This window comes from Staurois parvus, unplaced genomic scaffold (genome assembly GCF_062004578.1).
Source record: "Staurois parvus isolate SC_StPar_1 unplaced genomic scaffold, SC_StPar_1.0 ptg000018l, whole genome shotgun sequence".
Lineage (NCBI taxonomy): Eukaryota > Metazoa > Chordata > Amphibia > Anura > Ranidae > Staurois > Staurois parvus.
Window position 1 is genome coordinate 14411690 of NW_028317814.1, and position 72089 is coordinate 14483778.

The 72089-nt window shown below is 41.9% G+C and overlaps 1 protein-coding gene across 1 annotated transcript; it reads left to right on the forward strand.

Annotated features, from left to right (window-relative positions):
• The first annotated feature begins 19876 nt into the window (after window positions 1-19876).
• Window positions 19877-38111, forward strand: LOC149473113 (small ribosomal subunit protein mS34-like). Its single transcript, XM_089684005.1, has 3 exons — window positions 19877-20068; window positions 33088-33130; window positions 37819-38111. Exons 1-3 carry the CDS (start codon window positions 19877-19879, stop codon window positions 38109-38111), a joined length of 528 nt encoding a protein of 175 aa, XP_089540131.1.
• The last annotated feature ends 33978 nt before the right edge of the window (window positions 38112-72089 follow it).

Below are 72089 nucleotides of genomic sequence, written 5' to 3' on the forward strand. Positions count from 1 at the left end.
CAAACGGGCAACCAAATCATAAGCAAGGTGGGCTATTTAATGTAGAATTGAAGAGTCAAATTTGGTCTCCAGCAGCAATTTTATGGAACCAAGAAATATACAGTAAAGACATCGAAAATGATTTAATAGCTGGCTCCTGAACGCTAAGATTTACATATTGGAATCCTATTCACATTCTGCATCTTTTTTCTTTTAATTTCATATTTTACAGGCACTATGATGTCACATTCAGAAGCTACAATGACTGAGCAGCCTGACAGTTTTTGCACTGAAGGCAATGGAAAAAAATATCTAAAAGTAGGGAGTCAAAGGTTGGGAATAGAGATGAGCGAATCAATCCAGGCGAACTGGAATTCGATACGAATTTCAGGAAAAATTCGATTCGCGGCGAATCCGAATATTTGCCTACTTCGGGTGCGCGAATCGGATTTTTCCCGATCAGCCGGCAAAAGTGTCCCTGCAGAGAGCTCCGCTATTTCTGACATTTCTCTGACAGTTCCTTCACATGTACAGCGGTTGAAACATTGTATCTATTAGTTTCCATTTAGGATACAGATGTTTTTATTCGGAAACAGATGTTTCAACCGCTGTACATGTGAAGGAGCTGTCAGAGAACTGTCAGAAATAGAGGAACTCTGCAGATACACTTTTTGCCGGTTTGGAATTCTTATTTTCATCCTACTTCTTCTTCTTCTTCTTCATCCTCATCCTCATCCTCAGAAGAAGAAGAAGAGGATGAGGATGAGGATGAAGAAGAAGAAGAAGAAGTAGGATGAAAATAAGAATAATTCCAAGCCGGCAAAAAGTGTATCTGCAGAGCTCCTCTAAGTGTATCTGCAGAATAGAGGAGCTCTGCAGATACACTTTTTGCCGGCTTGGAATTATTCTTATTTTCATCCTACTTCTTTCTCTTCTTCTTCTTCCTCTTCATCCTCATCCTCTTCTTCTTCTTCTGAGGATGAGGATGAAGAAGAAGAAGAAGTAGGATGAAAATAAGAATAATTCCAAGCCGGCAAAAAGTGTATCTGCAGAGCTCCTCTATTCTGCAGATACACTTAGAGGAGCTCTGCAGATACACTTTTTGCCGGCTTGGAATTATTCTTATTTTCATCCTACTTCTTCTTCTTCTTCTTCTTCATCCTCATCCTCCTCAGAAGAAGAAGAGGATGAGGATGAGGATGAAGAAGAAGAAGAAGAAGTAGGATGAAAATAAGAATAATTCCAAGCCGGCAAAAAGTGTATCTGCAGAGCTCCTCTATTCTGCAGATACACTTAGAGGAGCTCTGCAGATACACTTTTTGCCGGCTTGGAATTAATCTTATTTTCATCCTACTTCTTCTTCTTCTTCATCCTCATCCTCATCCTCAGAAGAAGAAGAAGAGGATGAGGATGAAGAAGAAGAAGAAGTAGGATGAAAATAAGAATAATTCCAAGCCGGCAAAAAGTGTATCTGCAGAGCTCCTCTAAGTGTATCTGCAGAATGTCATTTATGGAAACAAATAGATACAATGTTTCAACCGCTGTATGGAGTGAATGTCTCAGAACTGTCAGAAATAGGCTATTTCTGACAGTTCTGTGACATTCCCTCCATACAGCGGTTGAAACCGCTGTATGGAGTGAATGTCACAGAACTGTTAGAAATAGACAGAAACTGTCACAGAACTGTCCTTCTTCTCATCCTTCTCCTTCTTCTCATCCTTCTTCTCATCCTTCTTCTCATCCTTCTCCTTCTTCTCATCCTTCTCCTTCTTCTCATCCTTCTCCTTCTTCTCATCCTTCTTCTCATCCTTCTCCTTCTTCTCATCCTTCTCCTTCTTCTCATCCTTCTTCTCATCCTTCTTCTCATCCTTCTCCTTTTTCTCATCCTTCTCCTTCTTCTCATCCTTCTCCTTCTCCTTCTTCTCATCCTTCTCCTTCTTCTCATCCTTCTCCTTCTTCTCATCCTTCTCCTTCTCCTCATCCTTCTCCTTCTCCTTCTTCTCATCCTTCTCCTTCTCCATCTTCTCATCCTTCTCCTTCTCCTTCTTCTCATCCTTCTCCTTCTTCTCATCCTTCTCCTTCTCCATCTTCTCATCCTTCTCCTTCTCCTTCTTCTCATCCTTCTCCTTCTCCTTCTTCTCATCCTTCTCCTTCTCCTTCTTCTCATCCTTCTCCTTCTCCTTCCTCATCTCCAAGGGCATTTAAATTAAAGGTACAGTGTTCTGCACTAATTTAAAGGCTCTCTGAAGCCTAGAAACCCTTTTTATAAGTTAACTTCGTAGCGAATAAATTCGCATCGAATCGAATTTCTTCCTGAAATTCGCCGAATCAGCCGAATCGAATTTTTGAATAATTCGCTCATCTCTAGTTGGGAACATGGTACAGTGAATACGGAGCAGCAGTAAAGGTTATTTTAACAACTTGGTACATTTGATAACAGCTTACCCTGGCAGGTTCTCCCAGCTTTACAATGTGGCATGTGATTCAGAACATTCTTCATGGTAAGACAATGGGGAAGACTGCATACATGCATGACACCACTGCCTTTCTGCTGTCGTTGACACTTGTGTGCACACTCGTGTGCATGTAGCAATAACACCAACTGCTGCTGGATAAGCTTGCGACGTTCTAGGCCAGTAAAGGTTCTGGTTCCCATTGAGGAAAGTGTACCTGTGCTGGTTTCAGTGGTAGGAGTTGTGGCTACCGGGTGAACCCAAGCCTGTAAAGGGGACTGGAGAATGGAAAGAAGACATCCAAACACTGTAAAGTACATACGCTAAAAATAAAGCATACTTTATTCAATCAATAAAGTGTATAAGCAATAAAGACATGGGGCAGACATAGAGAGAGCTGACAAAAACTTACCCACTTCAATCAAAAATTAATAAGTGCAGTCAGAAAAAACAAAAAACCTACAACAAAGTGTTAGCTTTATGCTCCAAGCATTGCCTTGAATCTGTCGGGGAAGGCTCTTGGTTTAACTTAAATACAAAACAGTCTTCAATCATATCAAAGCAAACCAAGCCCTAGCAACCTGAAGGTTGCAGACTGATAGTGCTAAGCCACTATCTTCCAATTGACAGTGGCATTGTCAGTCTGCTGTGCAAGTTGCCTTAGTTGTCCATTTGGCTGCCTCTCTGACAAATCTGATAGGCAGCCCTATGGCCAACTGAACGAATTCACTCATCAGACTGGAAATGGTAACTGGAAACACAAGGGAAATGTGAAAAATATTCTGAGAATTACATGGGACGAAAGTGATCAAAAGGTAAAGATTAGGTGGCCAAAGGAATATTGTACAAGTAGGAATGATGACAAGGTGAGTTATATGGGGTCATTGAAGGTTTATGAGGAGTTACCTGGAAATAGTGAGTGAGGTGTGGTCAGGCAACAAAGGGTTCATGAAATGGTGTTGGTCAATGTGATTTAGGTGTGGACAGCCAGCACAGGTTTCATGGAGAAGTTCTGTATCAGAAATAGAGGAGTGATGTGTAGTAAGGTAGTAAAGGGTTCATGGAAAGGTGTAGGACAGAGGTAAGCAAGGTGTGGTTGGGCAACAAAGGATTCCTGGAATAGAAACGGAGAGGTGAGTGACGTGGGGACACGAATCAGAGGGTTCACAAAGAGGTGTCGGGAAGAGGAGAGTAAGTTGTAGGCAGGCAGCGGAATGTTCACAGAGAACAGACAGGTAGAGATGAGTGAGGTGAGTGATGTGTGGACACAAAAATAAGAGTTCATGAAAAGGTGTCAGGTTGAGGTAAGCAAGGTGTGGGCAGGTAGGAAGAGGGCTCCTGAGAAATGTGAACGAGAAGTGGGCAAGCAATAGATTGAGATTATAGAAGGAGAGTGGATGGCAGAAATGGAAACATGAGCAGAATGCTCTTAAAGTAAAAAATATAGGACATATAGGAAATTAATAAGGTGTAGTCAGGCAGCAGGGGTTCATGGAGAGGTGTTAGGGAGAAGTGGGTCAGTTGTGGTCAGGCAGCAGAGGGTTTATGGAGAAATGCAAGTGAGATGTGGACAAGGCATAAAATAGCTAGTATTGGGAGGTGTGGACAAGCAGCAAAGGGTTCATAGAAAGGAAACAAAGAGATGTGAGTGAGGTGTAGATGGCAAGCAGAGGGTTCATGAAGAGGTGTCAGGCAGAGGTAAGTAAGGTGTGGGCAGGCAGAGGGTTCATGGAGAGGAAACAGGGAGAGGTGAATGAAGTGTGGGCAGGAAGAAAGCGGGTGGGAGAGGTGAGAGGTGGGAACAAGTTGGAGAGGGTTCATAGGGAGATGTTGAGAAGAGGTGAGCGAGGTGGGGACAGGTAGCAGAGCACTGATTGAGATTACAGAAGGAGAGTGGAGGGCAAAAATGGAAACACAGGCAGAATACCCTTATGACAAATATATACAGAACAGAATTGGTAGCAGGGGTTCATGGAGAGGTGTTGGGCATTGGTAGATTACGTGTGGTCAGGGAGCAGAGGGTGTATGGAGAAGGGTTGTGTAGAGATGAACAAGTTGTGGACAGGAAACAGAGAATTCATGGATAGATGCAGGTGAGTTGGGAACAAGGTGTGGTATGCCAGAAATACAATCTAAGAAACAACAAGAAGCTATTTAAATTGGCCAGTGAGCTCCTAAATCACCAGCCTGGCATGTCCTCTTCATACATTGTGGGGGACATTTAACAATTTTATTGCACAGCAAGGTAGTGCTAAATAGGGATGAACTCTGGTGTGTTTGGATCCTAGTCTAAACTCTACTACTTACTCCGCATTATATTCACATCATCCTCTGCCTCGGAGCCTCTATACTGGAACACAAGACTAAGATTCCAATACTAGAATCTACTTATCTGAGACCAGGGTTCAGAATGAGAGCCCTGCTTAAAGTGGTTGTGGGGTTGCTAAAGCTGGAGAAACACTCCCTGAGCACAAAAGACAATAAAGACTTCCATGTGATCTCATACCAACAGACTTAAGGATACAAACACGGGAACAGAAAATGAAATAGAATACATACATGATACCCCGGTTTTCTCCTGTTCTCTCTGCATTGATCTGAAGTATTCCACTATATTACGTAGCTTCCTGTTCTTCTTCAGACAAGGCCTCTTTGGGTACTTTCCTCTGCATTCAGGACAGGTATAAGATCTACCCCCTTCCTGGGTGTCTAGTGCCTTCACTATGCAGTCATGGCAGAAGTAGTGAGCACATCTCAATGATACGGGATCCGTGTAAATTTCCAGACAGATACCACAAGTCAGTTCTTCTCTCATAGCAGCAGACGCCATACTAAACAGAGCAAAATAAAAGTGAAAGAAATCTCAGGAATAGGTGACTTCTCAAGGACTCCAGATGGTGTCAATACTGAGCCACTGGCCTGAAATAAGCAGAGAGGTAGAAAAAATGACAGCACCTGATCCGCATTCTTGTCTTGGGTTGGTGATTCTTTACTTCTGACCTTCAGCCAGCAGTAAACTTGTACAAATACGGGTAGATAAGCGTTGCCTTATTGGATATTCAAACGCATAAGTGCAACACAACGTGTAAACAAATATCACTATAAAAAGTCCATCATATCAAAAGTACATCAATATCAGTGCCAGTGTGCTGTTCTCCATACAATTAGTGGCAAATTCACATGCTGTGCTCCCCACCAATGATCCCACTCACTCACCGACTTCAGCGGACTCTTAGACTTGGACTCTAAAGCACTTAGTGGGAAATTCTGGCTCTGCTGGGGCTTGTAGTGCTCCTTGATTCAGACAATATCTTAGAATGTAAGCTCCAAGGAGCAGGGCCCCCCTAACCCTCTTGTATTGAACTGTATTGTTGCTGTATTGTCTCCCGTTATATTGTAAAGCGCTGAGCAAACTGTTGGCTATATAATAATAATAATATAATCTCCACATATTTATTTATTTCAGGTACTTATACAGCACCATCAATTTACACAGCACTTTACATACATATTGTACATTCACATCAGTCGCTAACCCTCAAGGGGCGTACAATCTAAGGTCCCTAACTCACATTCATACATACACACACTAGGGCCAATTTAGACAGGAACCAATTAACCTACCAGCATGAGTGGCGGACCAATGGACTGTAGAGCCTGTGCAAGAGTTTGGAGTGGAGAACTAAGAGAGGAGAAGGAATAAGGAGTTTGCCAGGAGGGATATACCACTGAGGTGGAAACAGCTCTGCGGCCCTGTGAGGGTCAAGGAGGGGAGGTGAGCAGGCATTGCTGCCATTTGGAGGATTCATTTTACACCTAGAAGTGGAGAACACGAGTGGTTTTAAAAGCACAGAGTCACATGCATGGACATTTTATCACCTATGATGTATATATAATGTGTGTAAATTAGGCACGATATTTTAGTGGTTAATTGATATATTATATGAGTTTTTATTCACTTGTATATTCACTCTTAATTTGATTTGTGGAGTCCTTTTGATTATATGCCCTGCAAAATAGTATCTTTCACAGTGTGTGTTAATTCACCAATTTAATAAGTTTGGTTGCACCATTTTTCTTCCTCCACTAGAGGGAGATATTAGCGTATATTATATAGAGTTGTCACATATTATTATATTTATTATCATTTTTGAAGGCACTTTTTATTTTATATTAATTTTTATGTAATGTAAGCGCTTCACTATTTTTCTTTATTTATTGTTGCTGTATTGTCTCCCGTTATATTGTAAAGCGCTGAGCAAACTGTTGGCGCTATATAAATCCTGTATAATAATAATAATATAATCTCCACATATTTATTTATTCCAGGTATTTATATAGTGCCATCAATTTACACAGCGCTTTACATATATATTGTACATTCACATCAGTCGCTAACCCTCAAGGGGCGTACAATCTAAGGTCCCTAACTCACATTCATACATACACATACTAGGGACAATTTAGTCAGGAGCCAATTAACCTACCAGCATGTCTTTGGAGTGTGGGAGGAAACCGGAGTACCCGGAGGAAACCCAAGCAGGCACAGGGAGAACATGCAAACTCCAGGCAGGTGGTGCTGTGGTTTGGATTTGAACCAACGACCCTGTACTGCCAGGTGGAAGTGCTAACATTTTAGCCACTGTGCTGCCCAACATATACCAGGATGTCCCGGTTTGCACAATCACAGGTAATGGATGCTCATGTATGGAAAATAAAGGATGGGGGCCATGTAGTGTAATTTATGAAAAGCGACATGTTTACTTACTTTCCCTCACCCCACCCACCTTGCTTAAAGTGGAACTCCACTTTCTCAACATTGATTATTTTAATTTTTTTGCTGCCAGCAAATGAGGTCATACATCCCAGGAGTCTTCGGGAGGGGAGGAGGGGTTTTCTCAGCTAAGCACACCTTCCTGCCTGTATTCCTGAGCTAAGGGCAGATAAATTCCAGGAAGTGAATGTTACATGAATCATCTGCCCTTACTCAAGATGGCAGCAGCCAGAAACGCTAGGGAGTTGTTTTTCAAAGTGATTTATAAAAGGACAATAAACCATGGAGACATGGCTTGATGGGGGAGTTTGCTTTGCATATTAAAAATGAATTAAATAGCGATCTTGGTTTGTGGTGCTCAAATGCAGTGTAGTTCCACTTTAACTTAAAGGAATATTTTACTGAAATGAAACAGAATATAGACAGATAGCTAACACTTTGTCTGAGCCTACCTTGAAGAAGAATTTCATTAAAGTGCTTCTAAACGCAAAACCTTTTTTACCATTAAAGTTAAAAAAGTACTGCAATACCTGTCCTAGCCCCCCTGCCCCTAAACATCTAGCTGGCTCATCTCACCAATCCCGTGCTGTCTTGGCTGCAGCACTGCCCCTCCACTTCCTGGGTTCAAAGGCTCCTACTGCTGTCATCAAACTTCTGAGGAGGGAGCACAGATGTGGCTTACCAGTGCTGTGTGTGTCTATGGATGCATACAGCCTTGCTCGGAACCGCTGCTGCACGGGTGCCCCCTTAGCACACGGCTTACTGAAGGGGCACCCAGAGGAAAGGGGAGCAGACAGCACTGGCAGGGGACCCCAAAAGAGGAGTTAAGGAGCCGCTCTGTGCAATATCACAGAATATCCTTCTACAGAGCAGGGAAGTATAACATCTTTTTTTATTTTAAAGCAAAAAAAGTATCCTTTAGTATTGGTTTAAAATAGTTACAAACTACACAGCAATGAGCAACTTTTGAGAAAATAAACACTTTATGCATAATTACTGTATGTAAAACATAACATAGCATATCAGGTCTATGTGACGCTCTAAACCAGTGGTTCTCAACCTGTGGGTCGCGCCCCCTTTGGGGGTCAAACGACCCTTTCACAGGGGTCCCCTAAGACCATCAGAAAACACATATTTCCGATGTGTAAAGAGCAGCTACTGTGTAGAAAGCAGCTGCTGTGTTGAAAGCAGCAGTATTGGAGGTAAAACGACACTCATGAATTATAATTACTGGATAAATAATTTTATGGTTGGGGGTCAACACAACATGAGGAACTGTATTAAAGGGTCATGGCATTAGGAAGGTTGAGAACCACTGCTCTAAACCGTATATAGAGCATAGCGGTCAGGACTATGCAATGTACATAGCAGTGCTGGAGAATGTACTTACATTTCTGGTCAATGGCAGAACAAATACCCCAGCATCAGTGGAAGGAAGAAGCCTCAGCAGCAGTGGTCAGTAGGGGAAAATGCCTTAGCTTCAGTGGTTAGAAACAAATACTTGTGGTTAGTGGGAGGCTGAATATCTGGCATCATTGTCTGGTGGAAGAAGAATGCCCTGACTTTGGTGGTCAGTAGGAAGAAGATTGCCCTGGCGAACATGAGCAAATTAGTTTTTTTTTCAAAGTGTAAAATCTTCAGATCCCCCTTTACATTGGTGGTCAGTATGAGGGCTTTCTACCCCGACCACCAATGTAATCTGAGCATTACACTGACCACCAATATAATGGAACATTTACATTAACCACCAATGTAATGGAGCAATTACGCTGACCACAGAAAAAAAATGGAGAGTTCTACATTGACTTAAAATTTAAAGACGATCCTACACTACCCCGACCTCCTTTCATCCACTGATCACCTCTGCACCCCCTCCACCTGCTGGTCAATTCTTCCCCCACCTCCATCCTCTGGTTACCTCTCCACCTCTTTCCTTAATCCACTGGTCACCTCTTTACCCACCTCCCATCATCTACTGGTCACCTCTGCACCCCCTCCATCCACTGGTCATCTCTGCACCCTCTCCATCCGCTGGTCACTGCTGTACCTCCTTCCTTCTCTGCTTACCTTTGCACCCCTTTTCCATCCATTGGTCACCTCTACCCCCACCTCCATTCACCAGCAATCTCTGCATCCCTTACCTTCATACGTTGGTCATCTCTGCAACCCCCCCTCTTCTATCCACTGGTCACCTCTGCATCCTTCCTCTATTGGTCATTTCTGTACCACCCTCCATCCACTGGTCACCACTGCACCCCCCATATCACCTCCATTGCTCACCTCTGCAGCCACTCCCTTCCTCTGTTCACCTCTACACCCCTCCCTCCATACACACTATATTGCCAAAAGTATTGAGACACCCCTCCAAATCATTGGATTTAGCTGTTCCAATAATTTCCATGGCCATAGGTGTATAAAATCAAGCACCTAGGCATGCAGACTGCTTCTACAAACATTTGTGAAAGAATGGGTCGCTCTCAGGAACTCAGTGAATTCAAGTGTGGTACCGTGATAGGTTGCCACCCGTGCAATAAGTCCATCCGTGACATTTCCTTGCTACTAAATATTCCACGGTCAACTGTTAGTGGTATTGTAACAAAGTGGTAACAACAGCAATTAAGCCATGTAAAATCACAGAGCGGGGTCAGTGCATGCTGAAGCGCACAGTGCGCAAAGTCACCAACTGTCTGCAGAGTCAATAGCTAAAGGCTGCCTTCATATTAGTTCAACAACAGTGTGTAGAGAGCTTCATGGAATGGGTTTCCATGGCTGAGCAGCTGCATCCAAGCTTTACATCACTAAGCGCAATGCAAAGCATCGGATACAGTGGTGTAAAGCATGCCGCCACTGAACTCTAGAGAAGTGAAGATGTGTTCTCTGGAGTGACCAATCACGCTTCTCTGTCTGGCAATCCGATGGGTTTGGCGGTTGCCATGAGACTGGGATTTGGCAAACTGCATTGTGCCAAGTGTAAAGTTTGGTGGAGGGGGGATTATGGTGTGAGGTTGTTTTTCACGGGTTTGGCTTGGCCCCTTAATTCCAGTGAAGGGAACTCTTAAGGCGTCAGCATACCAAGACATTTTGGACAATTTCCTGCTCCCAACTTTGTGGGAACAGTTTGTGGATGACCCCTTCCTGTTCCAACATGACTGCGCACCAGTGCACAAAGCAAGGTCCATAAAGACATGGATGAGTGAGTTTGGGGTGGAAGGTATTGACTGGCCTGCACAGAGTCCTGACCTTAACCCGGTAGAACACCTTTGGGATGAATTAGAGCGGAGACTGTGAGCCAGGCCTTCTCGTTCGACATCAGTGCCTGATCTCACAAATGTGCTTCTGGAAGAATGGTCAAACATTCCCATAGACACCCTCCTAAATCTCGTGGACAGCAGAAGAGTTGAAGCTGTAAAGGTCGGGGCCAACTAAATATTGAACCCTATGGACTAAGACTGGGATGCCATTAAAGTTCATGTGCGTGTAAAGGCAGGCCGAACAATACTTTTGACAATATAGTGTATATGGGAGTGGCCTCATAATTATTTTGAGGGGTATTTTATGTGGTGGAGGGGAGGGAGGAGAGTGGACACACGTCCACTCTCCTCCCCTTCTTGCTGTGACCCAGAAAACTATGTGTATGACATCTTTTCCAGGTCACTTGTCACTTTCGTTGGCTAGCAGAGTCGGGAAGGAATGTATTGCAGTGCGATTTGCATTGCAGTACACTCAGTGAAGTACAGAGGAGACATCTTTTAGACTGAGAACCTGTCACCTAAAAATCATCAGCAGGTAAGTAACTTCAGTGCAGAAGAGACAAAGCATGTCTTTTCTGCATTAAACTTCCTGCCTGTTTGCCCATTTTTATTATTTTAGCTAAAGTACCACTTTATTGACTGTAGGCATGTGGCCCTTTCATATATGATGTGTGGCCCTCAGACCTTAGTGGTCTATAGTGGAAACATCGATTGGGGCAATAGAATTGATGTTTACTAGTTTCATGTAACGTGTTCCCTGTTTTCTATTGTCTTCAAAAGCACACCCCCAGCCCAAAATGTGGCACGTCTACACTCTCTAGCCCTCATTTTCATCTATTAAAGTCTGAAGTCTCCGACAGTCCACTCAAGCATTATATATATTGAACAGTATGTGCGGTCCTTTGGTGATGTCAGGGGCCACATTTGATGCCCCCTTTATCTCATACGTTGACAACCACTGATCTAAAGTGACTATAGATCTTTCCATAGGGTGCGAATGAGCCAGTCATTAAAACACACAGGCACATTTTCCTTACTGCAATGATTGGAAACATATTTTTATTATAAATACTTTACTGCCAAATAACAGTACAAAAGCACCAGTGATTATGTACTAGGAATTTAAGTCCAATACCAGTTCTGGATTGGTTGAGGTCATGAACAGCCAGATGCGTCGTGACAAATCAGGACCAATGCGCCTCTCTCTTGTCTGGTCTTGGTCATTAGACTGTGTGACATCTTAATCTGGATACTCCATATCGTCTGTGGCACCTCCAGCACGTGGTACCCTCAGGTTACTGAGGAGAGATAGTCTCTCCTTATCAGTATTACATGCCACATATGCCTGGATAGAGAGAAAAGATACAGAATTTACTTTCTTTGAATAACATCAGCTTTATACACCGACTACTAGAATTAATACGGAACAGATGAAATGCGTACATGTGAGCTTATTTACCTGCTAAAGGATTTGTGTTTCTGTCCATCCGGTCTTACCATTTACACAGCTCTGCCTCACAGCACATCCCTGCCTGGAAGGGGAGGGGACTTGATTTGTCTCTGCTGTGGATTCATTTTTACTTACAGATCTATTTTCCACCCCACCCTGTGTCAGGGCAATGAAAGGAGAAGCAGCACACTGCGCTCATCCCTTCATCACTGCTCTTTTATCAGCATGCTCCTTTTGCACTGCAGCAACACCTGGCTGATTGTGCTTCCTCCTTTCTGAGCTCTGCTGTACAGGGGAATGCAGGCTGATACCAAGCCAAACATGGTGCTTACACTGCTGACACTGAAAAAAATACATTAATATGATGTAATAATGATTACAGAACAGCATCAATGTATGTTTCTATTAAACTAGTAAGGTAAAGTCTAAGAAATACTTGAAGCACTTACCTTTTAATACCTTCCAGACTAGTATGGTAAAGTCTAAGAAATACTTGAAGCACTTTCCTTTTAATACCTTCCAGACTAGTATGGTAAAGTCTAAGAAATACTTGAAGCACTTTCCTTTTAATACCTTCCAGACTAGTATGGTAAAGTCTAAGAAATACTTGAAGCACTTTCCTTTTAATATTTTCCAGATCCACCAGAGATCCCCATATTCTGGGGTGCTCGAATATGCAAATATTGCCTTAAAAGAGTAATGGTGAGGGTTGACACCCCCTCCCCCTCTCCTGGCTCCTGTGCCTCCCTATTGGCCACTGAGCTTACCTGTCAGTGGGGAATAGTAGATGAGAGGGGCTTTGGGAAAGATTGTAAAATTTCAAAACCACCTTATACAAGCAATTAAAAAACAAGGTCTATTTTTATATATACTGTACATCAGCTTGATGTAACTAAGTAAATGTCTTACTTCCAGTCAATTTCAGATATGTGCTTTTCTACGGCATGCCTTAGAACAGTGGTCTCCAAACTGTGGCCCGGGGACCAGATGCGGCCCTTTACTTGCTTTTATCTGGCCCTTGGGGAACTATTTCATCCAATGATACCAACAATGGGGCATAATTACCCTCACTGACACCAATGATGGGGCACTATTCCTGCCAATGACACCAAGGATGGGACACAATTTCTCCCAATGACACTAACAATAGGGCCATATGACATTAATGATGGGGTACAATTCATCTCAATGACACCAACGATGAGGCACAATTCCTCCCAATGACACCAAAGATGGGACAGAATTTATCTCACTGATACCAATGATGAGGCAAATTTCCTCCCAATGACACCAAAGATGGCGTCAATGACTTTTCCCCACTAACATCAGGGACTTTTTTTACTCCTAATCCAGCCCCCAGAAAGTCTAAAGGACATTACCCCTTGGCACCGGCGCCTCCTGGCCCTTTAAGGGTTTCAGAAGTCGGGAGGCGGGGCAGGGTTTAGCGTCATGTGACCGCCGTGACACACTGTCACATGATCGGGAAAGGTCGCGATCGAAAGAGGAGATTGGGACCTTTCCATGAGTACTGGACATGTGTGCTGGGAGTGCGCAGGCGTGTGCTCTCAGCACATATGTTTTTTTAATAGAACGCAAATGTGCGGCCGCTCAGCGTCTAGGCCCAGACACCGGGAGGCCGCACATTTGCATGCGTCAAGAGGTTAAACTGGCCCTTTGTTTGGAAAGTTTGGAGACCCTGCCTTAGAAGATGGTCCATTGTTTTGATAGGAGTGACCAATGATCCCTATGGCTATACACTCCTCTGTCTAATATCTGCAGATGCTCAAGCTTTCCCTTTAGTGTGAAAAATAGTGGGGGAGATTTGCTAAAACTGGTGCACACAGAATCTGGTGCAGTTGTGCATGGTAGCCAATCAGCTTCTAGGTTTTATTGTCAAAGGATAACTGAACAAGCTGAAGATTGAAGCTGATTGGTTACTATGCACAGCTGCACCAGCTTTAGTAAATCTCCCCCATTGCATGTGGATCCTGGGCAGAAAACACATTACACAAAGACACTGACCTGCATAAGGAGTTGTGGAGAAGGATAGGCCTCTGTTATAGTTGCAGCCATTGCTGGACTGACTCTATTAAACTGCTGATTCTGTCTCTTCCAGGCCAATGGTAAGCCAGTGAGCGATCCTTTGGGTCCCCACCCTCGCCAGGTGCCTGCTGAGGTGCAGAAGGAGTAGCTCTGAGCCTCCCAGTGCAACCTGCAGACAGAGAGAGAACGTTGTTTACCACGGTCCACCTTGCTGCGCCATCACTTATAGGTCATCTGACCTCAATGTTTGCTGCAAAGAAAAGAAAAATTTGGGGCACGCATGCGTGTGCCCACTGCTGACCCCCACTGAGACTGGACACTGTGCAATTTTGTCAGCAGGTTTCATCCAATGATTTATGGCTGACACCTGCTGATTGGCTGTATCCATTCACAGCACACAGCCCTGTGTTTACAAACACACAGGACTCTGTACACAGAACAGCGATCTGTCTGTTTCTTCTCCCTGAAAAGCAGGGAAAAAAAACAGCCAGATCTCTTGGGCCCCTTTCACATAGACGTTCTGATCGGGTCCATCTGCCCGTTTTTCAGGTGGACCCATTGAAACCTCTATTCTCCTCTATGGAGCGGCGGGTGTAAATGGACATGTGTCTGTTTACACCCAACGACATCCAATCCGATTTGATCCGTCAAAAAGAGATGGATGGGGATCCATTCCCCTTCTGTCCACCGGATCGGATGGGATGGCAGTTGGATGGAAACACACAGGCGGTTGTTTTCCATTCGACCGCTCATAGAAGACAGTTGATCCGCTGACTGGTCCACCCCGTCTGAAAGGGGCCTTAGTAAAAGCAGCACATATTACACATACAACACTTGTTAGGCACACAGTTAACCCCTTGACTGCCCCTTGATGTGAACCCTTTCCAAGCCAGTGTAATTAGTACAGGGACAGTGTAAAGTATTATATCTGATCACTGTATTAGTGATGTCAGTGTCATTTAATTTACCTCCCAGTGACGGTCTGTTAGCACTAGATTGCCCACCACACTATCACAGTCCAACTGTAAGTCACTGATCACCAGCACAGCGTTAAAGCTGCGTAAATTCCAGTATATATACACCATAGTTTTTAGATGCTATAACTTTCAAACAAACCAATTATTATACACTTAGTGGGATTTTTCCTTTACCAAAGACATGTAGCAGCATTTTGGCCTAAATTTATGAAGAAATTAGATTTTTTACATTTCTTTATTTTTTATAACAGAAAGTAGAAAATATTGTGTTTTATTTCCCCAAACTTTTTTGGGGTTTTTTTTTGTTTATATAATAAAAAATAACACCAAAAGAAGACTCAAATTTCACTTGGGTACAGTGTTGTATGACTGAGCAATTGCCAGTTAAAGTAGCACAGTGGTGAATATAAAAAAAATGCCCTGGTCATGAAGGGGGTAAAACCTTCGAGAGGTCAAATGATTAAACAGAGGCTAAGAAAATAGCTTCCTTGGCTGTAAAGGGCAAGAGGGTTTAGCTCTGCTCTAAGTGTATGTTATTTCAAGATGTTGCAGTTTGGTTATTGGCGTACACCTAAAACGGAAATAATTTAGTAGGCATTCAGTGGATTCAAAATAGACAATTCATTTTAAATGTAAATTCTTTTTCCTTTATACCACCTGAAAATGCTGATTTGCTGAAAAACAGAAATCTAAATAATCCATTAAAGCAGGGCAATGATTATAAGGCTGCTCATGTCACTTGTATAACCTTTCACTCACAAGGAATTTACATTGTCCAGTCACTTTTTTGTGAACTCACCGGAACGGGCGCTGAGCTATACTCTTGGTCACAGCACACACATGTTGCCCCAGTTCTCTCCATGTATCCAAGAATAAGACTTCGGTCTCATGGTACAGCTGTAGAAAGATAAGTGCCTACCTCCACAGAGGAGGATAACAGTTATCAAAGAAGGTGACATCACAGAGAAAACTTTATTAGAATATACATAATGCTTTCACATTAAAATTTAGATTTGACAGCATGCCTAACCGTGATAATAAACTAGAGAAAAATCAGAGTTAAAGGGCAACTCCATCTTTTTGCACCATGTTACGCCCATATTTAGGTGCTGCCCCAATCTAAAAGGATCTTGTAAAGAGATGCAAAGGTCGCTCCTTTTCTTACAAAATAATTTTACATTCATGACTACAAAAAGTAAAAAAAAAAACAAAAGAAAAAAAAAACACCTAAGCCGGGGCCACTGATGCAGAGAAGGTCTGAGATTCTTATTACAGCTCTGAAACTGATCAGAAAGAGGGCTGATCTTGCCACTTGGCAGTCAGTTTGCAAAAAGTTTTGACAATAACTCAGTTTCTACTGTAAATTACACAGGAAGGTTAAATAAAGTGACAAATCTTTAGTAAATTCTCCCCAGAAGCTAGTTTGAAAAATATATTATGGCTTCAACATAAAAGCCTCATTGCTCACTGGGTGTTTAGCCCCCCGTGCCTGAAATCCTGGCATTTTGGTGCAAATGAAAAGTTCACCATCCAGCCCCACTGCTGACAGTCTGAAAAAATCTATGAGAGGCTGAAAGCTGCTGCAGATGGATGGGACTGGATGGTGCGCAGAGTGGTACTAACATTTAGGGCAGTATGTTCCCAGGAACGAATACCCAGAATACATGCAGTGTGCACTCCCAGCATTCATCCTTGGCCACATACTGCCCAGGGGCGGACTGACCATTTGGAAACTCGGGCACTGCCCGAGGGCCCGGGGTCAGTAGGGGGCCCCATGAGATGCCCCCGGTACCTTTTTCATAGGCTTTTTTGAGTTTGGACAAGGACACAGGGGCCCCATAATCCCCTATTGCCCGGGGGCCCCATGAGTTGTCAGTCCACCCCTGATACTGCCACAAACATTAGGAACACTCAGTGCAACATCCAGGCCTGTCCAGCCGCAGCAGCTTTCAGCCTCTCATAGAGTTTTACAAGTTGCCGACAGTGAGGCTGGATGGTGCAACCTTTGCCTTCCGCCCGCATCAAGATGCTGGGATCTCATGCTTCGTTGCTAAATGTCTAGTGTGCATGGGACCTGAGGTGTCTGGAACATGTAAACTTAAAGTGGAACTAAATGTAAAATAGAAACATTTGTGAACAGGCAGTCTTTTTATTGCAGAAAAAAAATGCAATGTTACACTTTCCTGCCTATTTGCAGTCCTCTGTAGAATGTACACTGAACTGCACAAACTGGCAAACTCCCAGCGTGCCCGGATGACTGCACTCCTGCACATGTATGGGAGTGATGTCATCCCACATCAGCCAATCAAAACAAACAAAAACCAGGGTCCAAAAGAACCCAGGGAGAAGAGAACAGCGCCGAGCAGGGACTTTATGGGTGTCAGATTGTTGGAACTAGAACTAAGGTAAGTACGTGTGCCTTTAGTTCCACTTTAAGACAAAAATGTATTGCATAAGCTCACTGGGCCACATAGTCCCCCCCCCCCCCCTTTAGGACACAATGCAGCAAAGTAAAAGAACTATGTAGCAAAACAAAATTCATTTTAGGCTCTTGCTTAAAACAAAAAATTGTATTCAAAATTTAGTTTCCAAAACTAATCCTAGAAGATGATACTAAAGAAGATGATGTATGGAGAAGTCTTTAACCGAGGACTGGTATTTAAATGTAGATTAGCTACCAACCTCATCTATATGTCGCCTGGTCACTTGGCTTTCTGGCTGTTCATCATAGCAAAGGCTTGGCTCTAGAGAGTGTCTCTCCATCTTACGTGACAGTCTTTGACATCTGGTGGTCAAAAAAACATTTACTATTAAAGCTCAGTCAGTTCACTTATACCATCTCAGTGTTTTCCGTCTTCAAGCATAAAAAGAGAACCCCAAATAAATAAATAAAAAAGTGAGTGCTTTCAACGTCAGCAGCTATGCACTAAAGGTAACCAAATAAAACTTCAGTCAAAACAGTAAGTAAAGTGCAGCGCTATAAATAATTAAATAAATGATAATAATGTCCGTATAAAATGAATATTCTTATGGTGACAATCCGTGTGTAGAGTGCCCACTATGGCGGTACTTCAGTGCTTGTGTTTTTAAAAGTGGGGTAAGAATACGCACTCACCAGATGTGTAAAGAAATTACGCATTTAAATCAATCATCAGAGGTCCCCTTTAAGGAAGCGGATTAAGCCATGTATAGAGATATCCTCCCTCTGTATGGGTGGTATGTCAGGCACTTCTGGGTGGTATATGGATCCAGTAAACCAGAGGTCCCCTTTAAGGGATGAGTGGGTGTAGCAACCTGTGTAGCAGGAACTCCCTCCTCTGTGTAATAAGGTAGATCTTGATTCAGGGGTGAGCTCTAGGAAATCAATCACTCCACTTCATTAAAGGGGACCTCCGATCATTGATCTATATGCGTAATTTCTTTACGCATCTGGTGAGTGCGTATTCTTACCCCACTTTTAAAAGCACAAGCACTGAAGTACCGCCATAGTGGGTACTCTACACACGGATTGTCACCATAAGAATATTCATTTATACGGACATTATTATAATTTATTTACTTATTTATAGTGCTGCACTTTACTTACTATAAAAAGAGAACCCACCTCTTTGTTACGTTAGCTTTTGGAACCAGAAGTCTGGTGTTGTTAGTGCACGGTTTTTAGCAAAAAACTGAGGACTTGGGGTAAATAATGCAGGTGCCTGTGAACTACACCCACTATGCACTGATTACACTTGCAATGCTCTGCAGGACTGAATGCATATATTTAAAAGAGAAGCATTGCCAATCGTCTCCTATGGATCATAGGTGTGCAGCTTGTTCTGCACTCCTGTGATCCATTTTCTGACCTCACAGAGCCAGTCCAGGCTCCGAAAGATCCTAACCACATGGTTGGAATCCACCCAGAATCCTGGACCGGCAACTGACTCAGCTTCTCAGCAATCCACTGATATCCTGAGCCAGCCACTCCCACCCCCGCCTATCACTCCAGTGAGTGCTGGAGGGGCAGAGCAGAGAGCCAGTCACTGACAATCACTGCTCCCTTCTCAGAGTGGAGGGGAGAACTGAGCGATCAGCAGTGTCTGATCACTTAATTCTCAGTGGATAGCCGGTGGGGGACAGATGCAGCATCAGATTGATGCTGCATCAACCTAGGTGAGTAGAAGATTTTCTCTTTGTATAGCCCATACTTCTCTTTTAATAAATGCACATTTTTGATTTTATTAATGTGTGTGCAACCTCACCTTCAACACTTAACCTTTAAGCAGAAATCGGGGCAAAATGTTTTTTGAACCATTCAGTGGTGCTGTGCCCATACTGCACGGGCCATCTGCTCGTTTTTGTCTAGGGGTCATAAGAGTGAAAATATACTTACCGAATCAGATGATCCTCAGAGCGCAACACTGGTCCTTGCCGCTTCCCCCCCCCCCCGCATACTAGCGGTCTTGTCAATGGACTGTTCCTGACGTCATCATGCCAACAGACCGTCTCAGAGCCTGAGGATGGCAGGAACAGTCCACCGCTGGACTTGGGGGAGCGTGGTTTTCCGGAGGATCGGAGGACGGGATATATATAGCTTTTCCACTAAACCCCTGGACAAAACGAGCAGTTTTCCCATGCAGCGCACAGCCCCACTGCATGGGAAAGTAAAATTTTACATGGAGTTCTGCTTTAAATTTCAATCTGTAAACCAGACTTGCATCTTAAAATCAGACTGACTATTGAACACTGTAGCTTTGAACAGAAAGTTTTTTGGACAAAAAAATGTAAATAAAAATGTTTAACTTGAATCAGACTAATGGTATTATTTCAAAAGTGAAAGGTCCTCTTTAATGAAAGTTGCAGTCTGTAATCCAACTTACCTTCTATAATCATGTAGCCCCAAAACAGCCAAGGTGATCTTCTTTCCAGAACACTTCCTATCTATTCCAAACACAGAGGTCGGAGTCATGGCGTTTTCAGGAGCCAGGAATGGAGAGGGATCAGCTACTTTAGATCTTACAAGGCTGTTATTAACTTTTTCACTGCTGGGCCGATGTCCATTTTTTCACCTCACATACCCAGACCACTTTGGCAATGTTTTCACTGGTTATGATCGGCAGCTGCTGATTGTGGCCCTGCATGAATTAGGAGAGTCTCAGGTACCACTCTGCCATAAGTTCATGATCAGCGTAGTGGCTATTAGCTTATAGACTAAGGCAGTGGTCTCCAAACTGTGTCCCGGGGGCCAGATGCAGGCCTTTGCTTGTTTTTTCCAGCCCTTAGGGCACTATTTCTTCCACTGATACCAACCATACCTCCCCCCATCACTGATCCCAATGAAGGGACACAACTCCCTTTAATGACATCAACAATTGACACCAATGATGGAGCACAATTCCTCCCACTGACACCAAAAATGGGGCATTGTGTTTTCCCACTCATGTTAGGACCTTTCTACTCCCAAGGGCCACAATCTGGCTCCCCAAAAGTCTGAAGCACAGTAATGGCTCTTTGTTTAGGAAGTTTGGAGACCCTTGGCTTAAGGGAATGCAACTGCAAAAAGGATTACTGACATGGCCTACTGCAAGCAGTTCTGCCCTTACGTCAGTGCCAGTGAAAGGATTAAACACAACCTCCACCCCGATCATGCCATGCTTTTAATACCAATGAAAGCGGATCTATCATTACAAATTAGAAAGCACATGAATCAATATGGGAACATTTTACCATGACATTCTTTTGAGTAAAAAAAGTACCTTTTTGTTGTTATTAAAAAAAATGGCTGCTCAGGTGATCTAAAGCCTGAGTGGAAGAAAATGTGGGTTCAGTTCGCATCACTCCCTTGTTTTCCCCTTTGTTCTATCTGTATACTTCATATCTTTTCTATATCCATCTACAGTACATGCCTTTTCTTACGTATTCCTTTGTAATTAAACTACTTCCACGTATAATCTCCCAAAATGAAAACAACTGAAATATACATAGACATTTAGCAACATTTTACTACTTCAAGTCTCTCTAAGGTAAGATTCACACTACTGTTGGTTGTGAACAAAATTGTGCGCTTTCCTGACGCAAAACATCCTGTACAACAAACACTTTACTCCTGCGCTAGGAAAGGACTCAGTAGACCTAATAAGAATGTTCTGGAATTTTCTGGAATATGCACTGCTTGCTGCCCTCAACAGACCGGGGTGGTCCGAATACACTGGATACAAATGGAGAAACAGAAAAAGGGCGCACCGACCTAGTGCATTATCGTTTAAAATAATGTATTAAAGAAACAAAAATAGGTATCATACTCACAATGGACATAATAACACAGGCATGTCAAACTGAACAAGGTGTATGATCCAAACAACATCTGAGTCCATACGATGGAACCCTGGATGACCAACTGGCTAACGCGTTTCGAGGACACAACCTCTTCTTCAGAGCCAACACTACAGGAGTCTGTACTTCTCTTTATATAAGTTACTAAATGGTAACAAAAGGGCTGTCCTTTGGCAGACACATGGCAGTGCCAATATTTCTGAATTAATTAATTATTATTATTAGTAGTAGTAGTATTTATCAACTCCTAATGGCACTCCCATGCGTCTGTTTTCACACATACTGAAATGCAGGGTACGTTTTGATGCGGCATAATTTTTAACAGGGGTCAGGGGCTTCTTTACCATGATTCCTACATGTAGGGAAGCCCACTGAAATTAATAAACTGATCCACACATAACTCACAGGAACTTGATAAAAACGCAGTTAAACGCACAGATGTAAACTGAGCCTTAAGGCGGAGCTCCTCCCAAAAGGTGAAGTTCCGCTTTAAGGACTGCTCCCCCGCTCCCCATTAAGGACTGGCACCTTTGGGTGCCCAAATTTGACAGGTACCTGCTCCCATTTCCGGTCTGATTGCCTAGGCGATTGGAAACAGAAGTTGTCCTCCCTCCCTCTCTGTAGTCTTTTGGGACACGTGACAGGTCCCAGAAGACTACAGGACCATTCAGGAAGTGCAGCACTACTCGCGCATGTGCAGTGGGTACCCGGCTGTGAAGCCGCAAGCTATCACAGCTGGGTGCCCACACTGAAGATGCCGGCCTCCTGGAATACATGACGGCCTGCTGGCCTCCTGGAATCCAGGACGGCCGGTGAAACGGGCTGCGGGAGACACACCACAGGACCGAGGGACAGGTAAATGGCTGTTTTTTAAAAGTCAGCAGTTTTTGTAGCTAATGAGTTATTTTTTGACAAGTGAGTAGAACTCCACTTTAAAGTGTTACTAAACCCTGGACCCTGCATTAACTATATCTGGCCTCCCACAGTACATAGAACATGGAAATATAATTATTTTAGTAAATATAAACTGCTAAGTACCTTTTATTTTATCAGCGGGTAGAGCAGTCTTGAGACTTCTATCAATGTCCAGCAGAGTACTGGATAAAGATGGTAGGAGGAGTTTTCATTCTCCCGACTGACTTATGAGGCTGTATGACCCCTAAACCTCTGTCTGGACAGTGCTTATTGACCCTGTGCTGGATATATGCACTCTCCCAAGAAAATAAAAAAAGGTCTCTAGCAATACACACCAAACTGTGCATGTGCAGCTTGTCTCCAAGGCTCTGTTCTATCAGCAGATGGATTGGGGACAGCAGTAGAAGGGGAGGATCAGAGAAGTCTGGATCAAACATAATTTTTACACAGTGCAGAGGATTAACCCTTTAGGTTCCACAGTGAGTATAACAAGCATGATTTACTGCATATACAGACTGATTTTACTGTTGTGGGTTTAGTAACACTTTAAGCACAAAAAAATAAAAAATCTAGGACACATACTGTAAACCTTTTTTTACATCTATTATAATTGACCTCAGCAAATGCAATTATTGTACATATGGCACATGGATATTGAGCTATATGCCCCATGGGTCCCTATATTATTATTAGTATATTATTATACAGGATTTATATAGCGCCAACAGTTTGCTCAGCGTTTTACAATATAACGGGAGACAATACAGCAACAATACAAGAGGGATAGGAGGGCCTTGCTCCTTGGAGCTTACAATCTAAGAGGGAGGGGCTAGTGGTTCAAAAGTTAGTAACTGTGGGGGATGGACTGGTAGGAGGAGTAGAAGATTCCATTATTAGCTGAGGGCAGGATAGGCTTTCCTGAAGAGATAGGTTTTCAGAGATCACCTAAAAGTGAGCAGAGTAGGCGATATTCTGATAAATTGGGGTAGAGAGTTCCAGAGCATGGGGGAAGCTCTGGAGAAGTCCTGGAGATGAGCATGGGAGGAGGAGACAAGGGAGCTAGAGAGTAGAAGGTCGTGCAAGGAGCGGAGAGTACGGTTTGGATGATATTTGGAGACAAGATTGGTGATGTAATTTGGGGCAGAGTTATAAATGGCTTTATATGTTATTGTTAATGTTTTGAATTTTATCCGTTGGGCAATGGGAAGCCAGTGGAGGGATTGGCAGAGAGGGGTGGCAGATACAGAATATATATAAATCTGCATGTTCTTCACCTTTCCAAATTTTACCTGAATGTAATAGAAGACACTCTTGAGAAATTCTCTAGGCTCCACCAGAATCAGCATTTGCTCTTCTTTCCCTTTACATAGATCCAGACCATCCTGGAATATAAAAACAGCGATTGGAAAATCCATAAATATTTTTGTGTTAGCTGAATGAAAAGAGTTCGGAACTTAATTTCTGTGTTTCTCGTGTGTAGAGCAGTCCATGGAAATGAACAGGCTGCCATTCATGCCACACATGGAAATGCACCTGCATTTGGTTGCATCTGCAGGTGTGAACCAAATCTAAGAGGAAGAGAGGACACCCCAAGATAGCAGCTCTCAATAGCTGGCATTATATCACCATTCTGAGTAAATATTTGTAGTAGGTCTTATGTGCACTCCTTATCCCCCCCCCCCCCACACACACACACACACATACTTCTTTTTGCCTCATAACATATTATTATTACAGTGCTAGTGTTACTGTTTGTGTTCTTGTTGTATAATTTTGCTGTTGTTTTGGTAAAAATTCTCTTCTTTGGTCCCGGTAGAGTAACAATTTTCTTACTTAATCCCCCAATACCAGGGTGGATTTGATTTTAATCAAACTGATTTAAATTACGATTTAAATCACTAGTCAGTAAGGCTTGATTTAAATCAGAGTTTTCTACATAAAGACTAATTCTTGCTGGTATAACTTTAATATGCAAGTAGATGAAGATTTTTAGAATAACAACTTTTCATATTAGTTTTTTTATCCCCAGTTTAATAGGTTAATCATTCATATTTGGACAACTTTTCTGTTGTACTTAGGAAGGAGAAAAATAATCATTACCTTAATAATAACAATTTAAATAGATTTATTCAACTGAAACAATAACATTCCAGCATATGTTATTTGCTTAAACAAACATCCATGTTTATTTACTAATTTGGCTAAACAAAATATATATATTTTAAGAAACTTAGACTGTCAGCCCCTTCCTCCTCACACTTAGTTTCACTTTTTTCTTGTGCAGATCTATTCCACTCCAAACAATCAGAAAAATATTGTTTCTATTCTATTCACTGAACTTCTTGAAACTTAGCAGTGAAGGGGTTGATTCTGTATTCATAGGTTTGTAGAAGTTAGGATGAAGGTCTTTTTCTTAACTCTGTTCATGTTAAAACATTTTTGCTGTGAAGAAGAGGCATGTGATCTCCGCTGAGTCAAATTCAGTTTTGAGAACTGCAAAAGTAAACCAAGCATCTGTGATAATATCTTGTAGGCAGAGAAACTGCCCAATAATCTTACAAAAACCTCTGGAAGAGCAAGACATTGTGAATGGATTCATGGAATTTATTTACCCAAAAAATTAAACATATACAGCCTTATTCTACATAATTAAAAAACTAATCTTTATTTCATGATGGAATAACCTTTGGATGGTAATATATTTTCCTCAAAAAGCATTTTATTAAAAAAAAATCCGATTTAAATAAAAAAATCAGATTTTTTAAAAAAAGCATTGATTTTTATCCACCCTGCCCAATACTGATGATCTCATCCCTCTGATTCCCACCCTTGGAGGCTGCTCCCAGTGTTAGCCATGATAAGCTCAGAATACCTCTCTCAGTCTTAGTGCCCCCTGTGCAGGCTGATATCAAGTCAGAGGATTTTCAAAGTCCCCCCAAAAAATTAAAAGTCAGCAGCTACAAATACTGTAGCTACTGACTTTCATTATAAGGATATTTAGATATCCATGGATCAAGTGCCGCCCTCACCTGGGCTGGTTACTCACTGGTCTTTGGCAGCCCGGTGCAAGCATGTTTATTAATTGAAGTGCGCAGTGAGCCCTAACAGCTTCACAGCCAGCTACCTACTGCGCATGCACAAGTTGAGCTGCACTTTGTGAATGGTCTTGCAGCTTTCTGGGACTTGTGATGTGTCCCAAAATGTTGCGGGTTAAGAGGGGGGTGGGGGTGAAGTTTCTCTTGGATCGCCTGGGCGAAGTTTCACTCGGATTGCCTAAGCGATCCAAGTGGAAGTGGGAGCAGATACCTGTCAAAACTAGATACCCGCTCGACCCCCCCCCCCCAGTATGACCGTAACGTAACAACGTATGACCAAACATGTTGGGGGGTGAGTTGGCGGCAAAAAAGAAGAACTCCCTCTTTTGTGTGAAATTCCACTTTAACACTGTATGCTAGTTTTATGATACATTGATTATAGTTTACTGAATACTTACCAGATTACATGATGACATTATATACATGCTTAGCATTTGGCATTCAGGTTTAAAAAATGTATTCTGCATATAGGTAAAAGGAATTACAGAAAACAGTGTGTGAGAATTACATTGTGTGCAGTGGCTTGCTGTTTGTGCACAAAGGTGGTGCCATAAAAAGAATACAATGGAAACCTTTTCTCATAAAATATGAATTATTAGAATGTATTATTCTCTTTTTAACATAATAACATAAAGGAAACCAGTACTGACACTGCCTGGATGCCTTCATTACTGACCTTCCCCTGAAAATGTTTGTTGTTTGGCTATTTTTGGCATCAATAAATTCAGAGCTTCCAACTAGAGATGAGCAAATTATTCAAAAATTCAATTCGGCTGATTCGCCGAATTTGCGGGAGAAATTTGATTCAATGCGAATTTATTCGCTGCGAATTTAACTTATTAAAAGGGTTTCTAGGCTTCAGAGAGCCTTTATATTAGTGCAGAACACTGTACCTTTAATTTAAATGCCCTTGGAGTCTGCTGGGGAAGAGAAATAATACTGTCAGTCAGTATGACATGCAGATGAGTGCCGTCGATCTTAGAATCACCGCACACTTCACTCATTTGGGCAGTCACGGGGCACAACGAAGAAGAAGAAGAATGAAAAGAAGAAGAATGAAAAGAAGAAGAAGAAGAATGAAAAGAAGAATGAGAAGAATGAAAAGAAGAAGTAGAAGAATGAAAAGAAGAAGAAGAAGAATGAAAAGAAGAAGAATGAAAAGAAGAAGAAGAAGAATGAAAAGAAGAATGAAAAGAAGAAGAAGAAGAATGAAAAGAAGAAGAAGAAGAAGAATGAAAAGAAGAAGAAGAATAATGAAAAGAAGAATGAAAAGAAGAATGAGAAGAATGAAAAGAAGAAGAAGAAGAATGAAAAGAAGAAGAATGAAAAGAAGAAGAAGAAGAAGAATGAAAAGAAGAATGAAAAGAAGAATGAGAAGAATGAAAAGAAGAATGAAAAGAAGAAGAACGAAAAGAAGAATGAGAAGAAGAATGAAAAGAAGAATGAAAAGAAGAATGAGAAGAATGAAAAGAAGAATGAAAAGAAGAAGTATTCCAGTACAGCAAAAAGTGTATCTGCAGAGAGCTCCGCTATTTCTGACAGTTCTCTGACAGTTCCTTCACATTTACAGCGGTTGAAACATTGTATCTGTTTCCGAATAAAAACATCTGTATCCTAAATGGAAACAAATAGATACAATGTTTCAACCGCTGTAAATGTGAAGGAACTGTCAGAGAACTGTCAGAAATAGCGGAGCTCTCTGCAGGGACACTTTTTGCCGGCTGATCGGGAAAAATTCGATTCGTGCATCCGAAGTTGGCTAATATTCGGATTCGGCACGAATCAAATTTTTCCTGAAATTCGAAACGAATTCCACTTCGCCTGGTTCGATTCGCTCATCTCTACTTCCAACCTAGGGCAAGAATTTAGCTAATGAACCCAGAGAAAAATCAGAACGGCTCATCTAATCTGAGTTATTGACTCAAAGTACTGAAAGCCTTTGGGTTAGCATAATAGTCCAGCAACTAGAATTTCCAAAAGAGATTTTAGTACTGACAGCTCCTATTTGCTCTTACCAATTGTTCAGTGTCTGCCACCCCTCTCTGCCAATCCCTCCACTGGCCTCCATTCAGTGTCCTCCACCCCTCTCTGCCAATCCCTCTACTGGCCTCCATTCAGTGTCCTCCACCCCTCTCTGCCAATCCCTCCACTGGCTTCCATTCAGTGTCCTCCACCCCTCTCTGCCAATCCCTCCACTGGCTTCCATTCAGTGTCCTCCACCCCTCTCTGCCAATCCCTCCACTGGCTTCCATTCAGTGTTCTCCATCCCTCTCTGCCAATCCCTCCACTGGCTTCCATTCAGTGTTCTCCACCCCTCTCTGCCAATCCCTCCACTGGCTTCCATTCAGTGTCCTCCACCCCTCTCTGCCAATCCCTCCACTGACTTCCATTCAGTGTCCTCCACCGCTCTCTGCCAATCCCTCCACTGGCCCCCATTCAGTGTCCTCCACCCCTCTCTGCCAATCCCTCCACTGGCTTCCATTCAGTGTCCTCCACCCCTCTCTGACAATCCCTCCACTGGCTTCCATTCAGTGTCCTCCACCCCTCTCTGACAATCCCTCTACTGGCTTCCATTCAGTGTCCTCCACCCCTCTCTGACAATACCTCCACTGGCTTCCGCTTACTCAACTAATTAAATTCAAGGTACTTACAACAACTTCTAAAGCCATCCACAACTCAGCCCCCAGCTACATCACTAACCTAGTCTCAAAATTCCAGTCTTCCAGTTCTTTTCCTTCCTCCCAAGACCTCCTGCTCTCCAGCTCCTTTGTTACCTCCTCTTATTCTTGCCTTCAGTACTTTTCCAAAGGTACTCCCATCCTCTGAAACTCCCTTCCCCAATGTGTCCGACTATCTCCTACCCTGTCCACTTTTAGACAATCCCTAAAAACCTCATCTCTTAAGAGAGGCTTATCCTGCCCCCTCCTAGCAACGGTACATGTATTTTTCTCTATCAGCCCATCCCCCGCAGTTATTACTTTTTGTATCAATTGACCCTCCCTCTTAGATTGTAAGCTCTACTGAGCAGGGCCCTCTGATCCCTCCTGTATTAATTTGTATTGTAACTGTACTGTCATCCTTTGTGCAAACTGCTGGCGCTATATAAATCCTGCATAATAATAATAGTACAGATTTCCTCAAATAGGACTAACCCTCTCAGATGGATATTTTATTGCAGGTGACGTCTGGCAGACTGAGACTGCCCCAGGTTTCTTTCTTAGATCTTGATTGCTCTTACAGGGAGATCTTCCTGCTATAATCCATGACTGTTCCTGGCCACCTTTGCTCTGGCTATGTTTTCCGCAGTCTAGAATAAATATGAAAACCCAATAGAGAGAATGGGACATCTCATAATGGCCACATCAGTTGTGAAAACCTGTGATGCTCAACAAAGATCTCAATAAGAGAATCCCCAGGAGATATAAAGAACTAACAGGCATTTTATCTCAGCAGCACCTACAAAGAACTAAAATATCAGTTTGGAGTTGACTGATCCTTCCACTTTAAATATAAGCGGCTCTAATACAAAAACGTGTTGTCTGTTCCAATCACAACTTACTACACATGTCCAGTCAGCAGGCATCTCTCTTCTCCAGGTAATGCTCCATGGCACAGAGTGTGGCTCTAAGGAGTAAGTATACCCAGCTGAACTCAGAGCTTCCAGCATACCTTCTGACCCTGCATCTTGGAGAAGACCTGCGCAATAAGAGATCAATCAACAACGCAATGTAGACATATATGTGTGATTTGCAATGATGCAAAAAGTTGATCTGTAATGTTAGCAAGCACCAAAAGACAATTTATATAGTGCCAACTCTCAATGAGTCAAATTTGCTTGTAAACTCTACATGTAAGAACACAAGGCCTAACCTTGCAGATACCCTCTTCTGGTCCTCCAAAAAAGCTGCCAAACACTAATCTGAAATGGTAGCTTGCGCCAAAAGACTATATATATATATATATATATATATATATATATATATATATATATATATATATATAGCCAGTTCTCAATGTGCCCCATTTGTTTGTAAACCCTGCATGTAAGAACATAGAGGTGACCAAGAAGTCCTGGCTGGAGCAATTCGATGAGCCTTGCTACTGGAATATTACTAAGGTCAAAGTGGATTACAGAGCTGAGGTGAGGGAGAGTTCAGAAGATCATGACCGCCGTCCTGCAAAATTGAGAGGGTAGAAAGTGGCGCTGACAATCTTAGCCAGAATACACACCATGGTATTTAAGCTCATCAGACTCTAAGGACTGATTCACACTAGGAATCGCACCGGTATGCGCTGCACGTTCCTGTACGATTCATATGCAGTTATGTGCAGTACGATTTCAGCCTATTCATTTTAAATGGGCTGAAATTGTACTGCACTGCACCTAAATTAGTGCATGCACTACTTTTGTAAACGCACTACAACTGGATTGCATGGTACTTTTGTACCATGCAATGTGGTGTGGGCCAATGCACTGTGTTTACTGTGTCAGTAATATTGCACTGACACCCACTGCAGGTCGCAAGGGCAGCGCATTCAGAATGCGGTGCACGAAACCCGCGCAGCATTCTAGTGTGAATCAGCCCTTAAGGATACTGCACACATGGACATGGTAGACAAGACAGCACACTTGCTTGCCTGCCTCTTACGTCTTCTGCATGTTGTGTTCATTTTTGTGGGCTAGAAGCCAAGGTGGGGTCATGTGTAATATGGGGCTGTGGTGATGCCATGGGAACCTCATTTCATTTTTTTTTTCCCTCCTGGTGCATCAAGGGAGGGAGGCCTTGGGGTACTTTACAATGCCACGTCATCAGGGGGCTTGCTGAGGCTCTGGTTCTTGCAGCCAGCCCCCTGATGAAGTGAAACATGCATGCCATCATGAGGCCAGCTACAAGAACCCAAAATAGATAGTTCCCCCCTGATGTTGTAAGTAAATGAGATGGTGGAGCAAGACCTGGAATGCTGCAGTGGATCGGTGGTTTGACCCAGGACAACACTATATCAGCTGGATGTGTAAGTATGTATTTTGAAGGTAACCCTGCTAACAAGATAGGAGGGGAACAAAAATAGAACACAGGGATGGTAAAGGGTCATTGAGGTTGCTCTTTTAATAATACATAGAACCTTCCTAGATCTATTGCCATAATTTTCCCTACAGTTCCACATATCACTATTCTTATAGTAAATTATTTATTGTATGGTGACATAGGTTCAGATGTAACAAATACTCCAGTACAGGGTGGATTTGATTTAAATCAAACTGAGTTAAATCACGATTTAAATCACTAGTCAGTAAGGCTTGATTTAAATCCTAGTTTTCTACATAAAGACTGATTCTTGCTGGTATATCTTTAATATGCAAGTAGATGAAGATTTTTAGAATAACAACTTTTCATATTAGTTTTTTTATCCCCAGTTTAATAGGTTAATCATTCATATTTGGACAACTTTTCTGTTGTACTTAGGAAGGAGAAAAATAATCATTACCTTAATAATAACAATTTAAATAGATTTATTCAACTGAAACAATAACATTCCAGCATATGTGATTTCCTTAAACAAACATCCATGTTTGGTAACTAATTTGGCTAAACAAAATATATATATTTTAAGAAACTTAGACTGTCAGCCCCTTCCTCCTCACACTTAGTTTCACTTTCTTCTTGTGCAGATCTATTCCACTCCAAACAATCAGAAAAATATTGTTTCTAATCTATTCACTGAACTTCTTGAAACTTAGCAGTGAAGGGGTTGATTCTGTATTCATAGGTTTGTAGAAGTTAGGATTAAGGTCTTTTTCTTAACTCTGTTCATGTTATAACATTTTTGCTGTGAAGAAGAGGCATGTGATCTCCGCTGAGTAAAATTCAGTTTTGAGAACTGCAAAAGTAAACCAAGCATCTGTGATAATATCTTGTAGGCAGAGAAACTGCCCAATAATCTTACAAAAACCTCTGGAAGAGCATGACATTGTGAATGTAGTCATGGAATTTATTTACCAAAAAAAATTAAACATATACAGCCTTATTCTACATAATTAAAAAACTAATCTTTATTTCATGATGGAATAACCTTTGGATGGTAATATATTTTTCTCAAAAAGCATTTTATTCAAAAAAATCCGATTTTAAATAAAAAAAATCAGATTTAAATAAAAACAAATCAGATTTTTTTTTAAAAAATCATTGATTTTTATCCACCCTGCTCCAGTATATACACTATATTGCCAAAAGTATTGGGACACCCCTCTAAATCATTGGATTCAGGGGTTCCAATCATTTTCATGGCCACAGGTGTATAAAATCATCACCTAGGCATGCAGACTCCTTCTACAAACATTTGTGAAAGAATGGGTCACTCTCAGGAGCTCAGTGTATTGAAGTGTGGTCCTGTGATAGGTTGCCACCTGTGCAGTAAGTCCATCCGTGACATTTCCTTACTACGAAATATTCCATGGTCAACTGTTAGTGGTATTATAACAAACTGGGAAGAACAGCAACTCAGCCACAAAGTGGTAGGCCACGTAAAATGACAGAGTGGGGTCAGCGAATGCTGAATCGCACAGTGTACAGATGTCGCCAACTGTCTGCAGAGTAAGTAGCTAAAGGCCTCCATACTTTGTGTGGCCTTTAGATTAGCACAACAACAGTGTGTAGAGAGCTTCATGGAATGGGTTTCCATGGCCAAGCAGCTGCATCCGGGCATTACATCACCAAGTACAATCCAAAGCATTGAATGCAGTAGTGTAAAGCATGCCACCACTGGACTCTAGAGCAGTGGAGATGTTTCTCTGTCTGGTAATCCAGTGGACGTGTCTGGGTTTGGCGGTTGCCAGTAAAACGGTACTTGCCTGACTGCATTGTGCCAAGTGTAAAGTTTGGTGGAGGGGGGATTACGGTGTGGGGTTGTTTTTCAGGGGTTGGGCTTGGCTCCTTAGTTCCAGTGAAGGGAACTCTTAAGGCATCAGCATACCAAGATATTTTGGACAATTTCATGCTCCCAACTTTGTGGGAACAGTTTGGGTATGTTCCCTTCTTGTTCCAACATGATTGTGCACCAGTGCACAAAAGAAGGTCCATAAAGACATGGATGATTGAGTTTGGGGTGGAGGAACTTGACTGGCCTGCACAGAGTCCTGACCTCAACCCCATAGAACACCTTTGGGATGAACTAGAGCGGAGACTGTGAGCCAGGCCTTCTCATCCAACATTCGTGCCTGACCTGACAAATGTGCTTCTGGAAGAATGATCAAACCTTCCCATAGACACCCTCCTAAACCTTGTGGACGGCCTTCCCAGAAGAGTTGAAGCTGTTATAGCTGCAAAGGGCGGGGCCAACTCAATATTGAACCCTACGGACTAAGACTGAGATGCTATTAAAGTTCATGTGTGTGTAAAGGCAGGTGTCCCAATACTTTTGGCAATATAGTGTATGTTTAGATAGCACAAACTGAGAGCTGTTGATTTCATGATAGATGTACCAGCTACATCTTGCAGAACTTTAGTTAAACCTCCAGTGTATACTTATGATAGGGACAGATTATAATTTAGAGTTGTTATTGAAAGACTGTCAGCTAAGAGCACGCACACATAAAGAGGTTTAAGGGGTGTTTTCTTTGATGTACTCCAGTGAAGATAGCTGCAGGATTCTAGAATACCACTGAAGAACTCTGAAGACCTAAGGTGACCGAAGGAGGATGGATAAATTTGAAAGGTTATGTTTGCCAACTTGCTTGATTTTCCTAAATAATATATGAAACTAGCTAGGTTTTGTTAACAGTGTGCTCATTCTTTAATCTTAATTTACATATTTTACCTTGTGTTTGTGTCTTCCAGAACATGGACCATGGGCAAGCCTGGGGTTATTTAACATATCGCGGTAGGTCCTGGTACATTAAATGTCATTACAAATTTAAAAAAAAAGCAACAGACCAAAAACATACTGTAAAAAGTTTAATAGAAATCCATGTTAATATTTTAGTTCAACGAAATTATTAAGGGAAAGTTAATGTGTATTAAGGTAAAAAAAACCTTCTGCATGTAGCTTCCCCTTGTACTCACCTGAGCCCAATCTCAATCCAGCAGTGTGCACAGGAGCAGCCGTTCTCTTGGCTCTCTCCCTCCTCATTGGTTCCCACTGCTGTCAATCAGAGCCAGGGAGGAGCCGCGCTCTGTGCGTCTATGGACACACAGAGCCAGCTCGGAAGCAAGCATGCTTGCTATGAGGGCACTCGGTGGGGGCAAAGAGCCAGGAGTGCCAGCAGGGGAACTCACGGAGAGGAGAATTGGGGCTGCTCCGTGCAAAACCATTGCACACAGCAGTTAAGTATAACATGTTTGTTATTTAACCACTTCAAGTCCGGACACTTTTACCCCCTTCCTGTCCAGGCCAATTTTCAGCTTTCAGTGCTATCACACTTTGAATGACAATTGCGCGGTCATGCATCACTGTACCCATATGAATTTTTTAGCATTTTTTTTAAACAGATAAAGCTTTATTTTGGTGGTATTTATTCACCACTGAGATTTTTTTTTGCTATGTAAATGAAAAAGTCCCAAAATTTTGAAAAAAAGTGTTTTTCTTACAAAAGTTTGCAAATAATATTTCATCGTAAATCTTGGCCAAAATTTATTCCGTTTATCTTTTTAGTAAAAAAAATAAATAAATAACCCAAATTAGTTTATAACCAAAATTATAATTTTTAAACATTTGTTTGTACATTTTTATTTTATTTTTTTATTATTATTATTATTATTTTAACATACTGTCGCCCTAGCAGTACAGTGTCATCATGGTGACACTACTACTTGTGGGGGGTGATGAAGATTTTTTTTTTTTTTTTACACTGATTGCTTTTACACCCATAAAGGCTATAAAAGCAATCATTGCTCCTTCTCTCTGGCTGCATTCTTGTAGCCATTGAGAACTACTGTGTGAGCTGTGATTGGTCACAGCTTGTCACATGGTACAAGGCTGTTGTGAATAGCTTTGTACCATGTGACCTCTGATCATTCACAGATTTCACACGTAGTAAGCAATGATGTCAGAAGTAACATCTTGCTTAATACTCTGCATGTGATCACTGATTGGCCAATCAGTGATTACATGATCGGTACCTTGCACAGAGGTCCCATACGACGATCGGTGTTCCACTGTGTCCGGAGGACACAGCGGGCACTAGATCACAGTGCTCCCAGGGAGTGCGCACAAGCAGGGGGCGGGGAGGCTGTTTATAAATGTTTACCCGACCCTGTACTGCCACCGTCTGGCTGTTTATATACAACAGCTGGACAGGAAGTGGTTAAAAAAAAATAAAAAGCAATCCTTTACAATTAGTTTAATAATTAAGGTTGGTGGTAAAAATGTCTGGATGACATCTAAAATACTGTTTTCTATAAAGGAAGGGGTGTGGTAGTTTGCTTAAAACCGTGCGTACATGCTCTCTGATGATCCCGTCCAGCTAGTCTTGAGGGAACATATCAATGTAGAGGAATCTTGGGGATGCATTTTGTTATATAATTCTGTTTTCATAGATCCTGTTGTCTGCAGATGACTTTATTGAAGAAAAAAAAAAAAAGCAAGTCTTTCTGGCAGGACTGCTTAGAACCCAGTGCAGCCTTCAAATGATAGCATCTGAAAGGGAGTATGCCATAAAATTTGATTGCAACATCCGACCTTTTACTCATAGGCAAGCAACACAAACTGAAGCCACAGCAAATGAGGGGTTATGAAATGTGAAAAAAAAAAATAATTGGCCAAACTAACTCATTATATTAATTTTCCAAATTCTAGTATAAATTCTTACACATATACATAGGAATAGATTTACTAAAACTGGAGCGTTCAGGATCTGGTGCAGCTGTGCATGGTAGCCAATCAGCTTCTAACTTCAGCTTGTTCAATTAAGCTTTGACAAAACCTGGAAGCTGATTGGTTTCTATGCAGAGCTGCACCAGCTTTTGCACCCTCCAGTTTAAGTAGATAACCCCTATTGTTTCCTTTTAATTCTTTGTAGAGTTTGCAGTGAATTGTTTGGTAAACAGTGTAGAAAAGTAATTGATGAACTAAGCTGTTTAACCACTTGCCTACCAGGCACTTATACCCCCTTATTTACCAGGCCAATTTTCAGCTTTCAGCGCTGCCGCATTTTGATTGACAATTGCACGGTCATGCAACATTGTACCCATATGAAATTTTGATAATTTTTTTCTCACAAATAGAGCTTTCTTTTGGTGGTATTTAATCGCCACTGGGCGCTTTACTTTTTGCGCTATAAATAAAAAAGTGCAAAAAATTTGAAAAAAAAAAAAGTTTCTTTGTTTCTATTATAAAATTTTTCAAACAGGCATTTTTTTCTCCTTCACTGATGTGCGTTAATGAGGCAGCACTGATGGGCACTGATAGGCGGCCCTGATGGGCACTGATAGGCAGCACTAAAGGGCACTGATAGGCAGTACTAATGAGGTGGCACGGATAGGCGGCACTGATAGACAGCACTAATGAGGTGTCACGGATAGGCGGCACTAATATGCAGCACTGATAGGTGGCACTGATAGGTGACACTGATGATGGGTACTGATAGACGGCACTGACTGGCATCACTGCTGGGCACTGACTGGCGGCACTGACTGGCACAACCCCTGGGCACTGACTGGTGGCACTGACTGGCAGCACTGCTGGGCTGCACTGGTGGGTGGCACTGGTGGGCAGCACTGGTGGGTGGGCACAGGTGGGTGGCACTGGTGGGCACAGGTGGGTGGGCACAGGTGGGTGGCACTGTTGGGCACATGTAGGTGGCACTTCTGGGCACAGGTAGGTGGCACTGCAGAGTGGCACAGGTGGATGCACTGCTGGGCACAGGTGGGTGATCTGCTGGGCACAGGTGGGCGGAGCTAGTGGGCGCACTGCTGGGCACAGGTGGGCGGAACTTGCGGGTGGCACTGCTGGGCACCGATCATCAGGGCACTGATCATCAGTGCCCTGATGATCGGTGCCGATCCCCGCTCTGACAACTGCAGGTTCTCGGCAGTACTTTCCTCACGATCTGACAGCGTGAGGAAAGTGCAGCCGAGAACCGGCACTTGCATTTCCCTCTGATCAGCGTGTCATTGGACACCGCTGATCAGGTGGTAAAAGGCGCTGTGATTGGCCTTTTACCACATCACGTGATCAGCTGTGTCTGTAGGACACAGCGATCACGGAGATCGCCGGGTGCGCGCCCCCTGGGGCGCGCAGGAGAGCGCGTTCTGGGGGGACGTCATATGACGTCCACTCAGAACTGGCCGGCCGCAGTGAAGCCGTCATTCGGCTATCTGCGGTCGGCAGGTAGTTAAGAAAGAGAGTGAAGTACACTATATGGTTAACGATTTGCGGACATTTATTGACCATCAAACCCATATGAGTTTGTTGGACATCTCAGGTTAATTAAGGGTATTCGTATTGAACAATTGCCACCAGATTGTAATTGTCTGAATGTCTTTAGGAACAATCGAGTATTGTCCATGATACTTTTTTTATTTGCACTAAAGCCTGGTACACACTGAATGAGAAAAAAAACGGACAGCTCAGGAGGAGCCACTGTACTAATTATTATTGTTATATAGGATTTTTATAGCGCCAATGGTTTGCTCAGCGCTTTACATTATAGTGGGAGACAATACAGTAACAATACAGTTCAATACAAGAGGGAATTGAGGGCCCTGATCCTTGGGGCTTACAATCTAGGAGGGAGGGGTGAGTGGTACAATAGGTAAAACTGTGGGGGATGGAGTGGTTGGAAGCATAGAGGATTCCAGTATTAGCAGAGGGCGGGATAGGCTTCCCTGAAGAGAGAGATTTTAATGATCGCCTAAAGGTAAGTAGAGTAGGTGATAGTCTGATAGATTTGGGTAGGGAGTTCCAGAGAATGGGTGATGCCTTGGAGAAGTCTTGGAGATGAGCATGGGAGGAGGAGATAAGGGAGCTAGAGAGTAGGAGGTCTTGCGAGGAGCAAAGAGTACGGTTTGGGTGATAGAGATAAGATCAGATATGTAAATTGGGGCAGTGTTGTGGATGGCTTTGTATGTCATAGTATACTAATGATCCGATATTGGTACAGCGAGCTCCCCTGCTGTGCTATTGGGTTCTGACAGGGATGCCCCCCATCCCGGACAGAACACTTCGGTCAACACTGTCAGCCATTGGCTGAGAGCACTGATCAGGAGCTGATCAGCAGACCTTCTTCAATCATGCCTCTTTGACAGAAGCCGACCGAACGTCTGGCTTCTGACAGACCGGCTACCACATCGGCCAAATATCCAATAAAAATTGGAAGATGCCAAAATACCGCTCGACATTTGGCCCGTGTGTAGTAGGCTTGACATCCAAATCTAAATGTCTTTGTATTATATAGAATTGTAGAATGAACAGTACCCTTCACTAAAACACATTCACTCAATTATTTGGAGTGGGGTCCTTGTAGCTTTGGCCATATAGCGTATTTCTCATCCAGGATCATAAGCAGAGCCTATCTTAGGTAGAGTGACTTGATGATCTTATATTGATGGTCATCTTCTTCATTCACCCAGGTAAAACCGTGCCTGAAGAGCAGGAGATCAGCAAAGTCATGTACCATGACTGGCGTCTTATACCACGGCATGAAGAAGAGAACTTCAAGCAATTTATCCCTCTGCCGGAGCCAGAACCTGTCCGCTATGTGCCATACCCACCACTACTGAGGGCTATTGCTCTGGCTCAGTTGCAGAAAGAAGGAAAGCCTTTAACAGAGCCCATGCTGGACATTGGGAGATTACGGGAATCTGATCATGAGCTCCAAAAGGAGCTTAAAGTGAGGAGAGCCAAAACAGGGACACCAGTGTGATAAGGCCATGGACTTCTGCTACTTCCTAGAAACATGGATTCATGTACAGTTTATTGTCAGCAGCGTGACCTTCAAACCAAAATGGCAACAAAGTGCCATGGTAATTGGGGTTGTGGGCTCTGCTCTTTGTTGAGGGTTGTTTTCAGTTATAGACCATACTGAGTAAAGACTACACAACACCTTCCGTAATTGAAAATTGTCATTTTTACTCAATGACACCATAAGTAACTGTTGGACTTTCCTATTTGATGTTTACTGGGCTGTAATAAAACTTTATATAAAATCACACCATTATGTGCTACTGAGAATTTAAAGGCATTCCATATATGCAGTGCTCAGCATAAATGAGTACACCCCTTTTGAAAAGTAAGATTTTATTCAACATCTCAACACAAGAACAATTTCCAAAATGTTGGCAAAACTGAGTTTTATGTAACATTTGTTTTGCTCATTACATGAAAGTAAGGTTAATAGTATAACGTAGATTACAAAATCTTCAGTTTTACTCCAATTAGTTGATGCAAAAATGAATACACCCCACAACAAAAACTACTATATCTAGTATTTTGTATGACCTCCATGATTTGTAAGGACAGCACCAAGTCTTCTAAGCTTGGAATGAACAAGTTGGCAACATTGCAACATCTACATTTTTCCATTCTTCGAGAACAACCTCTTAGAGCCTGGATGCTGGATGGAAAGTGATGCTCAACTTGTCTTTTAAGATTTCCCCATAGGTGTTCGATTGGGTTCAGATCAGGAGACATACTTGGCCACTGAATCACTTTCACCTTGTTCTTCAGAAATGCAACAGTGGCCTTAGATGTGTGTTTTGGATCATTGTCATGTTGGAAAAGTGCACAACTTCTCTTTCAATACAGAGCAGTACATCAGTGAATTCATGATACCATGAATTAAATTCAGCTCCCCGACACCAGCAGCACTCATGCGGCAGCACAGAAGGACATTGCCACCACTATGTTTCACTGTAGGCACCATGCATTTTTCTTTGTACTCCTCACCTTTGCAACACCGTACAGTTTTGAAGCCATCAGTTCCAAAAACATTTATCTTGGTCTCATCACTCCAGAGTACAGAGTCCCAGTAGTCTTCTTTTTGAGTATGCTCCCTGGCAAATTCTAGGCAGGATTTTTTGTGCATGGGAGAGGTTTCCTATGTGGATGACACCCATGCATGCCATTCCTATGCATGCCATTGCAGTATACGCCATATTGCGTCATAGGAAACAATTGCCCCAGTTTTTGCTTTCTATTTTAGACAACTGCAATGAACTTGCATGGAGATTTTCTTTAACCCCTCTCATCAGAAGACGCTCTTGTCGAAGTGTCAACTTCCGTGGACAGCCTGGAAGTCTCTGTGAGATGGTTGCAGTTCCATATTTTTTAAATTTTTGTATCACTTTTGATACAGAATTCTGACTGATAAGTAAAGTGTTGCTGATCTTCTTGTAGCCTTCACCTTTCTTGTGTAAAGAAATTATTTTCTTTCTCAGGCCTTGTGACATTTCTCTTCCATGTGGTGCCATTGCTGACAGCATGAAATGGGAGGGGTTTTCTTTGTTAAGTAATGCCCTTTTATAATCAACTGCTGTACACCTGTTTAATGAATATTTAGACTCACCTGTAGTTGAATTCTTGTTAATTAGGATTTTATTGTCTAAAACTTAGCTTTGCGTCTAAGACTTTCATTGAGGTGTATTCATTTTTGCAATATGGTCTTGAATGAATTTGTTAGGAAAAATATTTTCTTGAATATTACTGAATAAGTTTAAACTAGGTGGAAACTGAACCCACATCAGAGGGAAGCAACTCTGCCCATGGTATCGCAGGACACTAGCACATCGAGGGGAGGGGATATATGAGCCGTGGCATATAGTGTGGCCCCTCTCGGAAGCCACGTAGGCCGTGAACCTCCAGCTCTACGGATGGGGGTCAAACAGAACCCGATTCCCCGCTCCAGGCAGCGGAGCAGGTCTACAGGGATCCCCAATGTCGGCAGGATCCCATTATCCCCAGGATGGAGACAGATGCTGTAAGGTGCTTTTTATGGTGGTATTTATTCACCACTGAGTTTTTTTTTGCTAAATAAACAAAAAAACACAAACTTTTGAAAAAAAAAACACGCATTTTTCTTTGTTTCTGTTATAAAATGTTTTAAATAAATAACCTTTTTTCACAAATTCAGGTCAAAATGTATTCTGCTACATTTCTTTAGTGAAAATAACCCAAATTATTGTATATTATTAGTCTGTAGGAAAGTTATAGAGTCCACAAACCATGGTATATACAGTGGGGATCGAAAGTTTGGGCACCCCAGCTAAATATTTGTATTAATGTGCATAAAGAAGCCAAGGAAAGATGGAAAAATCTCCAAAAGGCATCAAATTACAGATTAGACATTCTTATAATATGTCAACAAAAGTTAGATTTTATTTCCATCATTTACACTTTCAAAATAACAGAAAACAAAAAAATGGCATCTGCAAAAGTTTGGGCACCCTGCAGAGTTAATATCTTGTACTGCCCCCTTTGGCAAGTATCACAGCTTGTAAACGCTTTTTGTAGCTGAAAGGAATTGACTCTCGTTCCTCTCGAGCCACTGACCCCCGTCAGTCCCTGGCCTTGATCAGTGTCTGTCCTCAGGCCCGGAGCCCCCTCTGAGACACAGGAAATGCACACAGACACAAGGTGGTATCTCAGAAGGAACTGAATTTATTCTTCCGTGTTTAAACTTATATATGAAACTTAAAACAATGCATGGAAATAGAAGAACCAATCAATTGTCAGATATGCATAAACCAATCAGAATATTACATACGTCAGTCATGCCCAATCATTTGGCATTTATGTAAATTATTATTAAGTGCGTCAAACATGAAATTTTGCTCAGTATAGAAAGTAGACAATTTCCCTATTTAACATTGGCTATAATTATTAATAATCTTGCAACAGGATATATCCAACCGCAGACTTTCAGTCTTGTGCTAGCTAAAAGAAAAAGGGAAGTTACACCTGAAGGGAAAAGAGGAACCTTAGGCTCTTATCGAAAGTAAAAAACAGTCTTAAAACACAAATTCATCTTTAAGTACTGACTAAGTTTTAAAATGGATACTTATCTTAAAATGGCAGAGCTTAGGCTAAGAGACAAAATGGCGGTATGGTAATGCTGAGAGGCTGATTCCTTCAAACCCCCTCTTAGGTCACGCACGTGACCTTACACCTTTTTTACAGGTTGGTACCTGGGGCCCTTAGTAGGTCCTTTATCAAGATACTGATTCCACATGGTTCTAGTAATGGTGGCGTCAATAAGTTTCTGCATTAAACCTCGGATGCAGGGGATACAATAGCAACCACACAGAGTTAATACTGCAGCAGCCATTACTATGGAAATCAGCATAGTTTTCATCAGGGTTCCCCATTTACCAAACCAATTTTCAAATAAACCAGCTAGTGGATTTTCTACTCCTGAGTTTTCAGCCAATTCTTCAGACAACATTTGGAGGCCTTGAAGGGCTCTAGTAATGCTTCCATCAGGAGCGGTGTTATTGGGGATAAAAGTACAGCAGTAGGAACCAAACATTTTACATACCCCTCCTTTCTCAGCTAATAACATATCAAGAGCAATGCGGTTTTGCCAAGCAGTAAGGGATGTTGCATCAAGTTGGGCAGAGACCCCCTTTAGAGCATCTCTAGTATAGTTAACAAACCTTTGTTGATTATAATAAATGTAAATAATCCAATCCACATTTTTGTTAGGCTGTACCCATATAGCAATAGAGGCAAACCCTGCAGCAATCTGGTCCTGAGCTTTAAATTCATCAGGGACTCCTCTTGGTACACCTATAGCATCTATGTAAACTCTATTGTCAAAGGAACCACTGGGTGCATTTCTTTTATACCTTCTAGATCTGGATTTTTCCAAGATGGGCAAGCTTCTTATCCCATCTTCTACTTTGATCATAAAGAAAGGCATGAGAAGATGGGTCAGAGCGCAGCTTCCCTTCCATCTGCTGGGGAGTCTGGCTCTGAGTCTCATATCTCCACACAGCCACCACACATCTGACAGTTGCTGCCGGTGGTCCTGAAACTATTCCTTCCGGTAGCCTTCTGCGGAGGTGCGGTTGGTCTTAATACAGTAATTAGGTGGAAATGTACCTAAATCTTTACCCTTAGCATCATCATGTTCAAAGCAGGTGAAATTTCCTGGTACCGGTTTAGAGGCCAAAGGTAAATTTCGTAATCCGGTAACAGGGAACTTCTTAACAAAATCAGAACATTCCTTCTCAGTGATGTTATCTTTATACATTCTAATTAGGCAGGACATATTAGTTTCTTCTTCTAACAAAGGAACTGTGGCAAGTAGGGGGCGGGGATTGGCACATGAAACACAGTCTCCCTGTCCCTTGCTCTTAGTGGTCCATCTCACCCATTCAATCCATTCATTTTTGTCAGAGTAACCAGTTTCAATGCTTAATCTGTCTTCTGATTGCATCACTACTCCTGTCACCTCATTATCCAGTCGATCCCTAACTTTGGGGAATGAATTGTCTATGGTATTGACATGGACTCTTGGGGAGGGTTTTACCTGTAATATGAGGTTGGCCCAGGGGTCTGTTCCTGACACAGTTATTCCCAACCTATATTCCCCACTATCTCTGACCTGTGGGTTCCTTATTGTGAAAATGATATTCCCTTGGCCTTTTGCTATAGAGATTCTTTGATAGGTGCCTATGTCCTCTAGGGGAATTCTAGCTGATTGGGTCTCCCATTTATGAGGGTCTGTTGTCCACCATATATTCTCCCAGTAACCACAGGGCTTATTCCTCCCACACATGTACACATTATAAGGTCCAATATCATAAGTAACTTTAGTCGGGTCAAACACCTGGTTTTTAGTCAGAGTAAACACTATGGTCTGATTTACATCCTCAGTAGTCAAGACTGGTGTTTCCTGTAACCCCCATCCCTTATCTTGTATTGACATTCTTCTCATCCTTCTCTTAGTGCGGGTTAGACCTCGTTTCTTTCTGACACTAGAATGTTGTGTACTATGGTTTTGTGTGTGCACTGGTTCTGCATTATCTGGGTCATTAGCTTGGATGGGGGTATTACATATACTCTTAATCACTCCATAATCATCTGGGTGATAAATACAGTTAGTTATTGTCCATACTGGGAGGAACACAGTCAGGGTTGCTAGTATGAGGAAGCAAAATGTCTGCCCAGAGTTCTGTGAGAGCATCAGAAAGGTCATCTTCTTCAAAGACTTTTACACCGGCTTCACTTCCTTTTTCTTCTTCTCTATCTGTGTCTTTGTCTTGCTTCTTAGGGGCTTGGTTCACCCTTTTTACACGACTGGCATGGATCCAGGCCTTGGAATCCTCAGTCAGGACAGCGGTCCTGGTGACAGCGATCACAGAAGTAGGGGGCCCAAAGGGATACTCTTGCTTCCGATTCCTATGGAGGGCTTGTATCACCACACGGTCCCCGACTTGGAAAGAGGGAGTTGGTTCCTGTGAAGAAAGAGGAAAGGTGCGAGCAACATTTCTTTCAACCTTGTCCAAAGTTTCAATACGTTTTCTCACATATTCCTCCTGAATCAATTCCAAATCCCCTCTTTCTACCATGAGTGGCTGTCTGGCCCAGGGAGTGGGACATTCCTGACATACCTTGGCCACAAATGCTGGACCGTTGTCAGAATTAATCTGGAGTGGACATCCCCACCTGGGAATAATTTCCCGTGTGAGGATCCTCACTACAGTTTGGGCATCTTCTTTTGTGGTTACAAAGTTTTCTACCCAGCGGCTAAACATGTCCACAATTACCAAAAGATATTCTTGTCTTTTTTGCTACCTTTGGCATGTGTGTAAAGTCTACTTGTAGGTGGGTAAAAGGTGTTGATGGGTATGTCAGGTGTTCATGTCTTGCCTTGTGACTTGTGAGGATTGTTTGGGTTATTCCTTATGCATGTAATGCATCTAGACACATAAGATTTTACCAAAGAGGGAAGGCCAGGAATGAAAAAATCATTATCCAGCAGTTCACATGTAACCTGTTATCCCCTGTGACCTACTCCATGATACTGTGAGATGAACAGAGGTGCACTAGCCTTTGGAATGCATGGTCTCCCCTCTGTGACACAAAGTCCAGTTTATGGATCTTTGGTCACACCAGCTGCATTCCACTGCTTAATATCTTCTGAGGTAGCATATGTCTGTAAATCCTGCAATGTTTGATCCAACAGTGGCATTTCAGGGGTGAGCATTGGCATCTGGATCATGGCAGGCTGGGTAAGGGCCGCCTCTTTTGCTACTTTGTCAGCTAGAGCATTTCCCTTTGCAATATCAGTTTGTTCATTTGTGTGTGCCCTACAGTGTAGGATAGCAAGGGATCTTGGCAGTTGTATGGCTTTGAGTAAAGCCTTCACCAGAGATGAATGTGAGATGGATTTTCCTCTCTTTTCCCAAATTATTCCAAAATCGTGGCACACGCCAAACGCATATCTGGAATCTGTGTAAATATTTACATCCTGTCCCTCAAAAAGCTGACATGCTCTTGTAAGGGCTATCAGCTCAGCGGCCTGAGCTGACTGGTATGGGATGGGTTTTGCTTCAAGTACTTTATCTGGCAACTGCACCACCGCATATCCTGCATGGTAAACAGTATCAGTGGGTCTCGAGCAAGAGCCATCTACAAAAACATTCTGTGCCTCTGGAAGAGCCACAGAAGACATATCCTGTCTTGGGGAGGTGTCCTGATGAATCAATTCCAGGCAATCATGCTGTGGAACAACTTCATCCTGCTCTCCCTTTAAGCCTAATAAGGCATTCAAAATTGGAGCTGGACCTGAAGTGGGAGAGGTATATTTTATTCTCAACTTAGGGTTTGACAACAGTATAACCTCATATCCACTAAGTCTCTGGGCTGACATGTGTTGGGTATGTATATTCTTGAGTAGAATAGACACATTGTGGGTGGTATGTAAGGTGGTCTCATGTCCCAGAGTGAGTGACGTAGCCATTTGGACCACCATAGCGCATGATGCTAGTGCTCTGAGACACGCAGGCATGCCTTGGACCTGTACTGGAACCATTTTTGAGAAAAAAGCAACAGGGCGGAGTTTTCCTCCATGCTCCTGGGCCAGGATCCCTGCCATAGTTTTACAATTTTCCCTAGCATACAGATGAAACATTTGATCATATGCGGGCAGACCAAGACCAGGGGCTATTACCATAGCATTTTTCAGATACACAAAAGCATTGCACATATCATCTGACCATTTCACAAGATCTGACATTTCTGAACCTGTGGCTTGTCTCAAAATGTTGTCATAGTAGGAACAGTCAGGTATCCATTGGCGGCAGTAACCAATCATACCAAGAAAGGTGAGCATGTCTTTCTTGGTCAATGGGCGGGGCAGACCCATAAGAGCCGCAGCTCTTTTGTGGCTGACTTTCCTTTCACCTTTTGTGAGAACAAAACCAAGGTATTCAACAGTTTTCTGACACCATTGTAGCTTTTTCTTAGACACTTTATGACCACATTCATATAACCAGTTCATGAGATCTACACTATCCCCCTGGCTGGCTGCCCGATTAACACTACAGAGAAGCAAATCATCTGCGTATTGAACCAAAACTGAACCATGGCGAGGAGTCCATGGCTTTAAGGTAGCCTGGAGGACGACAGAGTAGACCACAGGCAAATCTACATACCCTTGCGGTAACTTACACCAAGCAAGGGTCTTTCTCCTGTAATGAAACGCAAAAATTGGGCGTGTCTCCTTGGCAACAGGGATTGAAAAAAATGCATTTGTCAGATCAATCACTGTGAAAAACTCAGCATCAGCTGGGATGGAGGAAATGAGTGTTGGTACATCAGGCACTATTGGGGCAATGGGAATCACAAGATCATTAATGGCCCTCAGGTCCTGCACAAATCTGTAAGAGCCGTCCGGCTTCTTAACTGGATTTATTGGGCTGTTGTATGGTGAAATCACCTCTTCAAGAACTCCTTCCTTGAGAAAGTGTTCCACCATGGGCGTTATTCCTTCCTCCTTTTCTTTTGACAAAGGGTATTGTTTGTGAAACACAGGTTGAGCCCATGGTTTCAGTGTGGCCTTATATGGAGTGCAGGAAATGGATCCCACATCCAAGGCACTTTTTGCCCAAACTTTGTCATTAATTATTCCAGCAGGAAATGAGGGGTCTTCTTTAGTAATCATTGTCATGGCAGGGATGATTGGCATTTTGGCAGAGTGAGCCACAATACCACCTCTCTTTGTGGATTTCAAGTTGATGTTCAACTCTCCCAGGAGGTCTCTCCCTAACAAATTAACTGTACAATTGGGTATGATTCTGAATGAGTGATCTAGCAGAGTGATTCCCTGTATGGGGTCAAAAATTGGAAGAGGCGGTGTTTTATAAGTCTTGGTCAGTATCCCATTTATTCCCATGGAAGGTTCAGCATTCATTACCTCTCCCTTATAATAATCCTCACTCAGACTCAAACGAGTGGCCCCGGAGTCCAACAAAAATGGGATTAATTTGCCCTGTATATGTAAGGATACAAGGGGTTGTTCCTTATAAGAATGAGAGACAAGCGGGAATGCTGGGATACCACCTTCTGGGCACCTTCATTTATTTTGTGATTGTGTCTGCCAAGAGATAGGAAACCTCACATTCTGCTGTGGGAGGTCCCTTTGTGGTTGGCCTGGGGAGGGGCTATGCTGGGCGTGGTCCTGAGTTTCATATGGACATTGATTTCTCCAATGATCCTCAGCCCCACAGTTGAAACAACCCGTGTCCCGTCCCCTATTATTCCTCCCTCTTCCCCTAAACCGGCCTCTGCCTCGGTTATTGAAACCCCCCCTTCTCTTGTACGGCGGGTTTGTGTGGGGAAAAGGATCTTCCTGAAAATGAGTGGCCACCGCCTTGGGTATCTCTAGACATCCGGCAGCATCTTTCTCAGTCAATTTTAATTGAAATTGTTCTCTGGTACAAGTGGGCCATTCAGAAATCATCTGTTTTACAGTTAACATGACACTGGGTTTTAGATTGGACAGGAAAGTCTGAATCAGTAGACTATGCATGGTGTCTTGCAATGTCAATCCTGCCTCTTGTGTCCATGTCTCATTAAATCTTTTCCAAAAATCTAACACAGTTTCTCCTGACTTTTGCTTGCAGGCTACTGCGGTAGGGAGGGAGGATCTAGATTGGAAAGCTCATTCCATTTCTTCTGAGACCTCTCTCCACATATTGTCCCTATCATCTTCTGTGTTTAATTTATAATTTGTGGCAGTAATGTTGCCTGCTTCTAAGTTGGATATGGTCCCAACATTACCCCAATTCCAAGGGGATGTTTGTCCCAATATTCCATCGAGGATAAGGCGCATATCCTCTTGTGTGTAATTTCTACCTTTACATGCTTTCTTCAAATAGCTCACAGTAGCCGTTGAAGAAACAGTGGGTCTTGGACAATGTTTGACAATCCTATTTATGTCTTCTATCTCAATGGATCTTTAATAGATTGTCTCCTATTGTCATGAAGGGCATCTGTTGTGTATTGGAATCAATACCATATTGGGTATTATGGCGTGTGTGTGATGGACTTAGCATGTCCACTATACCTAGACTATTAGCTGCTCTGAACAGCAGAGAGCCTGAACTAGCGGAATCATCAACAAGTGAGTCATCTGCTTCAGTAGTTGAAGAAACAGCTATTCCCCCTGTCACTCCCTGTGTGGTAGGAATTTGAACCACACCCTGGGAGTGCGCTGGAGTTTGAACTGTACTAGGCTGTGTGGTACAAATGTAAACAGCACTAGGTATTTGAGGGGTCTGTGGAAGTGTTGGTGCTGGAGGTGCAGTGGGGTGCTGGACTGCATAATGTCTGGCTAAAAAATCAATATCTTCTTAGAGATGGATAAAGTTTTGTGGGCTGTGGGACAGGTGGGACATATGGGGGAGGGAATGGCATGAGAGGGTGTGTGGGTCTGTCTATTTCTGACTCTAATGCATGTCTTTTAGTGGCATCTACATTTCTAGCTTTGGCTTTATTTTGTTTCCCAGTTTGTCTATGAAACCAGAGAGGGGCAAATTCTAACCAATTTTGTCCTCCTCTGGCCATATATTTCTGATCCCACGCAGGATCTCCCTCATACCATGGAAAAGCCTGTTTATCCCCCAGACAGAGACCCCTAATCATATCCATATGAAAAGTATCATTACTCCCATCACGGGGAAACGGGTCAACACTTCCCATGAATTCACTCCAGTCTGCTAATTTATCCACCCAGGGGTTAACTAGATAGTAATCTGTCCCACAGATACGGGCTACATAATCTTTACATATCTCACCAACATTTGGGGGGGGGAGTTTATCCTTACTTCGACCACTTCCCATTTTTTACACTTACAAAGGTCTGTGTTACAAATCTGTCCTATAGGCTGTCCCAAAAGACAGGGGTCAACTTCCAAATGACAATTTACTTTATAAAAATGTCTGGACTTAAGATATTGATTGGGTCTTTCTCTAGTGGTTGACCAAAAGTGGAGATTATAACCTGGATATACAATACTTCTAATAATATCCTGACTCTGACTACCTCCCACTTTTTCTAACAATAAGCCTACAACACAATTTGAACAAGACATTTACATAGGCACCCAACTCAGTGTTGCCACGCAATCACCCCATCCAGATCATCAACCAATAAGGTTTAGCTGAAGGGGTGGGGCATGTCACACTGAAATTGACAATACCTTCAGTAACCGCTGGTCCATACACTTACCACCTGGACACTTGTGTCACACAAACAAATTATCTTATACTTCTATGCGATAGGAAGAAAAGCAAAGAGTTGCAGGACAGAACTGATCAACCCCGGACTTTTTCTGGTTTCTTCTCAAAGAAACTCTTTTCAGTCCCTTCTCTTAAGAGACTTGCAGTTCCCAAAACTGCTCCGGTCTTTCCAGAGTGCTTCCCACAGCACTCTGCGCCTGGCCACTGGCGTCTTATGACGTGAGGTCCAGTGCTACAATAGGGCATGAAATTTTTATCAGAGCCTTAACGGCAAGAGACTTATTTGGCAGAATGACAAAAAATCTTACTTACCGAAGGGTGATTATCTCATCCCGGACACGAGCCCCCAATTGAAAGGAATTGACTGTCGTTCCTCTCGAGCCACTGACCCCCGTCAGTCCCTGGCCTTGATCAGTGTCTGTCCTCAGGCCTGGAGCCCCCTCTGAGACACAGGAAATGCACACAGACACAAGGTGGTATCTCAGAAGGAACTGAATTTATTCTTCCGTGTTTAAACTTATATATGAAACTTAAAACAATGCATGGAAATAGAAGAACCAATCAATTGTCAGATATGCATAAACCAATCAGAATATTACATACGTCAGTCATGCCCAATCATTTGGCATTTATGTAAATTATTATTAAGTGCGTCAAACATGACCTTTTGTTCAGTATAGAAAGTAGACAATTTCCCTATTTAACATTGGCTATAATTATTAATAATCTTGCAACAGGATATATCCAACCGCAGACTTTCAGTCTTGTGCTAGCTAAAAGAAAAAGGGAAGTTATACCTGAAGGGAAAAGAGGAACCTTAGGCTCTTATCGAAAGTAAAAAACAGTCTTAAAACACAAATTCATCTTTAAGTACTAAGTTTTAAAATGGATACTTATCTTAAAATGGCAGAGCTTAGGCTAAGAGACAAAATGGCGGTATGGTAATGCTGAAAGGCTGATTCCTTCAGTAGCCAGCCAAGAGTCTTTCAATTCTTGTTTGAGGTATCTTTGCCCGTTCTTCCTTACAAAAGTCTTCCAGTTCTTTGAGATTTCTGGGCTGTCTGTCACGCACTGCTCTTTTAAGGTCTATCCATAGATTTTCAATTATGTTGAGGTCAGGAGATTGTGAAGGCCATGGCAAAACCTTCCGTTTACGCCTCTTGATGTAATCCCCCATGGATTTTGAGGTGTGTTTAGGATCATTATCCATTTGTAGAAGCCATCCTCTCTTTAACTTCAGCTTTTTCACAGATGGCATCAAGTTACCATCCAAAATTTGCTGAAATTTTATTGAATCCATTTTTCCTTCTACTCGTGAGATGTTCCCTGTGCCACTGGCTGCAACACAACCCCAAAGCATGATTGATCCAACCCCATGCTTAACAGTTGGACAGAGGTTCTTTTCATTAAATTCTGTGCCCCTTCTTCTCCAAACGTACCTTTGCTCATTCCGGCCAAAAAGTTCAATTTTAACCTCATCGGTCCACAGAACTTGTTTCCAAAATGCATCAGGCTTGTCTATATGTTCATTTGCAAAGTTCAAACGATGATTTTTGTGGTGAGGACGTAGAAGAGGTTTTCTTCTGATGACTCTTCCATGAAGACCATATTTGTACAAGTATCTCTTTATAGTGGAATAGTGTACCACAGCTCCAGTGTCTGCCAGATCTTTCTGGAGGGATTGTGCAGTCAAACGTGGGTTTTGAATTGTTTTTCTCACAATCCTGTGAGCTGTTCTGTCTGATATTTTTCTTGGTCTTCCAGATGTTGCTTTAACTTCCACTGTTCCTGATGATTGCCATTTCTTAATTGCATTTCGAACAGAGGATATTGACATCTGAAAATGCTTTGCTATCTTCTTATAGCTTTCTCCAGCTTTGTGAGCGTCAACGATTTTCAGTTTCAGTTTTCTAGACAACTGCTTAGAAGAACCCATGGTGCTGATTGTTGGGGCAAGGTCAGATGAGTCTGGGCATTTAAAACCTTTGAGCTTGACATCACCTGGTCTTCCCAGACGATGATTGAGAACAATCCATGACAATGGCAGGTCTCAGATTTGCAAAGGGGGCAGTGCATGCTATAAATTCTGCAGGGTGCCCAAACTTTTGCAGATGCCATTTTTTTGTTTTCTGTTATTTTGAAAGTGTAAATGATGGAAATAAAATCTAACTTTTGTTGACATATTATAATAATGTCTAATCTGTAATTTGATGCCTTTTGGAGATTTTTCCATCTTTCCTTGGCTTCTTTATGCACATTAATACAAATTTTTAGCTGGGGTGCCCAAACTTTTGATCCCCACTGTATATCTACCAATCAATCAATTCTAATGTACTGATGGCCAATCTCAATTCTTGAGGCCCAAAAATGCCAGGACAGTACCAATACCCCCCAAATGACCCATTTTTGGAAAATAGACAGCCAAAGTTATTTAGTAAGAGGCACGGCAAGTTTTTTGAAGTTGTAAATAAATATATATATATATTTTTTTTTTTTTTTAACATATTGTCACCAGTCCAGTCCAGTATTATCATATAAGTGGTGTGGTGGTGATTAGGGACACTGACCTGGTGACAGTATGTAAAAATAAATAATAATTTAATTATTTTTTTCAGTTTTTTTATTACTTTTTTATTTTATTACCATTTTCAACACATGGTGCCCAAAGCAATACAATGTTACCATAGTAATATTGTACTACTCTGGGCAAGGATTTTTTTTTTTTTTTGCATTTTATTGGTTTTAGCAACCATTGTTACTGAATGAAACTGAAATAGTCTGGGGGAAGGGTTCGATTTTTGTCTTTTTCTTTTTTTCTATTGGTGTCCCCATCTGGGGAGATTCACCCTTCACCCTCTCTATGCATCCTGCAGACCACTGCCACTGGGACAGAAAGTGCGACAAAATGCAGAATGTTAGCATTTCCACTAGAGCAAGAAGTGAAATGAAATGGCGTAGTGGAGAGACCTGTTCCTGTGAAAAAAATGAATTAAAAAAATTGTTTTAAGCCGCCACCCCCACGCATATTTAAAAGTAAACACGTATGTAGCATGTGCCCAGGATTTTTATATTATTGTGGATCATGTGTTTCCTACTCTAGGTGGGAGGAGGATACATTGTATCTTTCTCTTCTTGCACGAGAGGAAGAAGTAAATAAACAAATGTGTGTAAAGAAAATATATTAGAAAAAATGAAAACAAAGAAAAAATTAGCTATACCATGGTACGATCTAAATCAATGCCAGGGTCAGCATTAGGGTTAAGGTAAAGGTAAAAGGTCAAGGACAGTATATTTTAAGTAGGATTTAAAAAATAAATTTTTTTTTTAAATTATTAATTAGTACTGTTTAGGTAGGATAAAAAAAGCAAAATACACACTGTTGTCTATGGGCTGTACTACGGGTACAAACAAATAATGTACACATATGTGGTATCGCTGCGATCATCAGGAGTAGGAGATATTATTTTGGGTTGTTTCTTGGTGGTAAAGCATGGTAATAGCAAAAAATACAAAAGCTAAATTTTTAAAAATAAGTTTTTGCTTTTCTTTTTAAATAATTTGAATCAGTTTCCCTTTGATAATAAAAATAAAAATCAGGAGCTATCCATTACCATTTACCACTATAAGAAAGCCCCATTTGTCCTGAAATACACCATGGTATAATGGACCTGGATACAATAAGTAGTCGCACCGATATGTACAGTTGTACTAACACTTGCCAAAGTTGCAAAATGGTGTTCAGGCATTAACATTTGTTTTACCTTTGGTCACCAAGGGGTAATGCCCCCCACCGTCTACATAAGTGCATGCACATACAAATGTAAACACGTATGTAGAGTGTGCCAAAGAAAAACTGATTGTATCACACATATTAAATATGAATGAGAGAACAATTCTAGGGCCATCATTCATGGTTAACTGTGAACTGAAGAACACCAAAACTACTGCTCCAGGCTGGTCCACCCTTGTCTGCCAGGACTATCAAGTGCTAGTCTAGCTTAGATCTAAGGATGGAGGAATGACTGCCATCCGATAAAACCATTTCTTTATTAGGACAGATCTAAAAAGACAAAACTGATGACCTGCAAAGAGCCCTTTAAAGCATCACCTATGGATAATTTGGGGTATCAAAGTTTGTTGCCATTTCAATTTTATGGCTTGACATGTTGGGTTTGTACTTGGCTCAACCTTATCTTTTATATTTCATCAAACAATGAGAATTTTTTAGTGTTTGTATACATCAAAACTAACTTATATACATTTTTTTACTAACAATAGGGGGTTTATTAAACCGCTGTGCTAGTATGCTGTAAGATAAAAATTTGAAACTAGCATCAATGTGTTCTCCAGAGTCTCTGCTTTCGGAAAATATATAATTTATTAGGAATATAAAGTCATTGTGAGCCACAAATCGTGCAGTTTAGCCGGAGTGCAAGAAAATGAAGAAAGTCTCCAGTGATTGGTCGGTCAGGGTCAGGTGACCTCCACCTGTCACTTCTGACACTAACAGCTCACTCTGCTTTGAGAGATTGGAGAGGAGGGAAGCAGGGAGACTTTGGTAATTTCTAGTCACATCCACAGCGATTTTACAGTGATTTCGTTTCAGAGAAGACCGGAGATGACGTCTGAACGCCCAGAGACAATAAGTGAGTGTTATTAAATAAATTTTTTAAACCGTTGCTATGGTTACCGTTTCTCTGTTTTGATGGGCCTGTCCCCAGCAGTGTCCCTAGGAATCTGAATGGCCCACCAGTAATCCCAATTACAGTGCTAGCCCCACCTACAAGGCCTACCCCTCCTCTAGAGGACTAGTTATTCTCCCTGTGGGTGGGGTTTGGTGTGGTAGGCCTGCCCTGTGGTTTCCAGGCCCCTCCCATATGCCATGATATAGGATGTAGTGATGAGCCTGAGGCTGGAGTCTGTGCAGACTACAAGTCCCAGCATCCCTTTGGGTATCAGGGCTGTGTGTTATGCACAGCCTGCCATCATCCCTATGCAGCAATCACTGAAAGCCCTGTCTGGGGATGATGTAGGAGAAGTGTGCTGTGACAGAAATCTCTTGTTGCCCCTAGCAACCAGTCAGCCTCTAGCTGTCAGTGCTGCACCAGGCTGTGAAATGAATTCTGACTGGTTGCTAATAGCAACAATAGATTTTTCCTTATAATACACTTGTCATACAATGCATTTTTAATCCCCTAATTATGTAGAATTTGTAGAATTCATTCACTAGATCAGATTTTGGTGGATGGGGTTGTTTACATTTTGCTAGAATGTTATTGAAGTGTCCCAAGTGACATGTCATTCAGTTCTCTTCATCATTGGGGCCTTGTGATGTGGAGGCTTGAGTCCCTAATGCTGAACAGAAAACATGTCCATGTGTGAGATAGATATATATATACACAGGGCTTTCCTTCTGGCTGAACTAGGGTCTGACACCCCCACTGATGTACGCGGGGAACGAGTGGGACTTTCTCAGCTCTCTGCAGCTGTGCCGGCCACAGAGTAAGCAGGCGGATGCATTTGCCAACGCTGCCTCTATAGTGCTGGCCGGCGGCTGCAGCAGTTCTGACAGTCTCCAGCAGAGATCTATGTGAAGCTGCCCTCTCCCTGTATAGGGTAGGGGATATGCCTTGACAGGGGAGCCAGGAACAGGCTGCAGGGACTGAGAGAGATCTGCTGCCTGTAGGTTTGCTGCCTGTGCCCACTCCTAGTGTCCTCGCTCCTCCTGGCTGAGTGCACAGTTTCCCCATAACTAATTGTTCATGTTACATAGAGAATGTGGATCTATTGTTGCTGCTGAGGAACAGTATGGGCATCTATTGTTGCTGCTAAGAGGCACATTATTGCTGCTGGGGTATCTATTGTTACTGCTGGGCTATCTTTTCTTGATGCTTGGCTAATTATTGTTGCTGCTGGGGTAACTATTCTTGCTATCTATTGTTGCTCATACATCTACTGTTGTTGTTGGGGTATATATTCTTGCTGCTGGGGTAACTATTATTGCTATCTATTGTTGCTCATACATCTACTGTTGTTGTTGGGGTATAAATTCTTGCTGCTGGGGTAACTATTATTGCTATCTATTGTTGCTCATACATCTACTGTTGTTGTTGGGGTATATATTCTTGCTGCTGGGGTAACTATTCTTGCTATCTATTGTTGCTCATACATCTACTGTTGTTGTTGGGGTATATATTCTTGCTGCTGGGGTAACTATTCTTGCTATCTATTGTTGCTCATACATCTACTGTTGTTGTTGGGGTATATATTCTTGCTGCTGGGGTAACTATTACTGCTATCTATTGTTGCTCATACATCTACTGTTGTTGTTGGGGTATATATTCTTCCTGCTGGGGTAACTATTCTTGCTATTTATTGTTGCTCATACATCTACTGTTGTTATTGGGGTATATATTCTTCCTGCTGGGGTAACTATTGTTGCTAGAAGGGGCCTATAATTCCCGTAGTCAGTGGGGGTTATCGTTCATGCAAAGATGTGTTCTAATGGCTCATGCACATGGGAACTGAGAGCTGTACTGTATAAAAACTGGGCATGTTCCTGTGCTAGCAAATAACAGGTCTTGCATTCAGCTAGTAGAAATCAATGCCAAGGTGCAACACACAGCAGCAGTTCCCATTTATTAATGCCCATCCCCCGTGGTACTGGAGTTTTGTGATTGATGTGTATAGGGACATATGCTCTGCATCCCTGTAGGTATTTGTCCCTGTATGGAATTACTGCTGGGATGTGTAAATATGAATACAGCTGCTGCGTATATCATTCTGGTATTGATTTCTACAGGCTGTTGGCAGCCAACTATACATAAGACCTATGGAAAAGATATGCCTGGTATTACACTATATGGCTCAGAGGGCCTATGTGCATGAGCCCTCAACTTCTCTGTCACCCACCAGGCACGGAGTAGTTGAGCGCAACAATATGAAGCGCATCCATGCCAAATATCACAATTAAAGCCTCATTCAGATGGGCATTGGACCCCGTCCTGTGTGCAGGCTGCCTTTGCCTGCATGCAGCTCAGGGTGGATGCAGAAACAAACTACAGAAGCGGATGCAGATGCAGCAGCTGCAATGACACAGCCACATGTCAAAATGTGATAGCTGCGCAGCCCCAAATGCAGATTGTGTGCACACAGGGCCGTGCAGATGATCCAGATTGTAACATGCATCTACTTCTATAGGCTGTTTGCATGTAGCTCAGGCAGATGTAGAGCAATGCTAGAAGGAGGGGGCGGCTCAGACAAGGGGTTGTGCTAGGAGTGGGTAGGAGGTGGAGAACAGCCTGACCTAGAGGCAGGGGGGTGAGTAGTTCTTCCACCTATACTTTGAGGAACTTTAGACAGATTTTATATATATATTGCTGTCAATAAGGAATGCTTTCAGAAATAGAAGTGTTAATCATTTATTTTTATTAATGAACAAAATGGAAAGTAATTGAACAGAAGAGGAATCCAAATCAAATCAATATTTGGTGTGACCACCCTCTGCCTTCAAAACAGCATAAATTCTTCCAGGTACACCTGCATACAGTTTCTGAAGGAACCCGGCAGGTAGGTTGTTCCAAACATCTTGGAGAACTAACCAAAGATCTTCTATGGCTGTAGGCTGCCGCAACTCTTTCTGTTTTTTCATGTAGTCACAGACAGACATGATAATGTTGAGATCAGGGCTCTATGGGGGCCAAACCATCACTACCAAGACTCTCGTTCTTGTTTACACTGGAGATAGTTCTTAATGACATTGGCTGTATGTTTGGGGTCATTCTCCTGCTGAGGAATACATTTGGGCCAATCACACGCCTCTCTGATGGTATGGCATGATGGATAATTATCTGCCTGTATCTCTCAGCATTGAGGACTCCATTGATCTTAAGCAAATCTCCAACTCCACTTCCAGAAATGCAGCCCCAAACTTGCATGGAATCTCCACTATGCTTCATTATTGCCTGCAGACACTCATTATTGTACCGCACTCCAGCCCTTTGGCAAACTACCTGCCTTTTGCCACAGCCAAATATTTCATATTTTGACTCATTGGACCACAGCATCTGCTGTCATTTTTTTGCACGCCAGTTTTCATGCATAGTTGAGTCGCCTAGGCCTTGTTTCCATATCTTATGCATGAAAACATAGGAACCGGGGTGCAGAAAAATGGCAGCAGGTGTTCTGGGCCGATGAGTCAAAATTTGAACTATTTGGTTGTAGTAGAAGGCAGTTTGTTTGCAAAGGGCTTGGGAGCAGTACAATAATGAGTGTCTGCAGGTAACAGAAGCATGGTGGAGGTTCCTTGCAAGTTTGGGGCTGTATTTCTGCAAATGGAGCTGAAGATTTGGAGTTGGAGATTTGGTCAGGATCAATGATGTTCTCAAAGCTGAGAAATACAGGCAGATACTTATCCATCATGCCATACCATCATTGTGGTGTGTGATTGGCCCCTAATTTATTCCGCAGCAGAACAACGACACTCAAACATGCAGCCAACGTCATTAAGAACTATCTTCAGTGTACACAAGAAAAAGGAGTCCAGAAAATAATGGCTTGGCCCCCACAGAGCCCTGATTTCAACATCATCCAGTCTGTATGTGATTACATAAGGAGAAAGAAGGATTTGAGGCAGCCTACATCTAAAGATCTGTTGTTATTTCCAAGATGTTTAGGAACAACTTACCTGTCAAGTGCCTTCAAAACTGTGTGCAAGTGTACCTAGAAGATTTAAAGAATTCATGCTGTTTTGAAGGCACAGGGTGGTCACACCAAATATTGATTTGATTTGGGATTCTCTGCTGTTTATTTTTATGAGCAAAATGGAAATTACATAAACTATTAACACGTCTATTTTTGAAAGCTCTAATTTTTTTAGTGTGCTACTAGCAAATGAACCCAGCCGCTGCTTTCAGATGTACCCGCTAGGCAGCTCTACCTATAAGTCTGTGAATTATCACTCAACTTTAGAATATAGTTTCCTAGAATAAAGAACAAGCCATATACAGTATATATATATATATATATATATATGTGTGTGTGTAGGTGACCCTAATATGCAAACAAAAATAGTGAAGAAAACACAACTGGGGAATAATTCTAGAAAGAAAACCCAGGGGATTTACAAATTGGAAGCCCTGAGCCCACAGGATTTGAAGATAGAGAAAGATCTCAATTGTTTTATCTCCAGTATCAAGGAGGAGATATTTCATACTTCTGAGATTTTATCATTCAAACTAAGCTAGATAGGTGTTGATAGCGATTTTATAAATGGGGAGCACACATTTTTTCATTTTTATTTTCATTTTACTATTTTTCATAAATGGCCACTAGATGACATTAGATTGTATATGCATTTTTGATGATGATGGTTATGTATTACAACATCACTAAATGGCAATTTTCTTAGATAACGGTTTATGGATTTTTATTATTACTGGGTACAAATTGGTTGATCTTATTGGTTCTTAATTGTAATCCTGCTCTTCCACATGATATTTGTAAAAAAATAATTGCTTATAATAATATATCATGGCCCAGCTGGCTAACTTACATGCAGATGGTTCATTGTAAAATAGTTCTTAGCGAGTGGAGGATGTCGCAGCCGTACCTCTGCTTGATGACGTTCGGATGTTGCAAAATGTGTAGGTTGTGACCAGGGGCGGACTGACAACTCATGGGTCCCCCGGGCAATAGGAGATCATGGGGCCCCTGTGTCCTTGCCCAAACTCAGAAAAGTCTATGAAAAAGGTACCGGGGGCATCTCATGGGGCCCCCTACTGACCCCGGGCCCTTGGGCAGTGCCCGAGTTTCCAAAGGGTCAGTCCGCCCCTGGTTGTGACTTCAGTTGGTGACCTCACCTCTGCTTAAGTTGGGACACACTCTGGCTCCAGGTGAGTAGTGGAGCAGCGGGGTTCCCTTACAGCTTATGCAGGCTTGTCATTCCGGGTGCAGGATCAGGCACAGGGCAACGTCAATACATATGCTTATGTTTTTATATGTGTGTTAAAAATAATACAGATGGAAAATGATGAGGGTTCTTTCTGGTCTGTGTCATCACATGAGCTTTATGAAGTGACAGTTTGGTGACCGACTCTGGGAGTCTGATGGTTAAAGGAAAGGAGCTAACTGGCGGTACAGATATTTTTACCTTCCAAGGTTGGAGAAGAGCAAGGTGGAGTATAACAGCAGGAGAGTGTGGAGATTACATCCAACATGCATTCAGACCTGATTATTATTAAGGGGTCCATACAGTCTGATGAGTGAGCATTTTAAAGGAGAAGCAGCACCAATCACAAGTGTTTTTATGTGGATAGAACTGGGCTTTGAATATCTGCTATAAGTTAAGGTTTACATATATCTATGGTTTTCACTTTGCTTTTATATATATGACTGTATATCTCTCTCAGGGATGTGCAATTCATATGGGCCGACGCCGAGGACATGTAGTTCCGGGCGTCGGTCAGGTAGTTTTTTGTTACCTGTAGCCCTGCTGCGGGCAAGCAGCAGGGCTCACCTGTCAGGTGGAAGCATTCAGGTGGCAACGCTGCCGCCCGATTGCTTCCACACAGCCTACTATGTTGCCAGCCTCTGCCCCGGCTCCGCTTGCCCATCTGCGGGCTCAGGACCATTTCAGTGACTGCCAACGTGTATAGCAGAGGGAGGAGAGCGAACACATCTGTTCCCTTCCCCTTCTTGTCCTGACCTGGAAGTGATGTGACGTCACTTCCGGGTCCCCGTCGGCAGATTACCGGACATCAAGGCTGGAATAAAATGTAATGCGTTGCGATATGCACAGCATTAAATTCAGTGGAGCACAGGAGGGACATGCAGGGTCTTTTAGACCCTGTATGTTTTTAAAAAAAGAGAATCTGTCACCAAAAATCATCACTTTTTGTCCCATGTGTGATGAAAAAAAAAGTTAAGTAAAAAAAAAAAAAAAGTTTAATTTTTAAAAAATTAAAAGTTACATCCAAATATATAACCCCAACAAATTTTTCAAGGACTCCCCACCCCCACATATGTACGCACGTACAAACATAAAAGCGTGCGCAGGGGCGTCTACGCATGAAAGCGATGATTGCGATACACGTTACATATCGCAACACACGCCAGAATGAGAGCAATAATTCTAGCACGAGATATCCTCTGTAACGCTAAACTGATGACCTATAAGGGGCTTTAAAAGTGTCACCTATAGAAAATATAGGGTTACTAAAGTTTGTTACCATTACACAAGTGTGCGCAAATTTAAGGTTCGACATGTTGGATATCTATTTACTCGATGCAACCTCGTCTTTTATATTTTACTAAAAAAATAGATAATTTTTTGCTTTTTGTGCCCTAAAATTAACTTAAGTGTATTTTTTACTGAAATTTTGCATTTCATAGACCTTTGCGATAATATCGTGTGACATAAAAAAAACTGGAACTACCACTATTTTATTCTCTAGGGCAATGGGTCCTCAAACTATGGCCTGTGGGCCAGATACGGCTCGCCAAAGTAATCTACCTGACCCAAAAAAAAAAAAAAAAATATGGCGCCAGCAAATAGCTAGGCTGCTTGCTGGGTTCTCGGCTGTGAGGACCAAGCATGCGGCAGCCTGGTGAAGAATCACCCCCTGACTTAAGGCTGATTTCTCTGCAGCCAGAGGAGCAACAGGAGAGGAGGAGGAGAGCATACAATGCACCAGGTCCAGTGCATTACAGTGTACAGTGCATTGCGGTGTCAAGTGGGTTACAGTGTACAGTGCATGTTGGTGTCCAGTGCGTTACAGTGTACAGTGCATGTTGGTGTCCAGTGCGTTACAGTGTACAGTGCATGTTGGTGTCTAGTGCGTTACAGTGTACAGTGTATTGTGGTGTACAGTGAATTACAGTGTACAGTGCATTACAGTGTGCAGTGCATTTTGGTGTCCAGTGAATTACAGTGTACAGTGCATTTTGGTGTCCAGTGAGTTACAGTGCATTGCGGTGTCCAGTGCGTTACCGTGTGCAGTGCATTTTTAATATTGTATTGTTTTTTCCTGTTTTTTTTGCACTACAAATAAGATATGTGCGGTGTGCAAAGGAATTTGTTCATATTTTTTCAAACTATAGTCCGACCCCCCAACAGTGTGAATGTCAGTGAACTGGCCACCTGTTTAAAAAGTTTGAGGACCCCTGCTCTAAGGTCTCTGATTTCAGAAAATATATATAATGTTTTGGAGTTTTGTGTCATCTTTAGGCCCTAAATGATTTTTTAAACGTGTGCAAAAAACACAAAAACACATATATATACTGTATATAAATATATAGCAAAGTAGCACGGCATATAATAATATGTTAGATGATTTATCTTCTTCAGCTTCAACAAGCCGCTCTACAGAGGACCCACCTACGTTGGAACGCCAGCAGGATCGTGGAAAGAGGAAAAGAAAGAGGCCACCATGTAAAGACAGCGAGCCACAGGCGAAGGTTTTAAAACTTGACCCTACTGCAGCCTGGATCCCACAATTGGGACTCCGCATGCAGGACAAGGCTAACATTGAAAATGATCAGTCTGTCAGCTTTGCTGTTGTCCAGGCTGTAGTCAAAATAATGAAAAATCAATTTCAACACACACAGAACATGCACATAAGAATGGTTGGCTCACTTGTAATACCAGTGTTAAAACCAACCATTCAGTTACACCTACTGCCAGGACATGTTTTTGTAACGGCCTATAATGGTAATCGGGTGGTGATGGCCGACAGTCAACTGGTGATCGATTATACATCAGCTGCCTTTAAACAGACTGAACAATGCTATAGAGTTCTTCTGAAAGACCGACTAAAACACATTACATTATTAAAAGTGCAGCAGCAGCCAGCAAATGATCCCAGTTGTGTCATGTATTCAGCTGCAAATATGGTTGAGCTTTTGACTCCTGGAGGTAATCCAGAGTGTAAGTACAATATAAAGCTCCTAAGACCACATTTTATTCAATGCCTGGAAAATCAAAAATTTACCCGATTTCCCAGGAAACGCAAGCGTCCACCACCAAAACCACCCAAACCCACATAGGCATAATTTTGGTTGGACCATCCAATTTCTAACAACTGATTTTTCATATTCACTATGCAACAAATCATATACCAAATATGAGGAGGTAAGTATTGAGTACAGCAGCAGGCTAGAGATACAGTACAGTAGAGAAAGAGGAGGAGAAGGAGAGGAGTAGCATAGGAAGAGGAGTAGAGTAGAAGCAGGATATGGGAGGAGTAAAGTGGAGGAGGAGTAGAGAAGGAGCAGGAGAGGAGTAGAGTAGAAGAGTAGCAGGAATTGGAGTAGAGTTGGAGTACACAAATGTAAACTACTACTACTACTAATGTAAACTAGTAAAAATGTAAAAAGTGGAGGAGGAGTAGAGAAGGAGCAGGAGAGGAGTAGAGTAGGAGAAGAGTAGCAGGAATTAGAGAAGAGGTGGAGTAGAGTTGGAGTACACTAATGTAAACTACTACTACTACTACTAATGTAAACTAGTAAAAATGTAAAAAGTGGAGGAGGAGTAGAGAAGGAGCAGGAGAGGACTAGAGTAGGAGAAGAGTAGCAGGAATTAGAGAAGAGGTGGAGTAGAGTTGGAGTACAATAATGTAAACTACTACTACTACCACTACTACTAATGTAAACTAGAGTAAACTACAGTAGAGAAGATTAGAAGTATGGTAATAAAATTAAAAACTATAAAACATATACAAATATAAACAAATATATATATATAAAATACATATACATATATATATAAAAAAAAAAAAAAATTAGTTTGAGTAGACTAGAGTTAGAGTAGACTAGAGTTAGAGTAGAGTAGGGCTGGCCAGAGAGGGATTACTTTGACGCAGTTGGCCAGCTTAAACATGTATTGCAATGCATGTGAACTAAAAATTGCTGTGTTCATGCAAAGATTACTAGAAGGGGGCTATAGCACCATGCAGAGGGTTCATTTAGTATTTTTACTGGTAACATATAGTCTTTAGACACCTAATGTGTGTGTGTGTGTGTGTGTGTGTGTGTGTGTGTGTATCTCTCTCTCTCAGAGATTAAGTTATGTGTAATAAAATGAAATGACACAGGGAAAAAGTATTGAACACATTAACTGAAGTTTAATACTTTGTTCAAAATCCTTACTTTGTAATGACAGCTTCAAGACACCTCTTGTATGAAGAAACTAGTCACATGTACTCCTCAGATGTGATTTTGGCCCACTCTTCCACACAGTCTTCATACCTTGAAGGTTCCGTGGGCCCCTTCTAGGAAATCTGGTCTTTAGTTCTTTCCATAGATTTTCTATTGGATTCAAGTCAGGTGATTGACTGGGCCATTCTAGCAGCTTTATCTTCTTTCTTTGAAACCAAATGAGAGTTTCCTTGGCTTTGTGTTTGGGAACAATGTCTTGCTGAAATGTCCACCCTCGTTTCATCTTCATGATCCTGGTAGATGGCAGCAGATTCTTATCAGGAATGTCTTGATACATTTTTCCATTCATCCTTCCTTCAATGACATGAAGTTTGCCAGTACCGTATGCTGAAAAACAGCCCCACACCATGATGTTCCCGCCTCCAAATTTCACTGTCGGTATAGTGTTTTTGGAGTGACGTGCAGTGCCATTTGACCTCCAAACATGGTGTGTATTATGGCATCCAAAGAGTTCAAATTTGGTCTCATCTGACCAGACTATATTCTCCCAGTATTTCACAGGCTTGTCTAAATGTTGTGCAGCAAACTTTAAATGTCTCTTTCTGTCTGAAGCTCTCCACAAGTGGTCTTTGGCTCTTGGACAACCTTTTTGAAAATACTTTTCACTCTTCTATCAGAAATCTTGTGAGCACCACCTGGTTGTGGCTGGTTTATGGTGAAATGATGTTCTACTTCTGGATTATGGCCCCAACAGTGCTCACAGAAACATTCAGAAGTTTAAAAATCCTTCTGTAACCACTGCCATTAGTATGTTTTGCAACTGTAAAGTTGCAAAGGTCTTGAGAGAGCTCATTGATTTTACTCATCATGAGATGTTTCTTGTGTGACACCTTGGTAATGAGACACCTTTTTATAGGCCATCAGTTGAGACTGAACCAGCTGATATTCATTTGCACTGACAATGGACAGGATTGCTTTCTAATTACTGAAAGATGTCAGTTGGTGTCTTGACTTTCCATGCCTTTGTGCATCTCCCCTTCTCCATGTGTTCAATACTTCTTCCCTGTGTCATTCCATTTTATTACACATACCTTATCTCCTGAACATATTTGTTTTGGTCTCTTTGTATGTATTGATTGCATGGGTTTTTATCGACATGTGGTGAAAAGTTCATGTCAATTGCAACTTTAGAAATACATTTACCTAAAAAAATGGTGACGTGTTCAATAGTTATTTTGCCCGCTGCATGTAAATGTATAGCTGTTGGGATTTGAGCACAGGTATATTTAATTTATATTGCATAGTGCAGGTCAGTGACCAGACTTCAACCTATAGCTCTTCTACATCTTGTGTCTATTTGCCCCATATTGGCACAATATCAACTAAAGTTTTCTATAAGCAAGTATTTTGCATTTTCAGTAGAGAAGAGACTGGCCAGAGAGGGGTTATGGTGATGCAGTGGACCAGCCTAAACATGTATTGCAATCTATGTGAACTAAAAATCCCTATTTTTATGCAACGTTTGCTAGAAAGGGTGTTTAGCAGTGTGTAGAGGGTTCATTCAGAATTTTTAGTTTTCATACATAGGTGCCCCTAATGGGTGCAATGACATTCCTGTGTGTATTTGGGGGCAGCATAGGCTCAAACATTTTTAGGGGAGATATTTAGCTTAGATGAAACTTTATATTTTGAAGTTGTTTTACTTTTACTAAAACTTTATTCATATCTTATAGGGAAAATCATCCAATAGAAGATAGAAATATTTGTATTCTTTCTTTCTAATGGGACACATCTCACTTACCTTCTTTTAAAGCTGATGGAGCACAAATTAATCAGACTGTTTCAAGAGCATAACATCTCAATAAAGTTATAAAAATGCATATTAGTTGATTTGTTTTCTTTTTTTATATTTGTTTTACTGTTTAACTGTCTTGTGACCAATGTCATATGTACACAGCCCCACTTCCAAACATCTCCACTGTTGCTAAAACTCATCCCACGTGCACACAAGTGCAGGGTAAATATGGGCCAGCAGATAGAAGTGATTTTGTGGCTTTACAGCCAACAGAATCTGATTGGCTAAACATAGAAAATACAGATGATTTTTATATCTTTACATGTAGATGTAAAGCTACCTGATCACTCCTACCGACATGTAGTCATGAAGCTTTTTTGTGTGCCTGGCATCCCTGCAGGTGAGTTCCACATGGAAAGAGTGCTGGCTAATCTCTTCCGCTTAGATTGAAACCTGGAAGCGCTTAGCTCTGAGCACTTTTGGGCTCAGGGCCTCAGAATCCCAGAGGCAGCAGCTTGGCAAACTTCAATTCAGGGACTTTGTCCTTTCCATCTACAGGTACTGCAAGCACAGAATGCATCAGGGGTCTAACAGATCCAGGAGTAATCCTGCTTTCTCATATAGCTCTCTGCTCATCCCTCTGCTCTTCTGTCCATTCACAGGAGGCTTTGTATTTTCTGAATGGGTTCACATAATACATAGCGCTCCAGCAGAGCGGAGGGGTTGACAGAGAGGCTGCATATGAATCTGAATCTGCAGGAACTGAAGGTGCAGCATTGGAGCACCAGAATTAAAGGAAAGTCTGTGAAGTGTCATGCACTTTGGTGGCCTTATCCCATATAAGCTAGCACATTTTAAAAAGTGACTAAATTGCTGAAGTTTACCTTTAAGTTAAAAAAAAAACTTTAAGTAGCTTTACAGTGATACATGCTTTTACATCAAACGGCAATAAGGCCCACTTGGACCGGCAGATAGAATTGGCCAGTAGTTCTCTGTGGCTGTCCCTGTTCTAGCTGATAGAAATTGGCCAACGACAGGACAATGTTCCATCAAGTTTCATAAGGAAACAAGAGACTGCAGATGATCAGATTAAAATTGGCCAGCAGCAGAATATTTTTAATGGAGTGCAAATCGGCCAAAATGTATTAAAAAAACCACAGGCATGCTTTCTATAACAAGAATTATGTACAGCAGATGACACAGAAGTGTAAAATTGACAAGTAGCAGGAATATTAGGAATAGCAAGGCTAGACCCAAAGACAAGGGCTGGGGCATTATTATAAGTATTAAAGGGGTTGTAACGTTTAAAGGTTTTTTCTATCTTTGATACTTACCTGAGCCAGACTTCGAACCAGGACTGTGTACAATAAGAGCAGTGCTGCTCTCTCTCACCAAAGACCTAAGATGCAGAAGTGGGTGGGTGGGGACGAGTATGCTTTGCGCTGTTCAATAAACACGCACAGCCAAGTTTTGGATCATGCATGCATTTGTGCCCTCATAGGAAGCAGTTTCCTATGGGGGCACTCAGAAGGGAGGAGGAGCCTACAGTGCTAGTGGGGGACCACAGAAGGGGGGGGTGCAGGGCTGTTCTATGCAAATCCACTGCACACAGCAGGTAACTCTAACATGTATGTTAATAAAAAAAAGCAAACCTTTACAACTGTTTTAACCCCTTCTCGCTTAAGGGTAAAACAAATCTAAATGCCTAAGCACAATTTTGCAACAATGACATGTGTTAGTAAAACCGTACATATCATCACAGCTACTTTGTACATCCAGGTGAATTATACCACATTTTTTTCAGGACAAATTGGGCTTTCATTTGGTGGTAAATGGTAATGGATATCTCCTGATTTTTTTTTGTTATCAAAGGAAAACTGGCCCAAAATAGTAAAAATATTTTTTAGCTGTGTGTTTCTTGTTACTACCATAACCTACCACCAAAAAACAACCCAAAATAACTTTTCCAGCTCTTGACGATCGCAGCGTTGTTTGTACCCGTACTACAGCCCAGAAACAATAGTGTGCATTTTGTTTTTGTCTTTTTTTTTTTACCTAAAAAACACTGACACTGATACCAATTTTTTTTTTAAATCCTGACTTTTGACCTTGAACTTTGGCCCTGTCCTTGACCCATACAATAACCCTGGCACTGAACTAGATCAAACCTTGATCTAGGTATTTTTTTTTTATTTGTTATTTTATTTTTGAATATTTATTTATCTTTTTTTTTTACAAATTTTTTTCTCTCTATGCCAGGAGTTAGAGAGATACAATGTATCAATGTATAAAACAAGGAGGCCGGGCTGCACAGTGACTGATCACTGTGATAGCCAATTAGAGGCTATCACAGCGATCTTGTGACCCGAAATCGGGATTCCCAGGTCCCGATCGTTAGAACGGGACCCGGTGCTCTCAGTGACACCGCGGTCTTTGTGCTGGGAGTACGCAGTGTGGCGCGCTCCCAGCACAAAGACAGGTATGAAAATATGCAGCCCCACAGAAAAAAGCGCAGTTCCGTGAGGTCGCATATTTGTGTGACGTCGGCGTCAAGGGGTTAAGATACTGCTCAGGTTACAACAGTGTAAATTGGCCAGCAGCAAAACCATTTTATTCAGGGGGATAAAGAACTAATGTATGCCTGACTTTTATTTTTTCTATGGGGGTTTTGAAGCGCAGTGAAAAGTAAGTGATTTATTGGGTGGTAGTTTACTTGTACACTGTTCTTGCACTTCTTTTTTTTTTTTTTATTTCAATAATGCAGTAATATGCTGCAAACAAAAAAGCAGCTTCAAGAGCAAATGTTCAATTACAAGTGTAGACTCCACTTTGAGCACCCTTCACTAATGAAAGGCCCCATGAACATAACTAAAGAACAAACAAAAGAAATAAAAACCTCAAAAACAGCACAGCATATCATGAAAAAACAATAAATCACTACAATTACCAAATAACTTTTTTTACTAACAAAACCTGGAAAACTGACAGGCATCACATTTTTTTGGAAAACCTCAAATATCGCAAAATCACCTAATATCATTTCAAATAATCAATATTTTTACCGTATTGACACTATGGGATCTATTTATAAATGTTTTTTAAATTGGATTTCATAAAAAAAGGGTTCAAAATTGTGTAAATATTGGAGGGAATTAAAGAGTTGTGCGAGCATAAACGTGTACAGATTTTCTAAATTTTGAAGAAGAAGATGCAGCTCATATTTAAAGGAACAGTTCACCTTTATGAAAAAAAAGCCTATACAGATAAGGGATGTCTGCAGATAAGAAAAAGCAGCTTTGACCAAAACTGAATAATGCCCTTGCTATAGGGATAGGCCATTTACATACCTTAAGAAGCCTGACCTGAAGCTGTCCAGGATGTTGTTAAGCATGGCTCAGCTATTACTGTTCACCTTCACTTTCACAGAAGTGAGCTCTTTCTCCGATTCACACCCCCTTCACCTGCGCTCTCCCCCCCGATGCAGTATCTCTGAGCTCACAGTTTGAGAGCTCATCACTGTGATGGTGAAGGTGAACAGTAATAACTTGGCCTCACTTAGCAACATCCTGGGAGTTTACCTGTCACCATGCTCCTTTCCAACACATTTTCATGCAGCACACCTCGCTGGGTCCCAGCCCTGATGGTCCCTAGTTTTTGTATAAAGGATTACAAGAAGCTGATACTAAATCAAATGCAAGTACCTACATTAAATTGCATCATAAAATGCAATTATTGATTTATTCACACCTTGTTGCATTATTTTGTATCTTTTATATCAGCTTTGATGCAGACAGCACTAACACGTTAGCATTAACCCATTCATTACAGTTGTAAATGTAATTCTCAAGATGTCCAATTTAGAACACTGGAAGAAAAGGGTGTCTGTGTTGGTCAGTGCTGGTTTAGTTGTCTGATTTCCAATATAACAAAGGAAAAATGGCAACTCTAGCCCAGGGACGGACTGACAACTCATGGGGCCCTCAGGCAATTGGGGATCATGGGGCCCCTGTGTCCTTGCCCACACTCAAAACACACCCAAAAAAGCCTATAAAAGGTACCAGGGGCATTTTATGGGGCCCCCTTCTGACCCCGGGCCCTCAGGCAGTGCCCGAGTGCTCGAATGATCAGTCCGCCCCTGCTCTAGCCATGTAACAAAAACAGAGCTCCACTTTCCACAGTAAGAGCTCTTAACTCCCCCAGTAACACTCACATTAACCCATGACGGCCAATGTCCCAGTCCTCTGATCATCAGCCCTGGAATATTGCCAGGTATCTCAGACATGTTCCATCTGGATCATGTGGATGCTACTCCTGTACCAGTGAGAGGGTCAGTCTGGAAACCGGCATACAGAGCAGCTTCATTGGAGCAGTCATCAAATCCCAACCTGTGGAAAAGGGTTTGGATTAGTGATTATCAGAGAGTTCATGTTAAAGTGTATGTTATCCTCAACTATGAACTTCTTTACTTGCTCCCTGGTCTGATATAGTGAACCTTCTACCTCAGTGGCAACGACCACTTATTCAAGTTGCCCCCTCCCCTACCCATTGCATAAAAGTACCTCTGGAGGGAGCTAGAGATCTCACCTTTCCCTAACTTCCACAGTGCAGGGGTGACATCATCCTCCTGTCGACAAGAACTTGGGGAATGTTGAGCACAGCACGGTGCAGGGTCATCTTCTTGACTGGAAGCAGGATGAGGTCACACTTAAGTAGGCGCTGCAGGAGGAAGACAGAGAAAGGTAAGTATATTATCCATTTCCCCGAAAGTGTTTTGGGGAGGGGGTACAATAAGAATAAGCGGGCTTTGCCACAAAGTTAGAAGGTCCATTATAAATGCATTATTGGAAGTGATTTGGCATACTAGTTTGGTAAGTACGGAAAAAAAAAGTTCAGCAACAAACAGGCAACTGGCAGGTATTTTAGCACTTTTAGCTCTAAGGTAGCTGGTGATAAGCCACAGAACTAGCCATTCCAAGGGCTGGTGCTCAAATACTCTTTTGGTCAGAGGACATGCTCGGCATCTTTACTGGTAACCCTGGAGCTAGTGTTCATAGGATTCCTGGACTTATCAAGAGGGATCCTGGAAGACCCGGCAAGAGGTCCTGTGAGGAATCCTGGAAAAAACAGCAGGGTTCCTACAAGTACTGTAACAAATTGGCTGAAAGTGAACCTGTGCAGAGCAAAGCAAGGGGTTCATGTTACCATCACCCATGTGACAACACTGGGCCAATCACCAAGTACCATTGTCACATAAAGCAAGTCACATGCTCCTCCATACCCAAATAAAAGGACATTTTTGATAATCCAGTCTTTTTTAAATGGCAATCTCTATTCCTTACAGTGAATGAGTAAATTAATAAAGTAACAAATAAATAAAACTTTAGATTATCTTTCTTCTGGCACGCTGGAAAATAAATCCCCTATTCAATATTGTACAGACTTGCCTACATTAAAGCCCCCACATGCAGAGACTGTCACATAATATTTATACATTGATCACAGTAGGACAGACTTTAGCATTATCAGTCCTCACACTTTACCTTTCTCACCCCTTAAGCTGGTGATACAAGGATTGAAATTAGTCAGGGACTAGGCAAATTTTGAACCATGTATGGGCTAGCTGGCTGTACGCAAGTCAATCAACTGGTGTACAACCAGCTTGTTGGGTTTTTCCCCAACAATTAATAATAGCCAACAACACTGATCATTGTATAGCCAACAACACTGATCATTGTATTCGAATGTCGGGGAAGGCTCCCTGCCGGCAGAACACAAAAGCACAGTGGAAGGGATTCCCCCCATCTACCTCAAATGTGTGGATGGGGAAATTGGCACTTTTTTATTTTGTTCAACCCCCTGGCTGAACAAAAAATGTATATTGTGTGGCCAGCCTTACCTACAGTATGTCTTTGGCTCATCACTGGCTTTCTTACACTTGTCAGGGTGCATTTGTGACTCCTGCCATACCTTGAAATAGGAAAGAAAAATATTTTTGGTAATTAATGTTCTTTTTCAACAGCTGAATTGTTTCCTGATTTCTATCCTCCTGTGACAGAGCAGTTATCTGAAAGCTTTTTGGTAATTAATGTTCTTTTTCAACAGCTGAATTGTTTCCTGATTTCTAACCTCCTGACAGGGCAGTTATCTGAAAGCTAAAAGGAAATTGGATTCTTCTGGTAAAACATATAGATAAATATGGTGCCTGTACATGTTTGGGACAAAATGGAAGGTGGCGGTTTATTTACAGTACAAGTTTAGGCTATACCATACAACACCTTTAAATGCTGCTTCCCCATTGCCTCCCATTGGTCTTCATACATTTGAGCATAAATCACATTTTAAATACCTATTTTCCTTTTTTTCCCATGAAGTCATGTGACAAAATCTCTGGCTTACCTGTGTAATGTGCAGGGATGAGAATGGGGCTTAATTCCATAGACCATATATTAAAATACACAGCACAAAATCCCGTGTAATATCCCAGAAAAGTGATCCACCTCCACCCTTCAAGGCTAAACAAATAAAAATTATAAACTTTTCTCTTTATCTAACAATCAAACATCACAATCAAAAATTGAACCAACAAATGTCCAAAACAAATAAACCCACACAGGTGTAAACAATTGTCCAAAATCATCTTTTTTCTTTCTTTTCTTTTCCAACAAGTCTTTTTCTCAATACACGCAAATCCTGATGGCAATATACCTCAAAAAACAAAAACTTAACATAGTGTCATACCTCAAATAATAAATACACACGTGCCACTCAATGTGCAACATGCAAAAAAAAAAAAAATATATATATATATATATATATATGTATATATATATATGTGTTCACTCCGTGTACTAATCTCTACACACAAACAAATATTCCTTTGTGTACCAAAATATATAAGTAAAAACCCTCACAACGTGTCTATTGCACAAACTGTGAAAAAACAACATATAATAATGCAGGAGTGTATCACCACACTCTATATTCCTCAGTGAACACCTTTAAACCCAAACCAACACTCTCCAACTCGTGTACTGATGGATAATTACCCTATAAGAAAAATGACAGGGCATAACACAAATCCGGGTTGACTTCTTGTTATTAGGGTCACATCCAGTCTCAGGGTTTATCTTCCATTTTCCTCATAACAAAATCAGCCATTACAACAGTGAATCCAAAGATAACATCCTTTATTGTAGCAACTTACAT

Bases quoted from the DNA above. Each gene is read 5' to 3' on its own strand.
- LOC149473113 (XM_089684005.1), top strand. From the start codon at position 19,877: ATGGCGTTTTCAGGAGCCAGGAATGGAGAGGGATCAGCTACTTTAGAT. The intron at 20,069-33,087 runs GTACCACTCTGC...TGTGTCTTCCAG, and splicing joins ATGAATTAGGAGAGTCTCAG to AACATGGACCATGGGCAAGC. The intron at 33,131-37,818 runs GTAGGTCCTGGT...TCATTCACCCAG, and splicing joins GGGTTATTTAACATATCGCG to GTAAAACCGTGCCTGAAGAG.